The sequence below is a fragment of the Adelges cooleyi genome, unplaced genomic scaffold (assembly GCF_023614345.1).
Source record: "Adelges cooleyi isolate 19-005CV unplaced genomic scaffold, UGA_ACOO_1.1 ACOO_flye_CR_arks_rails_tigmint_CR_PRNA_307, whole genome shotgun sequence".
Taxonomy (NCBI): Eukaryota; Metazoa; Arthropoda; class Insecta; order Hemiptera; family Adelgidae; genus Adelges; species Adelges cooleyi.
Window position 1 is genome coordinate 1,874,154 of NW_026095978.1, and position 72,089 is coordinate 1,946,242.

At 32.8% G+C, this 72,089-nt stretch overlaps 4 protein-coding genes and 1 pseudogene across 4 annotated transcripts in view; 2 read left to right on the plus strand and 3 right to left on the minus strand.

The window, feature by feature from the left end:
* Positions 1-5,627: 5,627 nt before the first annotated feature.
* LOC126839681 (uncharacterized) lies at positions 5,628-8,833 on the plus strand. Its single transcript, XM_050575089.1, has 5 exons — positions 5,628-5,812; positions 5,925-5,953; positions 6,803-6,873; positions 7,902-8,079; positions 8,508-8,833. The coding sequence occupies exons 1-5, from the start codon at positions 5,763-5,765 to the stop codon at positions 8,663-8,665; spliced, it is 486 nt and encodes a 161-aa protein (XP_050431046.1). The 5' UTR covers positions 5,628-5,762; the 3' UTR covers positions 8,666-8,833.
* Positions 8,834-17,742: 8,909 nt separating this feature from the next.
* Positions 17,743-21,136, minus strand: LOC126839756 (nardilysin-like). Its single transcript, XM_050575163.1, has 3 exons — positions 20,804-21,136; positions 20,199-20,524; positions 17,743-18,448 (listed from the first exon to the last, which is right to left on the minus strand). The coding sequence occupies exons 1-3, from the start codon at positions 21,134-21,136 to the stop codon at positions 17,743-17,745; spliced, it is 1,365 nt and encodes a 454-aa protein (XP_050431120.1).
* Positions 21,137-28,429: 7,293 nt separating this feature from the next.
* LOC126839757 (uncharacterized) lies at positions 28,430-29,712 on the minus strand (annotated as a pseudogene).
* A 5,648-nt stretch (positions 29,713-35,360) lies between these two features.
* LOC126839758 (dynein axonemal heavy chain 1-like) lies at positions 35,361-59,761 on the plus strand. The gene is made up of 52 exons (XM_050575164.1): positions 35,361-35,472; positions 35,553-35,665; positions 36,822-37,405; positions 38,315-38,390; positions 40,051-40,218; positions 40,924-41,139; positions 41,206-41,465; positions 41,823-42,192; positions 42,278-42,625; positions 42,842-43,049; positions 43,126-43,254; positions 43,318-43,687; positions 43,765-43,897; positions 44,260-44,487; positions 44,557-44,874; positions 44,945-45,108; positions 45,190-45,397; positions 45,953-46,050; positions 46,109-46,222; positions 46,290-46,545; positions 46,605-46,767; positions 46,837-46,947; positions 47,032-47,123; positions 47,424-47,578; positions 47,656-47,974; positions 48,039-48,415; positions 48,502-48,620; positions 48,679-49,047; positions 49,126-49,286; positions 49,354-49,569; positions 49,645-49,875; positions 49,993-50,155; positions 50,234-50,403; positions 50,881-51,089; positions 51,159-51,261; positions 51,325-51,453; positions 51,539-51,790; positions 51,901-52,006; positions 52,669-53,012; positions 53,065-53,403; positions 53,477-53,794; positions 53,884-53,963; positions 54,306-54,768; positions 54,831-55,026; positions 55,110-55,303; positions 55,393-55,547; positions 56,442-56,697; positions 56,756-56,866; positions 56,929-57,641; positions 58,205-58,575; positions 58,695-59,006; positions 59,547-59,761. Exons 1-52 carry the CDS (start codon positions 35,361-35,363, stop codon positions 59,759-59,761), a joined length of 11,985 nt encoding a protein of 3,994 aa, XP_050431121.1.
* A 2,494-nt stretch (positions 59,762-62,255) lies between these two features.
* Positions 62,256-72,089, minus strand: part of LOC126839610 (retinoic acid receptor RXR-alpha-B) — a 24,485-nt gene continuing 14,651 nt past the window's right edge. The window contains exons 2-8 of the mRNA XM_050575004.1: positions 69,836-69,959; positions 64,946-65,101; positions 64,553-64,718; positions 64,334-64,480; positions 64,126-64,258; positions 63,659-63,883; positions 62,256-63,568 (exon numbers count right to left, since the gene is read on the minus strand). Of these exons, the coding sequence (XP_050430961.1) occupies positions 63,306-63,568; positions 63,659-63,883; positions 64,126-64,258; positions 64,334-64,480; positions 64,553-64,718; positions 64,946-65,101; positions 69,836-69,959 (1,214 nt within the window). The 3' untranslated portion in view covers positions 62,256-63,305. The remainder of the gene's footprint in view (positions 63,569-63,658; positions 63,884-64,125; positions 64,259-64,333; positions 64,481-64,552; positions 64,719-64,945; positions 65,102-69,835; positions 69,960-72,089) is intronic.

Below are 72,089 nucleotides of genomic sequence, written 5' to 3' on the forward strand. Positions count from 1 at the left end.
GAAAACGAAACGCCGTGTAAAATATCAGTCATTATTTCATTAACTAATCCGAAATTATTTTATCAAGCCGAAAAATTAATACGCCGCACAATGTGTGTCAACTCGTGACCTGACATAATAGTCGTCCATTGATGTTGATAAAAATAATAAAATATTATTCAACAAGTAAAATAAGTCAATCTGAGATCGTCAGAGACAGTGCCGTGTAAAAAACATGTCGACGGTAAAACCGGACGGTCACCGGGGGTTAGCCGGGACAATATTTGCCAAAATAATAATATAACAGTCAATCTGATCAAACGCAGAGACAAACAGCCGTACAAATAAAATATAAAAAGCTCAACGGTAACCAACCGGAAATATGTATATACCACTACCAAAATCGCTGATGACATTCGCGTAATAACAACAAAAAAATTTAAAATTCAAACAACCGATCCGGACGAATAAAATAAAGGTTAGCTACTCCTCTCTCTTAAACTACCCATATGATCAACATTCGAAATTCAAAGACATGTGTTATGTGGTGTGATAAAAATTTTGGTCTCCAGACCGCAACGGCAAAATAAATCAATAAAATATTGAACTTTGCGGTTAAAGTGCGGCACTAGGCGGCAATATCGGCAACAATAGATCTGCGTCAATTTAAAATTGCGGTGATCTATGGCAATCGGCAAATAAAAATTTATAAATTCAAATTGATTATCGTAAAAGCGGCAACGAGCGGCCAAATATGCCTCCTATGGCTGCGGGCGACAACGTGCGGCTAATGATGAAACAAACGGCAAATAGGTACTATTAAGTACGCGTCGGCAAAAACGATGATGTAAATAAAATCGGCAAATAATTCGGTAGTATTGATGACTTAGCAACTAAAATGGACCATAAAATTACCTACTTCTGGAAATTACAGTAATACATAAATGACGTTCCGATCCTAATTGCTTGTTTATATTTTCGGGGCAAAATATAAAGATAATTATTCTTACGCGTATGCATAATTGCATGGCACAGACCGATAATATTTACTCGTTTTTATTTTGATAATATATAGGTTTACTTTGTATTGGGGAAAAAATCGCTTATTTATTTACTATTTTGAGAAAAAAAAATATTAAAACCTTCTAATGTAATAATATTATAATTAAAATTGTCCCAGAAATTATAGCATCAGCAAAACATCGCGATCACCGGCACACACGCTGCGTGTGTGTCATAGTTACTAGCATCGTCTCGGGTACCGTCTGAGATTGTACATACTACATTATTGTTGTCCGTTAAAATTATGATCATCACTTTGAATACGTTGTTGTATCATTTCTGTTCTAACGAATGTTAAAGAATCGTATTAAAATATTTTATAGTCGTGTCAAATTCAAATAATAATATGAAGTGCGAGTCGGGAATTGGTGTCCAAAGATGGTCAGGCAACGCAATAACAGAAAAAGGCATTGCCTTACAAACGAACGTTTATAATTCCGAGATAACGGTTAGATTTAAATTATAAAATCTGCAACGGCAATTGTCTGCCTCCAAGGAAATATGTGTTTTTTTTTTTGCTAGATGTATTCCTAGTAATCTTTTACACCGTGAGAATTGAGAATTATAATTTATATTTTTAAAAGATGCTACCTAACAAAAGTTAATGATTAATATGATTCGCGCATAATATGTATAATTCCCCACCAAAAAAAAAATATATACTTTTACAAAAGAAAAATAGAAATTTAGTTTTCCTTTGTCTTATACTGTCTCTTGGAATTTCCATCAAGAGACAGAGGAAAACAGAGGAATTGTAGTTTAGATATAATTTTGAGTTCCTAGGTTATAGTCTAAGTTCCCTATGTTATGTTGCTGGTTAGTGATAAATAGTCTGCTAGTATAATTGGGTCTCTGTCTATTGCTAACACCCTTTCTAGATTGATCGTTAAAAGCACTAAAAGTAGACCTATTACAATTATATTCAAATTTCCTTTTTCTGGTTCCATTATAATAATTTTGCGTTGTCCTATTTTTCCCATTGAATACAGCCCTAGAATGATTATTATTTAACCCACGGGGGTGTCTATAATATTTATATTATTTTATTAGTTCAGATTCTTATTAGCCCTATAGTAACTATTGTTGTTATTATCTTCAACCCTATTTATATTAATTCCATTATTATCATTTTTAAAAAAAATCAATATGTATTTTCTCATTATTCATATTGAGTTGTATTTTTGACTTAGCAAAGTTAACTACGCCCTTATATTTAATTAGAAAATCAACTCCAAGAAGACTATTACAATTCAAATTTCGTACGACCGCGCATTGTATTTCTACAGGAATATTATTAAAATATACTTTAATAGTTGACCTACCAACTAAATCTTCCTCACTACTACTATAATCAGAATTACTCCTAGGTCTATTTCGTCCATATCTGCTATCGGATGCGGCGTCGTCATTATGATAACTTCTATTCCTATAATCATTATTATTATCGCGATTGTTATAATGTTTACCTTTACCGTTACCATTAAATCTACTGCCATTATTTCTATAATTATTAAAATTTCTTCTAAAATTACCATTACTTTTAAACGGTTTATTATTCATGTTAGCTTTAAGTTCCTCTTAAACGTCTTACTTCATCACTAATATCGTTATATTTGCTAACTTTAAGTACCTCAATCTCTCTTTTCAAAAATTAAATCTCCTTTGCAGGGTTCTTACGAATCGCCTTAGCAACTTCATACGCCTTTACATTTTTCGTTATTTTCTCTACTGACGAATTATCTAATGTATATATTTTCCAATAAACATCCTCTAGTAATTCCTTCAATACTAATTTCGTAATCTCTTCTTCACTCATTGTATCGTTCACTCGACTGCATTCGGTAACTACATTCAGAATATACTCCTGTAAACTTTTTTCCCCCTGTTTTTCTCTCTTATTCAAATTTTCTCTCAAAAGTATACGTTGCTCCTCTGTATTATAATACACTAAACATTCCTTTTTCAAATCTGCCCATTTTAAATCTGTGCTTTTAGATTCTATTATTTTTTTACAACTTTTTCGCTTGTTCTCTTAAATATAGCGGAAACATTATTAGCCTTTGCGCCTCACTCCAGTCGTTTGCAGCCGATATCCTATCGTAAGTTTCTAGGTAATCATTAATATCTTCGGTCAATCGACCGGAAAAGCATTGCGGAGTGATATTCATAATTAATTTTTAATTGAATAAAAAAAATAACGTATTTTAAGTTAAATAAAATATACTTTAAAATTCCAGAGCAATTTGTACCGTAAAATAAAACACCTTAACACAAACTGAGAGTGAATAAATTAATCAGTGCAGTTATATGGGGTCGTGGCCGTAGCTTATTCCCTTGCAAAATGGGTTCTTCCTCCAGAGTAAAAATAAAACTAACGACAATCGGCGCCTCCACCAAGTTGTAACGGACCTACTTGTCTAGCTGGCTAGACTAGGCAAAGTTGCCGTCGATAAGGCTAAAATAGACGGATTCCCACGGAAAAACGGTTGGCTAGGCCCCTACGTCTACGTCTAATTGGCCTTAAAGTCTCCCTTATTAACTTAATATATCGCCCGAGGAGCTAGAACGGGCGGTCACACTGTTAACTAATCTAACTCTCAGCTGCAGGCTACAAGATATTTTATTCTAAATTAAGGTAGTATAAAAAAGCTAAATAAAATACAAAATTATACAATATATATACACTCTGACCTGGGTTGGACGATGAAATGGTTGGTCAAAGCGGAGTTTGAAACGGACGCACACAAAAGATAGTCGGATGGGCGGCTTGTAGTAAAACAATAGAGCGCAAGGTCGAGGATATTGGCGGTCCGTGATGGTAAAATAAACTGGTTAATTAGATGATACGCGACGTGCACTTTCCCGTGTGTGCGACCGCTCCCCTACCTATAGTCGGGGGTGTTGTGTCAGCAGGTTTGGGAAGAGGAGTAACGGTCAGGTGAAATATGATCGTTACACCATCTTAAGGGGGTTGAAGTGGCCTGTTTGTTGGACATTTTAGGCCAACTCAAGATGGTTAGATATAAATTATGTAAAAATATTTGTCTAAATCGGCCACTTTTCTAGGCTACTTTAGAAATTGACTAATAATATCTCATTTAAAATTGTGTTTAAGTCCTATTTTATTTGCTCAAATTTGCCTTTTCGAAGTAAATGAATCAGTTATTCAACAATCGACTTCCATAATAACATGCATTCCTGCATTCAATCCCTTTAGTGTAATCGTTTAGCAATTGATTTATTTATTGTATTTTTAAACGAGTTAATACCCAATTACAAATAAGAGAAGAACAGGAACATAAACATACACATCCAGTTTTCGTCACAAGTTTTTAGGTTTTGTGCCTGAGCTAAGACATGAAAATGTCAAAAATTTATAATATAATTGTATAGTTATATAAAGTGAACAAAACATTTATAACATTGGGATTTAGTTTGCCAGGGCTGAGGAAAATAATTCCCGTGGTACCATGGTTACAGACCAAGTGTTTATTTTGGGTTATCAACGAAAAATATTTCGTATTTAAAGTACAAATTTCGTGTTTGAGGCCACCCTTAGGGGTCGAATTTTCGAAAAGTACTATGCCAGTTATCTTCGCGGGAATGTACTCAACAACTTCCCAAAGTTTCATGGCGATCGGATGGATGGTGTACTAATGCATAAAGGACAGACAGACAGACATACATTGATTTTTATATGTATAGAAGATTTAAGTATAAGTACTGGAACACAAATTTATAACTTTGAAAGTGTTCATAATATATATTTATCTTTACTTAATTATGAGATAAATCTGTTTAGCGAATAGTTGTTTAACTTGGTTAATGCTTAATAAGTCAATACTACTAGAAATTGTCTATTTTCATTTGTTTAAAATTAATATTAGTGAAATCAATTTTGAGATTTTAGATTGTATTTCAATATTTACACAATACCTCAATCTAAATCTACTGACTTCCCAAGGGCCAAAGCCTCAGTAAAAGTTGGAAAGTCACAAGTAACTCTTCTTTTATTTCAAACATGAAACATACACTTGACCGACACCCTTTTTTTTGCCATATTATAGTGTTTTTTTACGCTCATTACGAATCTGAAGTCAGAATTAGGCGGACTCCGTTAGTTTAAAAGTTATAGCTAGTCGAAATTTGCATATTTCGCCTATGTAACAGTACGCGGAGGCGCCTTTCCTCTCGCTCCTAGTAGAGTGTTCTAGCCGAACAAGTCACGCAGTAACAACACTATAAATGACAAATTTCATCTAGTTGGTACTTTAGGGGAGGGGTAAAAGACGAAGAATTTCACTTCTGTCGATTAGACATATTTATATAACTATGTGTAGTCTAAAGTGTTTTACATTTTCATAGGTGCACAGAGTTGATACGAAAAACGTTAAATTAAAAAAAAGACAACCTGTAAAAGTGACCATGTAACACCATAATCATTTTCTGTACATTTTTCACTGGATTTATGAAAAGTTTAATACATTTTGTTTTGTAAATGATCAAATGATATAGCGCAGTAGAAATAAAAACATTTGACGCACATTTGTCAATCTGTGTACACGAATCCTAAAGCAAACTAGACATGACTTTGTCAATAAATTGAAGTAGAGCAACTACATTTTGTCTTATGAACACTATAGTTACACACAGTACGATATTACAGTCGAACTAAGCAGTACATTATAACAGTTGAATATTTTACCTGTACGATACGAAAAATGATGAATATCAAGATTATTCTTTTACTTAGTCTAGCAGCGTATGCTTTGTAAGTATTTTTTAAACATTAGTTATAGTTTAAAATTTGTAATAAAAATGTAATCAAGCCTAGACTTTTTGTGTGTAAACTATACATTGAAAAAATAACTCTTACTTTTTAGGTGTGGCGATAATCAATTACCGGAAAATGGTAATTAAATATAATTTAGTTGTTGGTTAGAAAAAAAACCTTTACAAAATACTCAACAGATTTGTTACCTGAAACAGACCTGGACTGTATTAAATAACATTGCATTAGATATCATATACATTTTACATGTTTCTACAATTATTTAAAGAAAACATTTTTCAGAAATATTATTTTTTAAGATTTTTGTCTTTTTATGAAAAATTTTTAAAATCTTGACATATGGTATTTATTGTTTCTGTATCTGGTATTAAGCGGTTCATATGCAGTTTTTTTTACAGATTAATATTTAATATATTTTTTTTTTAATTCGTGTACTTTCTGCGGTAAAAAAAGACGGCAAAATTTATATGTAGTTGTCAGCGCAAAAAGTATGTGCACAAATAAAAAAAAAAAAGATAGAGAAATATATCTGACATTTAAACTGGATTTACGGACAAGGGCATCCTAATAAATACCCGATAAAATGTTTTACTCGATCCTACCGTTTTTCGCTGAGTTATAGCTAAATTATTAAGTATAATAATACAATTATTAAGTTAAATAATTGTATTATACACGTGATACACAGTAGTGGTATGGTCAAAAACAAATAATGCTATGACATTAAATTATGTACTAATTTTAATAGGTGCACACTGCACATAGTTGATACAACATTTTAAAAAAAAAAACGTGTTTTTTATATGGGATTTATGAAAAGTTAAATATATTTTGTTTGGTGAATATTCCAATGATATAGCACTGTAAAAAGAAACATATATTGACATATCTGCGTATACAAATCCAAAAAATGTAATAATAATTAATAATTAATGGTTTTATTTGTTAACTAAATTTAAAAAATTGAAGCTTCAGGTTCAGGTTCAGGTTCACCGCGACAGAATACTTTCCAGGAAATATTTCAGAATGCTGACGCTAAGGTAATTTAAGCTAGTATTTTAAAACTTTTAGTTTTTTTTCAATATTTTGCTAAATTATTTATAATATAAAAGTTAAAGCTTTCCTAAATAGCTATTCTTATTTAGAAAACAATGTTTATTTAGGAAACAATTATTATTTAAGCTTAAAGACTTACAAATAGAATTATTGCCATAATCATTTATAATCAAAACAAGTTTTTAATATTGATTGTTAAAAATTGTGATGATATTGTTATAATAGATAAAAGCTTGAATCATAACATAAACATTTTAGTTAAATTCATTCATTATAATAAATGTTTTACCTAAAACATTTTTTAGCCCAAACAATGTATTTAATTTTACTACGCTGTAAATTATTAAATATTACATTTTATCACTCTTTGATTTATTAATTAAATGTTGGTATTAGTAAACCGAACGTAATGAACAATGTTTTCTAAATAACTTTTTTTTTAATCAGTTCGGCAAAATGTTGTAAAGACTTTGCATAAGTGTTTGACCAAAGTATTTTTATAAAATTTATTAATTTGGTTACTAAAACGTCAATAGCTTCTAATAATAATTTATTTTCAAAATTTTTAGTATATTTGTATTATATAGTAGCAACCAATAAAATAATGTTTAAAATCATTTTTATTTTTTGGTTTGGGTAATAAAACATTAAAGATATTATAATGCGTTATGTACTTTGGCATACCTACCTGCTTCTATAATTAAAACACTTTTTAAACTAATTTTAAAAAATTACTGCCATTTTATAGGTTTAAAATCGAGTAATAAATATTTTATTTTTAGTAAAAAATTACAAAATTAAAAAAAATTACATTTTCTCCATAAGAAAAAAAATGGTACATATTAAATGCAATTTATACTTTTATTTATAATAAAGTAATAAAAAATATATTTTTTTTTTTTGGCCTGTTAATTAGCACGCAAGTTATACGTATATTTAAGTATATACGTGTTTAAATTTAATAATAGAAATTTTTATGAAATTAAACTTTGTATTGCTAAAACAATTTCAGGCTATGAAAGATGCGTTCGATGAAGCTTTATCATTTCTCAAAATTAACAAAATTGAAAACAATCCTAGTGAAATTTCGTTGAATAATTTCTTAGTGTTTGCAATTCAGGCCGATAAAGATGTTTACAAAATCATGAAAGGATTATGGGAAAAAAACCAAAAACCAGAAGAATATTATAGTAAGTATTAATTAAATATACGTTATGTATCATTCCACACATTTTTTTTTATCTTTGAAGCGAAACTTTAAAGTAGTTGGTTTTGATAAGTATTCTCATTGGCATTTATATAAATAAAAGTGCTTAAGTATATTTTGTTATCAAACAGCGTAGATATGCGTCTAAAAAGTGTTTAGCAATTGACGACCGAAAAATGTAAAAATTTACGCTCAAAGAGGTAAAAAAAAAATATTTTCTGCTACTAGTCCGGATACAAATTTAAACAATTAAAAACACATAATTGTAAAACTAATAGATTTCATTTAAAATAAACTGTTTCATCGACAACTAAGGTTCCAAGACCACTCAACCACACTATGCCCCTCGTAATAGGTAACATAATATATTATTTGTATTTGAATTGAAATGTTCGATTTTTTTTGTTTTAGATAGTTTAAATTTTGAAAAATTTGAAGAAGTTGTTAAACACATTTGCGAAGTAAAAAAAATAACCGTAGAAGAATTCGCTGGAGATAGAAAAAAGGAAGGGGATGGAAGGAGAAACATTTTATCTATGCGTTTGAACCAATGGAGCGATGGCGATTGATGACTTCTTATCTTGCTAGTATAATAATAATAAGTTTAAATTTTGGTTAAGCATATCAACGTTAATACGCCTTATACGGAGCCAGTTACGACATAGAAGACTTTTTATCTGATTTGTATAATGTTTGATTATTATACCTAATATGTTTAAATTTTTCTAAAAACGTTTCAAAATACAATACTTCTAATCAACCTTTATGACTCCAAAAAAACTTTTTCTTTTCAAATAAACACCAATTTCTTAAATTTTGTGCTATTTTATTAATTTTTTTTTTATAAAAAAAAAACGAAAAAATACCATAAAAACAAACAATTAAACATCTTTTTAACCAGGCATAAGTGTAAAAAATAAAATGTTTAACATTAATATGTGTGTGTATATAAAAAAAACAACTTTGTTAATGATCAACTTTTCCTTGACATTCCACTACGTATTTAGGTATATTATAATGATTAACAACATATAACTATGACTAATATAACCTGTTATATAAAATATTATTCTAACAAAGAGCACGTTATAATACCCCCTAAGTGTTAAGAGATCGGCGCACAGTGGTCTGAAACGCAATTTTAGGTGGAAAAAACTTATATTGATCAAATTTTCCTCAGATTTTGTCCAAAAAATTATAAAAAAGTGGTGCTTAATGTTTTTGGGGTCAAAGAGTTCAAAATTTATATCAATTTTTAAATTCACGTATAATTGTAAGATGCAAGTAAACATAATATTTTGTTTTTAAATTGAAATTTAACTTTCGTAAACTTCTTCATAAGTTTCATAACTTAAATTTAATAATGATTTTACGTCATTGTCCAATTCATTTTTTTTTTTTTTGGTATGTTGCAAATTGAGGAAATATATGGATCTGAAGTGACAAGTAATAAGTGTAGAACGTCTTCATTTTGAGCTACTCTACTAATTTTTCGCGAGTAATGTTCGCGATAATTTTTATAGTCTTTATTTCGAGCTTCCTGTGCTTCCTCGGAAAGTTGTCCTTAAAAATGTTCATATTACATTAGTTAATTATAATAAAGTTTATAATGGCTTTTACGCCAAAGTCTTTGTAAAACCAAAGTAAACTTTAAAATTGAATGGTTGACTAACTTAATGTGTATTGCGGTTCCCATTTTACATTTTCATACCGTGCCCTCAAAATTTCAAATAAATAGTTTCTCGATTTTAAAAAATGGGGATTTAGTGGACCTCTATTTTTTAATAGCTGATAAAAATCATTATAAGAATAATACCGAGAATCAGTGTTATTCCAATCCAAATTGTCGTCAATTTCAGAATCATTTATTCCAACACTGCCGCTAGAGCTACCTACAAAAAAAATTATTAAAAATACAGATGCAAATGGATGCAAACCAAATTTTGGGATCTGGTACTGAAGAACAAGTACTATGTTGTATATATATTGAATAACGATTATTATGGGTTATTTTTTAGTTATACGCTTTGAAATATCAATATTAACATTTGTTTACTACTTTTTTAACTTTGTTTTAATAGTAAAATAATAAATATTTATAATATTAATATGAAACACTTACCTAAGTTTTCGAATTCATTACTTATATGAAACTAATTAAAAAAAAAAAAAGTTTACCTGTGTATAATATACTAAAATAATGTAATGTACAATCGGTGAACGATTCGACGTTTGTGAGCGCGTTATTATGTTTTACTTATCGCTTGCGCCGCTTGGTAATGTTAATATTTTCTGAAATTCTATTTTTTTGTTATATAGAACTTATATATAATGGGTTAATAACATAAAATACCTATTTTTATGAATTTTAATAATTGACTTTATTCCACCTAAATTAGCTTTTAGACCACTGTGCGGCGTAGACAATTCTTTTTTAACAGTTTTTAATGAAATCTAGCACTATTATTGGGGTGTTCCACTCCAAATCGACCAGGACATGTAAATCAAGTCACTTATATTACACTTAAATAATATTTTTTTAGGCTGTCATTTAACATTAATTCATTTCATTGAAAATACTAACAACAAAACGTAATACTATAAAACAAAAAAAAAAACCGTATAAAATGATTTTATATCACAAAATACTATACACGAAAGTCTCTAATCTTGTGGGTTGTGTATAAAATATAAATCAACATAATAAGAGGTTAGTATTGGTATTGAGTTGGACTACCATTAGAGACCATCTGGTTCAGAAGTATAAATACCATTTGAAGATAATAAGAAAACTGGCAGTCGTTACCTACCACATAAAAATAAATTATTTCGCGACTCTGTAAATTATAAGACAACTGCCTCTAATAATATAACTAACAAAGTAACATTCAATAAACTAAGATGAAAATAGTCAGTAAATGCGAATTTTATCCATAGGAGCTAAACTGTTCGTCCCAAAAATAGCTACTCAACACGCTCTCCTATTAAACTAGGTGTCCCACAAGGAAGTGACATAGCTCCCTTTCTGTACTCCGTGTTTACCCACGACATACCAAAGACACCCTACACGTCATTCCTTGGCACAAATGCGGACGATACACTAACTTCAGCATCACACCACGATTCTCAAATTGCCAATCAGATGCTCCAAAACCATCTCAATGTATGATTAATTTATAGTGCAACAAAAATAATCTTCAAGTTAAAACATAATTCACTTAAATGGTATGTAAGATGGCTTTTGTGGCCATCAACAAACAAAAAAACAGGCAATTTTATTCCATTTTCAATTATATAGGTAAGGATGAAAAATATTAGCGATATATTCATAGAAGACCTCGGACTTCATCCAACCTGAGTCAGAATGACCGATTCCCCACTGAGAAGGAACAGACTTTATAATATCTTGAGGGATTCTTTGGTACTTATATACAATCATAGGATGGCACATAGAGCCTGCGGCATTGAAGGTAAACATAACAGTAATGTTGTCTTTAGAATTACCTAATGCAACCTCGTATACGTCTTTAGATCCCCTTGGAGCTAAAACAGTCTTGGTTTTGGGACATAGTGAAAAGCCTGTCTCATCTCCATTAAGCATCCGAGTAGGATCTTGTAGAATATCATCTAAACAATTTTCTAATAGATATTGATGAATGTCAGAAAACCACTTTTTGATGTCTATTTCACTGACACACGCACTAGCTGAGGTGACATGTTCGCTAGAACGCACCGAAATTAGTGGGTGTCTTCGCATAAATGCTTTGTATCATCCACAACCTGACAAAAAACCAAATACAAAATGTTAAAAATATGAGAGCCTATATATTTGAAAAATATATTTAATACCTGGTAAATTATTTTTAAAAGGATTTGGTCTTTCATTAGTTACTAGAAAATGTTGTACACTGAGAAGTAGATCTTCTTTTCGTCTTGGAAAACCTTTCCTGCTACTTTCCATTACCCAAGTTTGTGATAATTCCTCTTCCTCTTGTGTTAATACTGTTGATGGTCCACATGTTGTTTTTCCATTTGGATTTTTCAGTCTATACTGCAAAGTTGATCGTGATATCCCAAACTTTTTAGCAGCTGCCAATTTACTTAAGCCTTCATTCGAAAACGAATGAATTGCAGCAACAATATTTTCTTGAGAAAAGTTTACTCTTTTTCTAGGCATTTTATCGGCATTGGCTAAAATAAAATATACATAATCTATAGTAGGTATCTAATATACAATAGTACAATTGCGATAAAATAATTAATAGCAATTTAAGTTCAAATATTTAAGTATTTATGTAGGTACTTTGAAGTTTTACCTTAATACATTTAAAAAAAATTTCGAAGTGCCAATAACTGAAATTTGAAATAATAACACATAATCAATTATTGGCATAAGGTGCTAATAACTAAAAAACGCTAAATATTTATTTTAGTTATTAGCACACACTTTAATAAATACATAAAAAAAAATTTGATCAAATACTACTTTTTTTTTAGTTTAAAATGTTCTTACGAACTAAAAAAACTTCAGTGTAACAAAATAGTAATGAACTGTAAAGAATAAAAGCTTATTTTTTAAAGCGTACATAGTACTAAAACATAGACATTTTTACCTGTTATTGTGGCAAGTCGAGGTGACTGTATGCGGTTTGATGTGTTTATCCACAACAAAACACGAATGACTGATAACAAATAGGAGCCAAATGATTACCAGTGTGACCATTTATTGATACAAAAAATAACTTTATAGCACAATCACATCACTATTTATTATAAAAACAAAATTGATATGCCAATAACTGTACCACTGCCAATAATAGTACACTTTACCCTATAAATATTAATTTTAATATTTACAGTACAACATTTGAGAAGCAATTTCTTTAGTGCGTTTGATAAATTTGCAATAGTATTTATTAGTTTTAACTAAAAAAACCTTTTTCAGTCGAGTCTGCAACCACGAAAGGGTATTTTCCTGTATCTAAGGTGGCTAGTAAACACATCAAGTTTCAGGCTAATATTTTAGTGTTTAATATCTGGCTTAAAACAATTCATAGAGATTTTGGGCCCTTTAATTATTTTGCTGTATTTATAATTCTTTTGTAATCACTATGACAACAGCTTTTAGCTAAAACAAATGTATTTAAACGCAAAAACAAATTTTGTTCTAAATCTGTTGACCTAACTGATCATTTTTAAAATCAAATGGCAAATTCCACGAATAGTGAAGAAAACAGTTTTAACGTTCTGGGCGGTATAGATGATGGCGGGTCTGACTCTGTCTCGTCTCCGGGTAGCGAAAGTAGTCGGGAAATACAGAATTGGCTAACAGCTGAACAAAATCAGAGGGAGTTTGTCGCCGCTCTGGATGGCCTTATAAAGAGTCAAAAGTCTCTAAGCAAATACAACACTAAACCTTTTCGCAATAGAGATATTTTTGTCACACAAAATATTTACTGAACCACTGAACTGATTTTTTTCATGTAGCAAGTCTATAGATCACAAAATACTCTCTAAAAGGTGTTTAATCGGGCCAAAAATGAAAAAAGGCCCCCGTTCGAACACAGATCTACCGATAAAGGTTGTCAAGTCAAAAATGATCATAAACCCTTCCCCCCAAGTGAGGTGGATACTTTCTCATTAGATTCTAGAACACTACACCCCGCCATTCGTCCAATCTAAGGCTATACACTTAGAAAATATACTGTTTTTGTGTACTGTTATTTACACTGATGTTGTTGTTGTTTTTTGCTTTATATTTTTCAATCCGCCATTCTTGTCCTACTGCGTGTGTTTATTATAAACACCATATAACGTAATGAATAATATTTGATAAATTATTTCACCCAATAGAGTACCTCTGCCAGTTGGAAAAAAGAAATTCATATGGGTGTGAATAATTTTAAAAAGTAGGTAACAATAATATGTTAGACAGCGTCCAATGATATCTCGGTTCGTTGAAATTTAGGTACTACGCATTAGGACCTGCATACTGTCCGAAGCATTATTTTCATTGCTGCGTCACAAGTAAAATTTAACATTTGTGCAAATATACCAAAAACCCGTAAAATAAAAAAAATATTTGTTTATGTGAAACTCATTAATTATTTATGTAAGACTTAACAAACAAAGAAACTTGTTTTGGTTGCATTTAACCTCGTGCCGAATTGAGTTATTTGGGTATATAAGCAACCGAGTTGAACACCTAATCCATACTAGTCTTTTTACTTTGGGCACAGTGAGTGTTTGAATTTTGACCAACCCGAAATTTCAGTTCATACATAATATTCTATTATGTCGATCCGTTTGTTCGACATGTTCTTGGCGACACTATTAATATTATTCGTTACGTACAAAACTTAATAACTTTGCAAAAAAAATGTATTGTTATTTAAAATTTATCTATAATTAATTTTTCTTGAAATTGTTTTTTACAAGTATTAATTGACAGTATAAACTGCGGTGGTGACGATGATAATCCACAGGTAAAGTTTAATTAAAATGAAAATTTTTTTTTAAAAATAATAAGTATTATTTTTAAGAAAATATATAAATTAATTTAAGATGATGTTATAATACCCCCTATTTGTTAAAGAGTTAAGGTATAGGCAGTTATTTTGTAAAATCGTAATTTAAAGGCTAAACTGTGATGTTTAATTATTTGTTAAGTAATCTTGACTCTTTTTTGGTAGTTTATTTATTTTTCGAAATGCCACAGCATATCCTTGACAGCGGTTAAAAAAAAAATTCATCTAAACTGGCTAAGCGCATATTCTCTCTTATCAACTAAATAACAATCGTTGACAATTTTTTTTTACATATTTAAAAAAATAAGAACTTTATCCAGGTTCTCTAGTCGGCTTTTTTTGGTATAATTAACCCAACATTCACAATTTATATTTTAATTTTGACAATTTTTTAACTTTTTTAAGTGCTTGTATTTAAGGTAAAATTAAAGTTTTCCATAAAAACCGACGAGATAACCTAGTTAAAGTTCTCTTTTTAACGGTACCAACATTTTTATTATATGACCAATTTGCTTTGACCTACATGCTTTACCGTAAACCCCTTTTTTTACGATTATTTTTAAAGTGTATAACGTCCTCTTAACAATTAATAATAAGCAAACAAAAAATATATATATATATAAATATATTTATGAAAACCATCTTATTCAGTCGTTAATAAAATATGTATATGTCTTAACAAAAAATAGTTTAACAATAAAATTGTTCATGATTAAAAATGTTAGCTAATTTTAGTTAATATAATTATTTGTGAAGATCAAGCTAACATTAGCTCATACCCTTAAATCAAATAAAAGTTTAGCTCAATGACTCATTTTTATTAAATGTTGACTAAAAATGGGATTGTTGTGTAATTAAAAATCATATACATGTTATACATGTGTAAAGATATATTTTCAGTAAAATATTTCAGCATAAAGAATATTTTTTTAGACAAAACAGAAAAATTACTTTTTAAATATTAACATCCATATTAGAAATTATAGTTTGATAAGGGAACCATAACCAACCTAAACACATCATAATTCATATTTTGCCACTTTGTACAACACCTACTTATTTGAAGGCGCCAACTATGATCATGAGATGGCTTACAACAAACATAGTGTATCTACATACAATTACAAAATATTAATTAAATTTTGTTGTTTTGTTTATAAACTAGTATGACCCCAGAACGAAACGTCCTCAGGTGACTGCCGACCAGCCAGTAAACATTGTACGTATACTACTTGGTTAATTTTACTAAAAAAATTTCGAATAATAAAAGTATGATTTAAGAATAAATATAAAACGTCTAAATGTATGTTTTTTCAACGGTCATTCTGCACCACTATCTCATAACCGTGCCTGGTAAGTGGTAACAGCTAGTAACATAGAAGCCATTTTTTACCAAAATGGCGTCCACCGGTGTGCATCGATGTTTTTTGTGTGTAAAACATGGTGGAGTTACCAGACCTGGTTCTGATAAGATAACTGGTTCTGTACCGAATATTGGTTATCAAATGATAACACTATCAAATGGATAATGATAAAGTCAGAAATGTCAGAAATTTTCGCCAAAATACAATTTGAACAAATAAGATTTTTCTTTTTGTAAAAAAAATGTAAATTAATTACAATCTCCAATTGACAAAATAATAGTTACTCCTCATTTTAAATCGTTTCGAGTATCACGGGACTATTTGGAGGACAGTGTATTTCTTTGAACGTCTAAACATTTCGAATAATTGATTTGTTTATTATAGTTTTACAGGCCACGCCACATTATAATCATGGGTATGACTATACCCAGGATAGTTCATACTATGGCAACAATAGCGGCTTTGCTTACGGCGTTCATCAACCATATTATCCTCAACAGACTGGTGACTATAACACATACGGTTCACAATAGTACGATGATTAATACAATAAAATTATATTATTATTTTATTGTGTGTGCGTTTTAATCATGTAACGATTTATTCAATAAATTATTATCATAAACCTATAAAACACTAAAATGTTTTTATTAATATAACATTGTAAAAAAAATCCCAGTGGTTTCCGTTGACTCTTGACACAAAAGTACCTAAAATAATTATTATGGTTTCTGCTCAAAATCCTCTGCCGGTATATAGATCTTTATTATCAAAAATGTAGGTACATTGTGCGTAGGTATAAAAATAAAAAAAGCTGTTAGAAACATATACGAATTATGCAAACGATGATAAAAAAAAAACAACGAACAACATAGTTCCATGTGAAGTATAACTTGGATCGATTGCTCAATAATGACATGTTTAGATTAACTTATAACGTAGAAACATTATAAAAATGTAACAAAACAAATTTAATAATAAAAAGTTTGCTATGGATTTAACTACTAAAATTAAGATTTCAAAAAAAATATAAGCTGTTCAGGACTGTGATCTTCGTCTGTAAGTACATTTACTTCAGGAAGTTCTATAAAAATATCTTCTACGTGGGCCTGACGTTCATCATCAGCTTCAAATATTATCTTGAGGGCTTCTTGAAGAGTTAACTCATTGCTCCAAAAAAGAAATGAAAGAATAATATATTATTACGCTTGTTGCACACGGAGAGTCCTGCCGTTACCATACGGTAACGCTGTGAAAAAAGCTTATGTACGCTTATATGAAAAAAAAAATTCTGAAAAATTGTATCCAATATATTCCCAAACACACTAAGAAAATATTTTCATAGCTGACTAGAAAAAAAATTAAGTAAAAATATAATAAATAAACTTACTTTCCGCAAAAATCCATGCCGATTCAAACCAAATAAAACCACAAACTTCAAACATGTGTAAATCGCAACTGAGTAAGGTTATCATGTTCCGATAAATAATTTATATATTTATATAATGTCATTAAGGCGTACACGTTGGGAATATGGTCTATTATTAGAAAAAATGTTTTGCGTTACCACATGGGTACGCGAGGACATAATGGGTTAATTTGATAAAAAAAAAAGGTTTCACCGGATTATTCGAAATAATTTTACAATCGAGAACTCGGATGGGGTTTGTTGGGGGACTCTTATTAATAATAAATCGATTAATCTCGATTTCAAATGAAACAAATGTCTTCGCAAACAAATCGTCTTGGCGGTTATTAGTAAAAAAAGCTATCGTCTCGTGCGGCTTGTTTCCACGACTTAAGCCACTGCTTCGGTATGTCGTCCACCCTGTATCTGGTATTAAACCACGGTTCGGTCACGTCTAGATGTATGCGTTCGGCCATGCGACGCGACTGTACTGTGACGGATACTCGATCGGCTTTCATGTGATCAATGTACCTTGTAATCGTCTTGAAATCGGGTAACACCTGGCCGAACTGCTCGAGATAATCACGCGGCCGGTAGTATTGCATGTGTTTTGCGATGCGAATTACAGCGTTAAGAGGCGGTACCAGATGGATGGGATAGGAATCCATATCGGCCATCACTTCACGGTAAACGTACGGCGATTGTGCCACTGTCGCCCGAATGGTCGCCAAGTAGTCGAACACCCGGCGAACAATGTCTGGCAATTTCTCGTCGGTCGTCGTGTCTAGATACTTGAGTTGCACCGTGAAAATGGCATACCACGTGTTGGACCGAAACTGCTGTGGCCCCACGCCAGCCCACACGTTCACCGCCGACCATCCGCGGTCAATGAAATCCCGGCGCAGAGCATACAAGTATTGTAAATCCAACAGCCGACCGACAAACTCGAGAGGGCGGCTTTTGTAGTGAGGATAAACGGACGGCACCAGCCAATTCAAGTGTACGGCGTTTAAATTCTCATCCTCGGGCAAAATCGTAAACATCCTTTGGAACCTAAGATAAATACAAAAAAGGTAAACGTAAAACATCATGTTTTTAATCAAATTCGTCGGTGGGCGACTAATACCTCGTATTTCAAAAAAGTAAAATGATTAGGAGAGACTAAAACGTGTTTATAAAATCAAGTTTTATCGATAAATTTTTAGCATATTAACATATTTAACAAGAAGTTGACTGTTGACATACCATTTTATTAAAACGTATTATTATTTTAAATTGTACACAATGAGATACAATATATTTCGCGCCCAAAAAGTTGATAACCGAGTTACGTCAAATTTACTTTTTAGTCTCTAATCTCATTGGAAATAACAAGTTAATAAGACATTATTTTATCAAAACATGTGTTTTTTCCCCGCTTTTTTTTATGTATAAATCGCAAAATTGATATTTTTTTGAGATAGAGGTATTGGTATAGCCCATCGACGCAATGCTGAATTTATTTAAAAAAACCAAATGACATCCGCTCCGGTTACATAGTAGGCGTTTTGCCTCAAAACATCATAAACTGAGTAGCTGTCTTAACAAGAAAAAAAATAATGAAAACGTTGTCGAGATGCTGTATTAAATGTGGATTCCGAATTTTCCAAACTGTATATAAGAACTTTTTTTTAACCTAGACTAAGTAATAAAACTACTGTTACAAAACATGTATCTTTATATCAAAGTCTTCAAAAGGGTTTTTAGAGCCCTATAAATAGGTTTTCAATTGTAAGAAAAAACTTAATTTCCTATTTTTTTAATGTAGCAACATTGCTTTTGGTTCCATCACACGAACGGATTTAAATACAAATCTCAACAAGACAACAGAGTAATTTTTTATTATTCTTTTGAACCTATTTCTATGTGATCCAACATAAATCCCAAAACAGCGAAACGTCAGCTAACTAATGACAACATGGATAAATCCGAGAAAATGATCAAACTAATTTATATTTTGAATCACAAATTGCAGAAAAATGACAACCTTATAAAATCAAAATTTACAGGTGATACAAATAAATGTCTTGGCAAGTCGGGCAAGAAGTTTGTTTTAAGAATGACTTTATTATGCACCTTACTTCAAAAAATAATCCTCTCCATATTTTTCAAAGGTTAATATGGATACTCTTTTTTTCATATTTCTTTCTACCAAACCCATTATGTCAACTATTTTTATTTCGTATGGAATGTCATTCAGTTGAATATTATGACTTTTATACTTTCTATTGTCTATAGTCAAACCATTGTTAAGTTCAATTATTTTTTATTTAATTATTACTGTTATAGATGATATATTATAAATCAATTGTAGTGTAGTGTCATACTTATTATAATAAAAACATTTCAATTAAACTTGTTTAAATCAATAAACAACAACTTATTGTCATCGTACTTAACGTGTCGACTACATATATATTACAATTCCTAACAACCTGAGGTTACATTGTTACAAATACAAGCACGTGGACGGTTCACGGATAGCCTGCCGATAAACTCGACCAAGGTAAGACTACCCAAAGAATCCGTGGCCACCTGAATAAACCGCGGCCACAACATTAATACCGAACTATAGAGGAACATTGCTTTTCGGGACTTTACACTGGGGTGTTATTGTAGGTATAAATGTATATATATATATATATAGAGAGAGAGAGGGATATTATATTGGATGTGTGAGCTGTTGAAAAGTTTTGACCTTTTATATGTGCTAAATAATTATTTAATAAGATTTACAATTAGGCTCATAGACCTTTTCATTTACCTTTTAGAATCAAAGGCGGTTTTGCTAAACGAAATATCTGTATTTTTTCTCTTCGATCGTAACCCAGAAAAAGCTTCGATAGCCATTGTAGTTATGTCGTCTATACTTTCAGACGAATGAACTGCTAATGTCATTCTATCAGCCGTATAGAATTTGTCTATAAATTTAACAACAGCTGATTCACTATCCGATCCAATCGGTATAGATTTCCAGTTGCCCCATGTAAACTTCCCTGCTGGATGTTTTCGTGACGCTGTTGTAGCAAGTACTTGTTCGGCTCTTAGTTGGTCCGACGAAAGAACACTCCCGAATTCTTCGTCCACCCTCTTAAAATGAAATTGTCATTTAAATTGGTGTTACTTACTATTATTAAATAATTATTACTCATATTAATTACCTAAAATAATACATTACTTATTTGCTATAAGTTATTACAAATATAGTGGAATTGGTCATCGTTAAGTCAATCTACACAATATTTACTGGTTAGTAAATATTGATGGCCAAACAACTACCTATTTTATTGTAAAAGTACCTAATCGAGATTCGATCGGACGTTATTATAAGCAAACCTACTATAAAATGATATTTAGCATCGCGGTTACTTTTCTTTCGAAATCCAAACCCTTAGAATTGATGATCGGATCGATAAACATGTGTGCGAACTGGTCGAGGAATTCTCGTATTCGGTCGGTCGGCAATTGCATGTAATAACTAACGTGCTCGGCATCTGTGGTCGCGTTACAGCAGCCCCCGACCCTCGTCAGCTCGTCCAACAGACCGTAAGGGTTGGGGTATTTGTGAGATCCTTGGAAGAGAAGGTGTTCGACGTAGTGCGATAGGCCGGGTATGCGATCCGGTTCGAAGAAGCTGCCGGCTCGCACGCAGAGCGAACAAGCGGAAAAACTTGTACTTTCCGCGGTGGATACGATGCACATCCGCAGTCCATTAGCCAATTGTAAGTTCACATAGTTGTTGGGGTCCGACCGGTGTTTGGCCGGTGGGTCTATAAATTTGTATGCCACTGAGAAGCAACGTTTTGTAAGAAAATTTTTCAACATTTACGATATGTAATTTTTTGTTGTGAACGTATCATAGGTAACAAAAAAATACACCATTGATTTTATTACGTTATAATATTATTATTATTAAACAAAAACCAATGCGTGTTACGAGTACGCGCGGATGAAGTAAAACTTCTTCAGAGTCATTCAACTAATGCTTCATGTATCAGTTAGTATTAAACTAGCCATATCATATTATTGGCCAGACTGTAATTTTTAATCACATAAAATGAATTCCAATAAGAGTTTCCAAAATGTATTCAATTTTTTATTGATTGGGTAATCTGGTAAAAATGTTCTACGTATATTTTGTTATTTCATTCTTTTTACTATGAAGTTCATTAAAAATAAGTTGGTAATACACCTTGTTTGAACGATTTAATAAAATTAAATTTAAAAAATGCAATTGAGCAACCATTTTTTAAAGAGGGCTAGAAAAAAACCTTAATATTTAATTCAAAACCTATTCTTCAGTAAAGCAATCAGATTAAATTAGATGGTTTTCGCACAATCTCCATTTTGTTAATTTTACTTTCTATTCAAATTCGATACCAAAGTTAATATGACTATTTGGTCATTTCAATTTCCACGAAAAGCCAACATAGCATATTTTATTTACATTTGTAATTTGTACAATTTTCAATGTTCTTTAAAAACACCAGGAAATAAATAATATATTAGTAAATGTACGTGTGTAATTAGTATATGCTAAATTGACTGCTTATCATAACTACGGTACAATTATTATGGTACACATTTTCAGTTTAAAATAAACCTTAAGATAATGAGTTCAATTTAAATATCAACGTAACGTTGTTAAATATATTTTCCCACTCTTAATTTACAATAAATTATTTTAATACAGAATTTAAAAAAAAAACTCTCGCACACTAGTGCATTTGGGCAAACATTTTTAGCTTCGATGCAAAGCGAGAAGTTATTGGTTTTACTCTGATGTTTTTTTTTTTTACTTAAAACACGGTGTACCAGATGTGAGAAACGAACAGGCGCTAAAAACTGTCAGTTGGTAACGTCTACCCGTGTTAGGTTAAGTTAGGACCCAATGGTCGGTATCATAATATTGTGTTTATTACATGATATCACAGACGACTAAATCGTGTAACTGATAATAGTAGATACACGATTTATTGAGAAAAAACCGATCCGTGTACTTATTGAGACACTTAATGATTCTGACATGACAAAACCACTGTTGTTATCTCGTTATTTTATTGCCCACGTTATATTACCGTACAGTGATAAAATCATCTTCGAAAAAACGCTTCGATGCAAATCGGTAGTTAGTATTTTCAAGCCAGTACAATCCAAACCAAGCACATTATAAACCAGTAAAGTTGGAAAGTTTAAAATTGAGGTTCTGCATTTACAAATAAGCATCAAAGCGTTTATTTGAAAGTGATTTTATCCAAAAGGACTAGTACAGTAGAGTATTGGCATAATGGAATCAAAGCAATGAGGAAACGGAGAGGTCACAGGTCTACAAGAATTATTATAAATAAAAGTGATAAAATTGAATAAAATCGCTTTCAAATAAACGCTTTGATGCTAATTTGTAAATACAGAACCTTCATTTAAAACTTTCTAACTATGCTGGTTTATACTGTGCTTGGTTTGGACTGTACTGGCTTGAAAATACTAATTACCGATTTGCATCGAAGCGTTTTTTCGAAAGTGATTTTATCACTTTCAGATTTAAAAATTCCTGTAAATCTGTAACCTCTCCGTCCTCACTATGCCCCGATCCAACTATGCTCCGTCCCCACTATGCCCCGACCCCACTGTACTGGTTTTTTTAAAAATAATTTTTATATTTTAATGATAATATTTTAAACCGGAGAACATGCATATTTTTTCCCGTTTATACGTATTGAAAGAAGTAATAATTTATAATTTCTTAATTCATATATTTAAATTTTCAAGTTCTTTCTCGCAGTTTAGGAAAAATATCAAAATAGTCTCCCTAATTATGGCTTTATTATTTTAAAAGGTACTTCGTCGACGGAACTCGACTCACGAGATTGGTTAATAGTAGATGGATAATGCATCACTCGGATCCCCAGTTTTCAGGACGTAGACGGGAGCTCCACAATTTTGTTAGTGAATTTTAAATGTTCAGAAGTATTTAAGAAGTTTTTCTTCTGAGCACGCACCCATTGGCTTTTCCGATCAGATCGCTCATCGTCGCGTGAGCTTTCAAGTTTTTGATGCGGACATCGCTCAGCGGATGCGTGGCCATCCACCAAAAGAACTGACTGAGGTCAGTATCATACTTGGACATTTTGGCCCAGAAATTGACGGCCTGGCTGTACGTGTCCGCTTCCAGTTTTATGCGCCTGCTGCGGGCCAGCTCAGCCACCAGATAGTATACTATCTTGTACAGCACCTCGGACGCGTACACCTCGTAGTTGTTGAACGCTAAAAAGTAGGCCACGGTCAACGGCAACAGTTGTACAGCCGCCGATGGCTCATCATCTCGGTGGAGTGCCGGAGAAAGCAGTGGGCCATCTCGTGAGCCACGTACATGGTCCACGTTGGTGAAGTCCAACTGGCCGCGGTAAAAGAACATCGAACCGTAGGGCAGCGCAAATGCGTTCACCTCGGACTCGTGCAAAGCGATTTTATGCACTATCCCGGCCACTTGCCTGTGCCTGGCGCTGTCCTTGGGGTAGACCAACACGCAGAACCGGGCCAACATGTGGACCATTCGTCGATTTCCGACATCTCGCGGTCGGAGTACAGACTGAGGGTTGCGCTTCCCGTGTAAGGGTTAACGACGGTGTGACACCGGTAAAAGTCGGTAAACAAGGTCAACGCGACGGCGGCGGCGAAGACAATCGACGCCTTCGAGCTCTTCAAAGTCTGTTCGGCCTCCGTTAACCATTTCTACCACCATTGCAGTCCCCATCCCACCAGCATCGATGTCATGTGCATCGATATCGATATGAGTTCATCGCGGAAAACGGCGGCCGACAACTCGAACATCGCCGAACAGAAGCCGTCAGTCGCGAATACCGCCATCAGGCCCGTGCCCGTGGCCACCGTCGCCATGCCACCGTATCGTATCACAGGCCATTTGGCCAACAGCGAAGTCATCCCTGGCTGAACAACCGGAACGTAACCCACTACCACTGGCCGGTCACGTCGATCCTGCAAACAATTCGCAGTGGTTGACAAAGTTTTGGTGGTCAACGCTTAAGCTATTTACCCATTTATTTCGAATAGACTTTCCTATTAACGTCATGCCCTTCGCTAAAATTTCGTCAACGGTCGATTTTTGGCCGTTTTGTTATCGATATGTTATCTGATCGATTAGTTATTTATTCGCCATGCTCACGCCCGTATGCGGTTTGTAGCCAGGGAATCTCAAAACAACAATTTTCAGTTTCGTGAGATAGCTGCTTGTGTGGATTTGACAGTGATGCGGTCGTTTTTCGGGCTAAAACAACAGTCAACGGCTCGGTTTTTACAGTACACATTCCAAAAATCCAACGCCAGAAGCTGGAGAAGAACGTGGCACAGGCTGTTCTGATCAGTTACGTCAACTGCTGTAGAATCTGAACAGTAGAAACTTCATAGGCATATTTTATTTGACCTACAATAATGGCCAACGAGTTAAAATCAGCACTAGTTACTTTGAAGCTTCGCCCTCAGAACTTTCCCTTCATCAGATCAAATGAATCCTGTATCCCCCACTATACAGAAGCTACCTTGCATAGCAGAATATACCTTGGCTTAACACTAGACAAGCGTTTAAAAAATTGACTGGATTGAGTACCATACTCAACTTTCAAATCCCAAAACTATCTATACTTGTTTGGCTAAAGATTGTTACACTTGCGTTTACTTCCATTTGGATATCTTGACTGTTTGAAATGGGAGTAACCGCAATACGTGTAAATATAATACCCCATTCAAACGTCGCTTTGAAAACGATATTTATAATCAAAACTAATAATAATATAATGATATAATAAATGAAAGCTATCAAATTTTCAAAATGTTTTTGAAGACCAAAAATCTAAAATTTACACAATATTGACTAAATTGTACTATGTAAAATGTTTGAAAAAAATTCATAATTTTTTTTTTTTTTTTTTTTTGAGTTCAAATCTGGGATTTTAAAATGGCCTCTTAAATTGTAAAAACACACAGTTTAGTAGTATTTTCTGCGCCAACAAGTAACATTTTCTTCTCTTATTGTTTGCTAAATTCAAAATCGGTCATAAAATTACTAATATAGATTTTTTAAGTTTTTTTTTTATAAAAATATTTAAGAAAACGGAATATTTCTTATTTATATTTTGTATGTTGTTTAAATTTTTAGTTTATGTGAATTAAAAAAAGATTTAATTACTTTAAAGTCGATGCTGGTGGGATGAGGGCTGCGGTAGTGGTGGAAACGGTTTACGGAGGCCGAACGGTCTGGGCACGTGGAGACTGAAGAACTCGAAGGTGTCGCTTGACTTCGCCGCGGCCGTCGCGTAGGCCTTGTTTACCGACTTTTACCGGTGTCACACCGTCGTTAACCCTTACACGGGACGCGCAACCCTCAGTCTGTACTCCGACCGCGAGATGTCGGAAATCGACGAATGGTCCACATGTTGGCCCGGTTCTGCGTGTTGGTCTACCCCAAGGACAGCGCCAGGCACAGGCAAGTGGCCGGGATAGTGCATAAAATCGCTTTGGACGAGTCCGAGGTGAACGCGTTTGCGCTTTCTCCGGCACTCCACCGAGTTGATGAGTCATCGGCGGCTGTACAACGTGGCTGAACTGATGCCGTTGACCGTGGCCTACTTTTTAGCGTCCAACAACTACGAGGTGTACGCGTCCGAGGTGCTGTACAAGATAGTATACTATCTGGTGGCTGAGCTGGCCCGCAGCAGGCGCATAAAACTGGAAGCGGACACGTACAGCCAGGCCGTCAATTTCTGGGCCAATATGTCCAAGTATGAGACTGACCTCAGTCGGTTCTTTTGGTGGATGGCCACGCATCCGCTGAGCGATGTCCGCATCAAAAACTTGAAAGCTCACGCGACGATAGGCGATCTGATCGGAAAAGCCAATGGGTGCGTGTTCAGAAGAAAAACTTCTTAAATACTTCTTAATCTTGTGAGACGAGTTCCGTCGATGTAGTAACTTTTAAAATCATAATAAACATACCGTTTAGATGGGTTAATAAAAAAACATTTAATTAAACTAACAAAAAAAAACCCAGCAACTGACGGCTGCAACATTCAATTTCGATATTATAAAATATTTTAAAGAAATTCAAGTGTATTGGCCAACTTTTTATTTTTGAAATGAATCTTCTTTACAGAGGTACAAAAATAAATCTAAGGCAATTTTTGGATCGAGCGAAAATAAATCCTAAAAAATGTATATTATATACAATTTGTATTAATTATTTATTATATCAATCGCATAAATTGGTTCTACGATATTGGTGAAATTAATGGATGGAAAAAAACTACTAAGATGATTATTATCCGGGTGCTGAAATAATGCATTTAAACACAATTAGTCTTTATTATCCGTAATTTATGGTTTGTGACTAACGGTATTGTCTTTAGAATATGCCATACAACTTTTGAACTAACTCGTTAGTTGAATAAAATAGGATGGTACTTAAAAAGTTTATTTTAGAATTTTTACCTCGACGTCACCTTAAAAGTTTCTAAATTCAATAAAATAAGATCAATAAAAAAAATTGAAAAATATTAATTTTGACCCGTCCTCCTCACTATACAGAAGCTATATACCTTGGCTTAACATTAGATAGGCTTTTTAGACAGCGTAAACAAAACTAAATCCCAAAACTATTTATACTTGTTTGGCTAAAGTTTGTTACACTATTTACACGCCTTGCGGTTACTCCCATTTGGATATCTTGATCATTCTAAGTGGGATTTATCGTAAGATGTGTAAATAGTGTTATTATAATACCCTATTCAAGTTTTAATAATTTTTTAAAGTTTGTTACTTTTACATTTGTAAGTAAGTGTGTTGATCGTACTGTATTTCTAGCTTTCTAAGTTATGTAAGTGTATGGACAGTCAACAGCTGGTGTTGAATATATTTTCATTATATTTTTAATTACAATGAAGATCTACCCTATTCGTATTGACCCTTATAATAAAAATTTAGCATTTTATTTATTTATTTTTTTATTAGATAAATATATTTACAATCTATACAGTATGTATATTAAGCAAATGTGATGAATGTTATATACATGACATTGAAATTATCTTCAAATGACACTGAAAAAATTGTGATACAATTATTTAGTGTTACATACAATTATTTAACTCGCTGGGAAAATAGTTAATATTAAATTTTAATATAAATATTTCACTCTTTACTCCGCTCATCCCATATGTTATCAACCAAGGTGGATTCCACCTTGTTATCAACCTACTGTAATCATAAGCATTCGCTACAGTGAGATTGATAACAGCATAGTATTCTATGATAGCAAATAATACAAATGGTGATTAAAGAGGTACATCTTCTTTACAATACAGTTTTTTAAAGTGATGCGCGATAATATATTTTTTTTTCGTACCCTCTATAAAGAATTTCACTTAAAAAATACACCATTGATTTTATTACGTTATAATATTATTATTATTAAACAATAAAAAGAAGTATAGTTATTTGTTTAATTTTTAGAACTGTTGAGCTTATTGAAATAAAGAAGGTTACATTTGGGTGGTTGGTTTTAAAATGCCAAAAGACATACATACTCGTATATATTTATGTATGTCGACGGGTAGTCAAAAGTAATTTTAATTCAATTACCGCAAATTAATTTATAATTAGTCGACGTACTCTAAAGCAAACAGATATATTAAGGCCTGGCGTGTACATATCTCGTTTGTTAGTTGACAGCAGAATCAATTATTGAAAAACGGCGGAATACGATTGAGCACGGTGCCGGAATAACAAAGAACACGGTTTTGACCCTTCAAAGGCGTACGATTGCGCGTGAAATTGGATGCGACGTTGCCGGTAATGGTTACATAGACGGATAAATAGAATAATTAAAAAAATTTCGTTAAAAAAGTTAAGTTTATTATTTTATATTTTATATCAATTATATTAAATTTTAATGCCTCGATACCTATTTCCCACTGTTGGCAAGTACTAAAGTAAATTTTCTGACGTTTTATTTTGTTCATACTCTTCATGTTTTTTTTTTTTTTTAAATTCAATTTTCTCTAATTCTTGCTTCGATATTGGCTTCACTATTCCTTTGGAAATGGTTGATAGTTTGGTTGATGAGCACTGTCAAACTGTGGTTGTATGTACTATGGAAATTTTGAGCCCCGTTTGTAGTTCTGAAAACGTATGACATACTATAGTAAACATTTTTATTTTTATTTTTAAGACTTTTGTTAGTAAATATTTACCTAGGATTTGGTGATGGTGTCTCAGCCCATAAAATAGGTGGAAATAAACAGCTAGGTTCAATATACTTCTCCAAAACATGATCAGAAAATATTTATCCAACTGCAATATTTGGACACGCACTTATAAGTTCTACAAAAACATCCTCAACGTCATTTGGAGCGATGAAAGAAAGTCCAAAAAATAATTTAAGCCATATTTGTAAAAGGTTATTTTTATCGTTATATGCTATTCTTAATTTTGTAACGCTATTAATCTTAAAATTGATTTTGATTATTATTTTTAAAAATATTCTTATGTGTTTCAACTTACTTTGCACCACCAAGCTTGTCCCAAGAGAAAACGGCATTTTTTAATTTGGACAGCCGGAAAAACTTCTTTCGTTGCTTCAATAGCACAAATTTCAAAACCAATGTGCAAAATTTAATTTTAAAAAGTAGTGATTGCTTTTCGCATATACTAATAAAATATTTCGATACATTTATGTAAGTATTTTTAAATTTATCCTTTAAAAAAAATATATCAAAAATACGTAAATGCCGTTTTTATAACCATGAATGGTGTAAAATTGCAAAAAAAATGTTGGAGCATATTCGAATGTTCCGTCCGTAAATACAACTGTGCAACTTGTCAAGCATTGAAGATTCTCTTTAGTTGTTATGCAAATAAAAGTGCAATTATCGAGTAAATGTATACATTTTTTCCCTCTAAACATTAAAAAATCTTCATTTTGTAATTCCTTTAATTGCGTAATAGCATCTTCTAAAGATATGGGGTAAGGAGGGAAGTTTTTTCTTCGTTCAATATACATAGTCTTTCTAACTGATTTTATGTTCTAATGCGGTACTTACGCTATTCATAAGTTCACTTCTAATTAACTTTATTGACCTAGTAGGTATGGAACTTGTAGCTTATCTTTTGCAACTTTCCCGTAAAACTTGCCTATCGAGTTTTTGAATTGAATCTACAGAGTGGTTATGCTCACCAGCATTTTCTAAAATTGAATCCTCAGTTGTCATTAATACTGTAGACGTACACTATTTTTTACAGCACCTCCATCTGACAAATCCATCAGCCCGCTGTCTGATGTATAGAAATTTGTGCCCATTCACTACTAACAAATCACTCCCTCTTTCCGAAGTAATACGGCGAATTTCATTTTCCATTTTAAAATAAAATAAATATAAAATGTCAAATATCAAAAATATGTTTTCACTATTACTAATTGGAACAAATTTTTATTTATGAATTATTACGTTTCTTAGTTTTCATCGTATATTTTAGAGCAATCAAAAAATGTAGTCACTGTTAGGAAATTTATAAACACAATTGACAATATTTCAATGTATTAACAAAACGGCACAGGACTTTTCCGGTTTCTGAATACACGATGCAAGTCACGTTGCACCCACTTCTTTTTGGCATGATAATATTATAATGTCATAATGATACCGTCAAAAATATGGAAAGGTTAGATTATAAAAGAATTTCGTCGAAAGTGTTGTTTACTGATAAAATATGACGTAAATAGGTAAATAACCGCTTCTCCATCTATCGGTTGACAATCGGTTACCTCTGTAAATTCCCAATAAAAAAGGACGAAACCGTGACAGCGTCCACACAATGGCATGTAGCTCGAGACGACTAGAATGGTACATCTTCTTGTTACAGCGTAAACCAGATGCAACTCCTCATTTTTACCTTCAAGTAGCATTCCTGACGTGGCATTCCTGGCGTGGACTTGAGTTATATCAGCGGTGGAGCTAAACATTTTCAGCGCCGGTTTTTCACACAGGAACGACTTCAACCTGTCGAATGCCTCCAGCTGCTCTGAACCCCATTTGAATGGTTCCTCCTTCTTGGTTAACTTGGTGAGTGCAACTGCCTCTTTGGCATACCGAACAATAAAACGTCTGATGAAGCCCGCTAAACCAAGGAATCGTCTTACCTCGTGAACGTCTTTCCGACACCGGAAAATGAGCAATGGTTTCGGTTTTCTTACTGGGTTCTACCTTCCCTTCCGAAATGCTAAAGCCTAGGAGATCAAGCTCATTCGCTCTGACTATACAATTTGCCGGTTTTAAGGATCAAATGACGTACAAAAACAAACATACAAATACAAGTGCGGGCAAAAATTTAAATAAAAAAGAAGAATATATTATGCCTTACAAATTTTGTGACAAAGTAGAAGAAAACCATTTCGATATTTTATACTTTAATGACGGAAAAGGGAAGTCACACTATTTTTTTATTAAGCAATTGTCGCGGTTAGTGGGATCTTTAAAGTCTAGAAAATGCAAATAAAAGGCAATTTGCAAGCGTTGCTTCTATGTGTATGTAGATATACCAAAATAAGTAAACAAAGTGATAAGTTTGAGAGACCACACAAAAAAATGTATTTTGAATTCACCAATTATACCCATTCTACCAGAATCGAAAACATATCTAAAATTTATGAACTGGGGCAATACTCCAAAAACATGAATTTGCCATTTAAGTAGATTTCTAATCACTTTTAATCAAAAACGATAATAATGAATCAAATTTGAAAACTCGGATAACTTACGATCATGTTCCCATGAGTTTTGCATAATTAGCGAAGCCAAATGTAAACGTTCCCGCTAAACTACTTCGACAATATAGAATTCCTCAGGAAACCGTTATTTATTGTGGTGACAATAACAGTAGCAAGACAGATGTTGCAAAAAATGTTGTTGAATCTATTGTGGAAGTAGCAAGAAAAATAGTAGAAGTGATTTTTATTTGGAAATCTAATTTGATTACAATGTACTCTCCTCATCCCATTATAAACTTTAATCACATATATAAATTTACTCAGCCTTTTTACAACTGTTGCAGGTAACCAAACCATTTAATAAACTCTTAATAATGATCTCTATACATTAATTTCTCCCCTTCTTTATAAGTAACAAATAGTTGTTCTTTGTAATATATATTTTTTTTAAATTTAAATGTAACCTTTTTATTTTTATAATTTACTCACTATACAAAACTTTTTTATTCAATAAATTTGTACTGGTTTTGGGTTTATATGAAAATAACATCTCAAAGGGTAATTTTAAAGTTACCGGTCACGGTACATTATTGTAACTACTAATAAATCTTAAAATGTTTTCTTCTATTTTAAAACTATTGTATTTAATAAATATTTTATAAGATATTTTTTAACTGTTTGCACTCCTCTTTCTGCCAGCCCATTAGATTGGCTATGAAAGGGGGTGACTTAGTTATTTTAATTTTGGATTCTAAACCAAATTTCTTAAACTCCCAAAAATTAAATGGTGGGCCATTGTCTGAAACAATTTCTTCTGCAAAACCAAAATACACAAAACTCTCTTGTAACGCCTTAATTACTTTTACACAACTTGTACCTTTCATCTTCTTAACATCTATAAACTTACTGTAAGCATCTACAATTAATAAAAATATATGATTACTAAAATGAAAAAAATCTATATGAATTCTTCCAAACGGCCTACTTGTCTGACTACTTCTTTATCCACATTTTTTGTTTAATCACACAGTTTACAACCTTTGGCATAAACCTCCTTCCTCCTCCCCTAGCCCCTCTTCAACTTTCATAGTTACTTTTCTCTCCCCTTCAGCTTCCATGACTTCTCCCCTCAATTGCTCAATTGCAACTTAGAGGTCAGCCGAAATTTTGTGTCATGACATTGAACTAACTAATACCCAATCTAACCTAGCTGAATTTAACCAAACCAGAATTTGTGACATCAAGAGAAGAGTGAAGGAAAAGTGAAGAGAGGGCAGGGGAGAAAAAGAGAGGAGAAGGGAGGAAAAGGAAAGGAGATGAGATGACAAGAAATAGAGAGGAAGGGAAAAAGAAAAGTGAGGAAGAAATGAGAGAAGAAAAAAAAGGATGAGAGGGGAAAGGAAATAATAAGAGGGGTGGAAATGGAATGTGAGGGGAGGAATAGAGTGGGTAGATTTTTAAATAAAGGTATATGGATAAAAGGAATGTTTTCAAAAGGATTATTTCAAGTTGATGATTAATGCAGTTTTTGGTAAGTAAATAATACTATTTGTACAATTAATAATGTAATTATTATTTCAACAGGTAAAACTATAGAAAAATAAAAGGAAGCGATTGAAGATGTCACTCGTATGCAGCTCGTATGAATAATGATGAATTAAAATTTGACAAGCTTATTTATGTCAGATATTCAGTTTCGGAAATTTTGAAAACGCATTGTAAAATTTTCATTATATCGTTACAGTAATTATCTAATTTTATAAAAAAATTATATTTAATATATATATTTTTTTTTCAGATTCTCTGATGTATCTTATGAAACTGAAAACTTCTACAATGACGTGTTCGCCATACAAGGGTTCCTTGAAAAATTGCATTTACCTAATTTTCATCTCTACTATCCGTGATTAGGGTCGAAGAAAAAAGGCCCAGGAACTTTCACTGGTTAGTTATATAATATATTAATATTTAAAAAAAATGTATATATATATATATATATAATTTAAATGTTTTAGATCAGACCAGTGTGTCAAGACAAATATAAAACAAGACTTCGGGTAAAATTTCAAGACTATATACAAATTGTAGATACGCATAACAAGGCCAAGGAAGTGGCATACCATATGACAATCGAGGATCATAAAGATTGTTTATTTCAAGAAATGAACTCTAAAGATGCTGCCAATTTCAACGCCTATCGCAAGACGAATTCATTCAGACTCTCCAAGCTTGCATTGAGTCGACACGATAACAAGCAGATTGTAATACGATATCGAATTCATACTCTACTTGATAGCCACTATAAACTTAAGTAAGTTATAATATCATCATTATGTAGGTACATGTAATACATTTTGTTATTTAAACAATTTCTTTGTTTGCAGGGAGATGGCTTAACCAGAAGAGAAGGATAGATTGTGAAATTGTATTTTAGTATTAAATTTATAGTGTGATTAAATTTCGTTTTTTTTTATATTGTATTTAATGTCTGAAATTTGTAAAAATATTTTTATTTAAAATATTTATTAATTGAAACTCTTAATTTGAATTGCACATTTTATAAATTCTATGTTACAATACTTGTAAAGTGTACAGTTATTGGAACCTTTTGGAAAATGTAAATTTTATATCACTGTTAAGTTAGTTCTAAATATTGTTATCTTGCTTACTATAGAATCATTATTTATAACCATCAAATATTATTTTTAATGTATTCTTAATTATAAAATGACAGAAAAATACAGTTATTAGAACCTAAAATTGAGTCATTAGTTTTATAATTGCTGTTATATTGGTATCTCCTTAAACTGTTAACATAATTTAATATTTTTACCATTGATATTAAACTATTAAATAGGTACCTATAATACTATACCCATAGACATAACGATACTATGGTATAATATATAATAATTAAAAAACACATCATATAAGCAATATACCATAATAATTAAAAAGTTTAAACTTAATAGATTAGAGAAAAACAAATAAATTAAGTGATTCTAAACAAAATAACTAATGAATTAATTAATTTGGTAATAAATAAGTAGCTATAATTTATTATTTAATCTTGATGTAAGTACTCCAATCTAAAAAATGAATCCATTTTACTTAATCACAATAAAACTTGACGCTGTTGGAAGTCAAATATTATAATATAGTTATTTAAAACGAGTAGGTACTTGACTTTAAATAAACATAAATAATATAATTCAATTATAGCGGCTTTTTAGCTCCCATAGAAAAGATGTTCACCTATATAACGATAAAAAAATGCTGAAATCAGTTCGGTAGACACCTCGGAAAGTTACTTCGCGTTTTAGTCTAATTTTAAGTTTAATTTTTTTGAACAGATAAACGTTAAAAACTAGCATTTTCAAACATTCAAGATAGGTAATTTGATTGTTAGATAAACAATACTGGTCGTCTTCTGTAAATTTACCTTCTAGGTTTTTGCCAAAATATGTTTTGTCAAAATTAATATAATTTGGATATTGGAGGGAGAGTCCACAAGCCGTAATAATTGTAATTGTAACCTGGATTTAATGGGTTCAACATTGACTTCGTTGTGATTTACATTTTAATTTATACAACATAATAAATCAGGTTTTAAATTCACTTTTATTACAATAAGTAGGTATAATATGATATATACCTACTATATATAACAGTATATCATGATAAGAAAAATTTATAACAATTATTATAACAGTAATAATTGTTTTTATCAAATGTGTGAGTGGCCAAGAATACATTAGTAACACTATAATATTAGCAGACTAATATCTACTTATATCATTCGAAGGCTGAAAAAAATAAAGAAAGAGGAGGTTCAGAATTTAATCGATTTTTTTTTTATTTCATTGGCCACTATCGTTTTGAATAGCGGTTGCCTGACTACATTTACTATAAAACAATTTTTTTTGTTGGTTTTTTTTTTTTGTATATAACTTACACTTTTTAAATACCTCGTGTGATTCACTTGTTCCTCCCTTTGGCCATCTGTAAAATATGTAGTTTATTGTTTAAATATCGTATCGCCAATAAAGGGTTTACACTTAAAAATTTGTGTAAAGTAAGGTATAATATATTGAATTAATTTTGTTTAAACTCGTTGAAAAAAATCGAATTTTTGGTTGCAGTTAATCGAAAATGAGTGATAAAAGTGACGAAACACCAAATTGTGCTTTAAAAGGCTACTACGGTAACAAATTAATTAAAACTAATAGTTATATTGAAAATCGATTATCGTCTCACAGGATAGGTAAGATTTTTTGGTGACCGTAATTATTACTTCTTCATTTTTTTTGTTATAAAATAAACATTAAAGGAACATTTGTTTAGGAAATTGCGATGCAAGTCTTATCAGAGCGTTACCGAGAATGCCGAATTTAGCTCCAAAAAGTGTCTTTGGACAAACCGATAAAACTGGACTTTGCAGTTTCGATCATGATGATGTAAGCTTGTCTTTTATAAGTAGCTATATACTCTTATATGATACGTGATTTGACAATTGCAAATAACAATGTTATTGTTAGTAAAAAGTGTCGTTTAAAGTAAAATGAAAAATGTATAACACTTAAACCATGAACTAAATGTTACAATCATAAAATACATTTATTTATTTAAATAATAATTATAGAAAAAATTAACTAAAGCTGTTTTGGCTAATCATTTGTTGTTTATTTTACAATAAAAACACTGTTTACTAATTTCGGGTGATTTTGATTTTTCGAATAGTTTTTTTGTTTTAAGTTGTGTATCTGATACCACGAATGAAAACAATATACCTTGTGTTTTTTGGCTAAATACAAAATAATTTATAAATGTTAATAAATATTTTTTATTAACACATGTTAATACAAATATAAATAATACCTAGTAAATTCCAGTCAGAATATAACACTCGTTTAGAAAAGGCATTTTTTTGTTTTACATAACTTAATTTCATGCTAAATTACGGATACTTTATTTTTTGCAAGTCTCACTATTTTAATAAAGAATTTCTAAAAAAACGGTCCCTTGCTTTTTCAAAAACTCAAGTAGAAAATAATTATCAAGTTTTTTAAAAATTTGATAAAACTGTAGTTACCTCCTCGAAGAGTTATGCATTAATAATTTTAAAATCGATTTAAGTTGTTTTAAATTTCGTATACATAAAAAAAAAATAGTCAAACAATATGAGTCATAATATCAATATCCATTTGAATTGTCTCTAATCTCTTTTTTGTCTTATCAGCTGATCCCTTTTTCTAACAAAAAGTCCTCTCTGATTTGTCAATAGAATATTCTTTGTTAGCTTATGTTACAACTATATACACACAAAAATACAATGTATAGTAAAAAATAATCAAGCCTAAAAGTTTTTACCACTTTTTTCAAGTTTCCAACTAGACTTTGCTAATGACTACTCTTATCCTATCGTACTCCGACATCCCTCTGTCCTTTTTAAACATGCTAAACATTCTTACAAACAAAATATGTATTTTAATAACCGCCCAACCGACTGCGGATTCCGATACTGAATTAGGTTTACCGACTAATTTAAAATTAGCTTTTTTTAAACCGGTTTGCTACACTCAATTGATTCGTACTTTGGCTTTGTGAACGTAGTTGGTGCAGCCGATTTCCAAATCTATATTCAACCCTAAAGTGCAAATGCCCAGCGAAACGCTACCGGGTACGCTGCCGAAAACCATCTATGCGGAACGGTTGAAAAAGTTGTACTCTTCGTTTTCGTTGCCGAATTTGTTGCAAAACGCCGGCGTGACGGCCGATCAATTGGTGTTCACCGACGTCGATCGTGATGGATATTTCAAATTAAAAACCATGAAGAGCGGAAAACTGACGCCGTTGTGGTACCACGACAACACCGAGTTCGACGTGCGCAACTCGGACGAATGGATAAAATTAGCCTATTCCAACGGGATCCAATGGCCGGTGCCTTGTGACGTTTATTTGCCCGGCAAATCCGACAAAAGTGGTGGTCCCGGATGTTACGCGTGGGTCAACGCCAACGCCATTGCCTATGATCCCGCGTCGAGGACATACTCGGTGATGTTGCCACACGAGACCGACAACGTGATCACGAACGTCCCGAGAATCCACGTTTACTTCAAAGGCGAAGACCCGAGGGTGCTCGTGGAGAGAATAAAGAACGCAATCGCTAGACGCGAATGTCGTGAAAAATGTTTGATGTGAGTGTGCCCTAAACAAATATAATACTTACATCCACATGTGACTTACGCACAGAGTTGGGCATTCCGGTAAATTTTCGTTTAAATACAAATTTACTGATATTCATTGTTCGAAGAAATCGAGTGTGTCACACAGAGAAACGAAACTTTTCCAACAAGTACAGGTTTGAGAGCTGATAAGAGATAATCATAGGGAGATGAGCGAAATTAACTGATAGTAGATACTGTTCCAAAAAGCTTTCCCTTATCAGTAATCTATAATTGGATACATATTATCAGTACCTAATCCCATATCATCTTTGTTGTAACGTCCAGCTTAGACCAGCACAATTTTCAATGTTGTTTGTTTATTCGAAAACATTTCGTTGACTCTAAGTGAACTTAAATTAGTATTTGACTGCACTTTGTTTAAGTATCCAATTATTAAAAAAAAAAATACTGTTTACAAAAGATGAATATTTATGTAAGTCCCTAAATAGTCAATATGAGCTATTTTGCTAGACAGAAGTTTATTAATCTAATTTTTAACAACAATGAAATAGTTCTTATTAATGTTGAAAAATAATTTATCAAAATAATAAGTACTACAACAAATTATTTTGTTTTTTTATGTTTTTTATTACGAACTTTGGGTTTTGAAAATAGATTACGCGTGTTAGCTTTATTTTTAAAACATTTTAACTAATCAACATCAACGGATTAAGTGCAACTTACTCTGGAAATATATAATGCTACTTCCACCACCTGATCACTGGTCAAGTCACTTGTGAGTAAGTTTAGTAGGTGGAATGTAATAACTAGATTTAGATGGCATTCAATAATTTTTTATTAATAAAAAATATAAAAAATTAATTAATAAATTGTTAATTTGTGTGTTTAATTTTTATTCGTAAAATGTTACTTTGTTAGATATTTAAAACCTAATTATAATAAATTACTCTTTACTGCTATGATAATATTTAAAACACCTATTAGGGAATTTAAGGTAATAAGGTATTTTATATTGCAATTATATTTTGAAAATATTACCGAATAAAATATTGTATTTAAAATAAAATGTATTTTGTTAGATTTGTTTAAAAATTGTTTTTCGTTGAGTTATACCCAACACTGTAGCCAGTTACTTACCTCTAAAAACCAAAACATTAACATTTTTTTTTTCAACTAGATGGTATATGTATGTTGATAAAATGAACGTAGACCACCTTGACGAGGTACCAGAGAAACAATTAATGAATATTATAAAAAAAGTTTTTTCTAATAAGAAATTGCCAATAAGCTTTAAGATGCAGCGTATAGTAAGTGGTGGATGATGATTTAAAATCAATTTGTAATGTATAAACTTAAAAAAAATTAACGTTTGAAAGGTAACTGAAGATATCATGGATTGCTATAGGCGATCGCAGAGTTCGATTATGGTCCAAAATAAGTTTATAAAAAGCGCCGAACAAGATCATCACATAGAACTACCCTGTTTTGATAATGGATGCATAAATAAAAAACTAGGTAATAAATACTAAAACCCTTGTATCTTTGTAATAAAACAATGATCAATTATATTATCAATAGCTGTTACAAGTATAAAGTTTTGCATAATACACAAAATTATGAGGTACATTTTCCAATTAGGTGCACATAAAGGGTGACTACGAAAACACTTTACATTTTCAAAAAGGCAAAATAATATTAATTTTTCAAAACATTTTTTTTTTTATTTATGTAATATAGTTGTTGGTGTATGCCATTTATTTTACGGCAATTTTCGAAAAAAAAATGTTTTTAACTTGATATTATGTTTGTGGATGTAATCCACAAGTGTACGGCAATTTTCTTTGGATGATTTGAAAGCGGCAATTCGTACAGAGGTGGCACTAATCACGAGGGAGACACTAGAACGAGTGTGGAAGAACTTTCTTGAAAGAATTGAAAATTGCCTCATGGAAGACGGACATCATCTTCCTGGACTCATTTTTACTACTTAAAGTAAATGGCATACACCCACAAACATTCTACATAAGTTAAAAAAAATGTTTTTTGAAAAATTTATATTATTTCGCCTTTTTGAAAATTTAAAGTGTTTTCGTGATCACCCTGTATTTTAATTAACATTAAAATTGATGAATAGAAATACATATTGAAATTTCGAGACGTGAGTTAAAATTATGCTGTTGAGACCATATTATAGGTCATTATGTTTTTTAAATTTACCAAATTTCACAGCACGAACAAATAAAGTGATGCACACTTATACGGAAACAAGCGTACAGTTCTTCAGAGAGACCTTGTTGGTTTTACCAGAAGTCTTTTTGGCAGAATGGCTATCTAATTTAGAATGTTTGCTAATGAAACATAAACGGTTTTTTATGACGAAATTTTCGAAAGTAGTAACGCTTAAGGAGTTCGAAGAATTACAGTCGACGTATTTTGTAGAGGTATTATCCAAAATTATTATAAAAACGCAACAAAAAATGTTTAAACATCGTATAAGATACTTAAATATTAATTTGAAAATTGTCATTATATGGAAAAATATTTTGAGCTCTTGATTTCCACCTCGATTCATTTGACAGATTATAAGCAAACAGTTTGTTTAAAATACAAAAATTAACCAAATATCGTTGTTGATGGTGTTTTCTTACATGTAGACTATCAATTGGCTAAAGGATTTTTGGGTAAGAGGAGTTGTCAGCAAATGTAGTTTTGCTTTTTCCGATGTCAAAAGCGGATGGTTTGATATTTCTCAAACGAGTTTCGACGTTTACAATGGTTCGAAACTGAAAAAATTAATGAGACTGCTTCAATTTCTAATGCAAGTATGTAATTTACGATAAAATGTTCACGGTAAGTGGTAAAAAGCTTGATTTTTCTCAAGTTATTATTTTTGAAATATTAGTGTTGTTTACATAATTATGTGCATTAATACACAATTGTAAAATTATAAAACTTAGAATATGCTGTATTGCTTTTTCGATGAAAGTCTTACAGCCTTTTTACCTATTAAAAACAGATCTATTATTATAAGAAACTAACCAGAGCTTTGATTGTTATTATTATTTCAATCATTATCTGTTTATAATTTAATTACCTACTCTGCTTCCTAACTGGTCTTATATACATTTTATTTTCTGAATTTCCAATCTTTCAATATTTACTTTTATCACTTTATACAGCTATTTTTTAGTCAATTTATTTCCTCTTCGATAAATCTACTTCTCCTTCTTTTGACATTACTAAACAATCTCAATGTTATTCTCATTTAATTTTTCCATCACTTAAATTTCTTTTTCATCGATTTTATTCCATTTCACTTCCATACTTCACCGATGGCCGAACTACACCTCTCACTCTAAACATGGTACATATTGGTCACCTAAGAGGTGAACTCTTCTATTGACACATTCTCCTATATGTCCACTTATGTTCTTCGATTCCTACACAACTCCATTCCGTTGCACAACTGATCTTAAATACAAACATTTCTCAATTTTATTTACTCCTGTTGTACTGATCGTTTCCAGAGCTACTTGCGGGAAATCGTGTTGAAATCGGCCACGAGTTATGCACGTTTAATCGAACAACCGTGTGTAAAAATTAAAGGGATAAGCGATGATTTCATCTGGGGAAGCGATTTAATTAACTCGCCGTTCGATTGGAAAGGTGATCCGATATTTTATCTGTTAATAAACATGAACGAGAACGAACCGTTCTATTCGACCGATCCGGACAGATTTGAGGTATGTATTTTCCAAATAGAACTTCGTGTTTGTACATAATTATGTGATTTGAATTTGAATTTACAGCCAATCGTTGTAAATATGTTCAGAACCGGAATAATCCAAAGTCACAACGTGCCGTTGTTTTACCCAATTTTGCTGCCTAAAATAACGTTCTTCAACAAACCCAATTTAACGTCAATTGGTCTGCTGGAAAAAGAAATTGCAAAACAACAGAAAAAAATTGAAACGTGTATACGTTCGGCTATAATTCCGTTAAAAGCGTATTGTAAAGAATTCTCCGTTTACTTGCCATTATTCAACACCAACGTCGATTCGTATGTTCAGTAAGTAAAAATAAAAACACCATATTTTAGATCACATGTTACACTGTTTTACGAGTAGTAGGTTTAGCTTTGATGCCTAGCTGATAAGGCATTGTTTTTACAGTAATTATTTACTTGTTTCCTTTATGTAACAAGTCTATAAAACAATAGATTATTTGCATAAGATAAACAAGAAATGCCAAAAAATATTACATATTTTCAACTTAAAACAAATAATCATTAAATAAATGCGTTTATTTGAAAGTGATTTTGTCACTTTAAGTTATAACAACCACTGTAGGCCTGACATCCGCCACTATGACCCCAACAAATTTTATTGGCTTTTTGTTTGAAATAATAGCTTGCGAAACGTTATAGGAAATTTTTCGACGGTAGTCCGTTTCCCAGTCAAGTGAAAGAGGAGGTACAAATGCATTTGAAGATGAAAGCAAATATCAAGAAAGTACTTCCATCGAATATAGCTATAGGTCCGTTTTTTATAAATGTCGAGTCGTTAAAACAAATATTGATGGATAAATGTAGACAATTGGCTAACTCGATAATGAAAAAGTACGCCGCTATGACGACGGAAAAATTGGAAATATGCAGCGAAGAGTATAAAGGCATATTTCTAAGGCTTGGCGACAATCCAGTATCCATCGAACAAGTATTCGAAATAAAAGAATGGATCGAGACGATACCGTTTTTGGTGAAAACCCAATCCGACATTGTGCAACGATTAGTGATGGTAATTACTACAAGAGTTCGGTTAAGACTGAGCCAGTACCTTCAGTTAGCGTTTCGTTGTACTCAAAAGACTTATTGCATCTTAGGAAATTGAAATATTAGATGCGTTTTGGTGGGTTCTAGACAAAGAACAATCCGACATCAAATGGGAAGCTATAATTTTTCCATACAATCTCGAAGCCAAGATCGAGGAGACCCTACAAAACTTAGCTCTAGAAACTGAGAAATTCGAAAAAATACAATTCGAAGACGAGCTGACATTACAAAATAAAGTGGAGTACATCACCGGCAATATACTAAAACTGACGCTCGAGGACAGCTTGTCGAGAGTTTTCGAGGTCGCCGTGGACGTTGCCAAAAATTGGAGTATGATCAAAGAACTTCAAAAGTTTGGTCAAACTCTAAACCAGAGGCAGAGACTTTTCGGTCATCAAGTGAGTATTCGCTTTGACCGTATTGTGCTTGTCCGTATATGTTAAATGTATACTATCGAAACGAAACAGTTCTTGACTAATTATTACACTGTACAAGACAATTTTGAACGAACCAAATTACATAAGTTTTATTTTTTTTCGGATTCAAATACGTCTTATTTTTCAAATTTTTTTAGTCAACTTAAGTCGATTAAACCAATGTGTGTTTCTTTACAGGTTACACCATTCGACAACGTTAGAAAATTGGTCAAAGAATTCGAACCGTATCGAGATTTATGGATAAACGCAGCAGATTTTCTTAAAATGCAAACTGCGTGGACACAAAATCCTTTATCGAATATCGTCGGTGATAGTATAGAACCTATGTGGAGCGATTTCCTAAAGGTTATAACTAAATGCACAAAACTGTTTGCTGAAATTCCAGGTGCGCCAAGAGATACAAGATATTATTCACCTTGTATAGTTTTTACTTCTAAAAGCGACGGTCTATCATTTTTTAGGCGCCCTGAGCGTTGCTAATGAAATTAAAGAAAAAATTGAAGATTTCAAACCAAAAGTGCAATTATTAAAAGACGTGTTAAACCCCGGAATGAAACAAAGGCACTGGGACGCGTTTGCCCAACAAACCGGTTGGTGTCTAACCGTAACAGTATATAAACTTGTAGGTGTTTTTCTAACGTTATGATTGATAGGAGTCGAAATTTCAATGTCTCCATTATTGAATTTCGACAAATGTTGGACCTTGGGGGTTGGAGAGTTCAGTGAAGAGTTAAAGCAGATTTCCGACAACGCTTCAAAGGAGTTCACCATCGAAGGAGCTTTGGAAAAAATGAAAAAAGAATGGGAACACGTTAAGTTACAGATGCAATTGTACAAAGATACGGGCACGCACATCATAAAAATATCCGACGAAGAACTACAAATGCTCGACGACCATATACTGCTTACCCAACAGTTATCGTTTAGTCCGTTCAAAGGAGTGTTTGAAGAGGAGCTGAATAAATGGGAAGAGGATTTACGACTGTCTAGGGAAGTCATCGAAGCTTGGAGCGAATGCCAAAAGTATTGTAACATTTAGTTAATGAATAATTCGATAAGTAATACCGAATTTTTACTTACCGAGACGTATTTGTCCACAGGCAATGGATGTACTTGCAACCAATATTTATTAGTCCGGATATCAAAGAACAGTTACCAGTGGAAGAAAAAAAATTTAGCCGATTTGAACGGACTTGGAAACGAATCATAAAATCGGCAATGGAGAGAGCTTTCGTATGTTAATTACTTTTTTGACAAACATAATTAAAAGGAACGGGAAGAGCCCAATTTTATGCAAATAGTGAATAAATGGCAAAGCCATTTTCTAAGGTGCCTACCAAACCAATTTCAATACATACTTAATTAAATCTAACCTAACTTAACCTGATATGTTTATAAAATGATTTTAGTAAACTCTAAAAATAATAATTGGTTTGGTCGGAATCATTTATAACTTTTTAAATACATATACAATTCTAAACAAACTCGGACTTGCATTATTAGTATGTACAATGATTTTTTTTGTTTTTTAGCTTCAACACGGAGCTGAGAAGGTATTATGATTTTTAATTTATAATTTTTATTAAATATTTTAGCTGATGACTATATGTCCGGATAGAAGATTGCTCGACATTTTGGTCGACGGCAACATCCAGCTGAACATAGTCCAGAAAGGACTTGCAGATTATTTGGAAACGAAAAGATCTGTTTTTCCGAGATTTTATTTTCTCAGCGACGATGAACTATTAGAAATACTGTCTCACGCCAAAAACCCGCTAGCAGTCCAACCGTTTTTAAAAAAATGTTTCGAAAGTATTTTCAAGGTAAGTACTTGGATATTTCCATATTGAAATTATTAATACTTACATAAACAGGTTTTCGATTATTTATAGCTTGACTTCGAAGCAGATCTAAAAATCATAGCCATGTATTCCGGAGAAGGAGAACGAGTTAAATTAAATCCAGCCATTTACCCGAGAGGTACCGTCGAATATTGGTTGTTAGAAGTCGAGAACACAATGCGAGCAACTCTGAAAGAATCGTTCAGAGGATCTTTGGCCAAAGTGGAAATTACGCCTAGAAATAAATGGGTTTTCGAATGGCCAGGTCAAGTAGTAATAGGTGTATCACAGACTTCTTGGACTGCACACGTCGAGCACGGCATCATGACGAATACCTTGAAAAATTACTACGAAATCATGTTGTCTCAAGTACGATTGTACTTATTAAGTTTCCGTGTACTAAAATTTGTTTTTAATTGTTTTAATCGTTTTTACATAGTTGACCGGATTAAGAACATTAGTCGTCAGTCCACTAAAACCCTTAGAACGTCAAGTTTTGTCCGCTCTGATAGTTATCGAAGTTCACGCAAGAGACGTGCTGTCGAACTTGGTAACGCTAAAAATTAAAAATGTCAATGATTTTGACTGGATTAGTCAATTGAGGTAATTACTTGTAATTTATTGTGTTAATTTTATGGAATATACTTTGTTAGCCACTAGTATTAACACAAAGAATTGGCATAGATACTACTGGCTGAGTGATATAGGAGAAGTGGTCAGAGCCGTCAACGCTCAGTTTCCGTATGGATTTGAATACCTAGGAAATTCTGATCGTTTGGTTATAACACCATTGACTGATCGCTGTTATCTTACATTAACCGGAGCGTTACATTTAAAATTTGGAGGCGCTCCTGCAGGACCAGCTGGTACAGGAAAAACGGAAACGACCAAAGTATATTATTAGTTATTTATTCAGCCAATATTTCATTAAGTGAAAGTAAAGAGCTTAATTAAGGATAGACGATTTTAGTATTTGTAAAAGTTTATTTTTATTAATCATCGATAATTTTTTTTAATTGTGAACAGAAAGATTCATAATTATTAACGATTGAAAATTTCACTTTTAGTTTTAAATAAAATAATTAGTAATTGAAAATTCAACGTTTTAGCAAAATACAAACTTAAAAGCCTATAACTTTACTTGACTTTAGGCTTATTATTTTGGAAAAATATAGTGGATCCACTTAAATCTATTTATCTTTATGTAAATAAGGCTTTTTATAAGTTACATTGTACATGAGAAAAAGTAGGGCATTGGATTGACTTAGGATTTTTATTGTTCCCGTTACTCATTAGGTGCATTTTTATGATTAATCAAAAGTGAATAGTTAACTCAGTCATAGATAAATAGTTAAGTTCATCTTTAACGAATGAATATTGGAAAAATGTTTCATTTGTGAAAGCTACGTTTTTGAGTTCTGAATTCATTTTTTTCTTCGATTTATAGGATTTAGCTAAAGCGTTGGCGATTCAATGCGTCGTGTTTAATTGTTCAGATCAGTTGGATTTCAGGGCGATGGGTAAATTTTTCAAAGGATTGGCAAGGTAAAATTTCCATCCTGCTATGCATACAAATTTACCTAATTTAACCTATCGTTGTTAGTTCTGGAGCGTGGGCTTGTTTTGATGAATTCAACCGGATAGATATCGAAGTACTTTCCGTCATTGCGCAACAAGTAATGACTATTCAAAAAGCGTTAATGGGCAGATTGGAAAGGTTTGTTGTTGTTGAAAAAACTTCTGCCCTAAGAATAAAACGTCTATTTGATTATATTTTTTTGTAGATTCATGTTTGAAGGAGTGGAGATTTCGCTAAGACAATCGTGTTCCGTGTTCATAACAATGAATCCAGGATATGCAGGAAGAACTGAACTGCCCGATAACCTGAAGGCACTGTTTCGTCCTGTCGCGATGATGGTACCGGATTATACGTTGATCGCTGAAATATACCTGTTTTCGTATGGATTCAACGACGCCAAACAATTAGGCGGTAAAATCACAACAACGTTTAAGCTCAGCTCTGAACAACTCAGCAGTCAAGTGAGTGACGACGAACACATAAAATGTACCTGTTAGTTTAATTAAATTGTACGGTACAGGATCATTACGACTTTGGTATGCGTGCTGTGAAAACGGTGATAATCGTTGCTGGAAATTTAAAAAGAGTTAACCCCGACATGAACGAGCAGCAAATCGTTCTCAGAGCTTTGAGAGATGTAAACGTACCGAAATTTTTGAAAGACGATCTTAAGTTGTTCAACGGTACCGTATGGTATAATATTGAAAGTTCACTTGACTGAAAATAAATATATTTTTTCTCTTTCGTTTAAGGTATTGCGTCTGATCTATTTCCACAAATGACACAACAAGGTATCGACTACGGATCTTTAGAAAAATCTATTAGAAATGTTATTTTGAGTTTCGGACTTGAAGATGTCGACGGTGAGTAAAATCTTTCCCGTCGATAATTATTAACTGTAACGAGTTTACATCATATGTTAATACTGCGAACAAACGGTGTTGTAGATTATGTAAGAAAAGTAATCCAACTGTACGAAACGACAGTAGTAAGGCACGGGTTAATGTTGATCGGGCCAACTGGATCGGGAAAAACAAAGGTCTCTTTAAAAATCAGTATTAGTATTTTTTTTTTTTTTTTGGTACCTTCTTCATTAAATTTAGACGACATGTATCAGAAGTGTACAAGTTTACAACTGCAATTTGAACTAAGTAAATTGAAGTCAAAATTGAATCTGTAGAAATACAGTAGCTACATTTAGATTTACAATAATGATTCAACTTTGACTTCAATTAATTTGGTTGTTGCATGTCTACTGGTTCACTTCTGATAAATGCCATCCAATTGTTCTCTACATCTTCATCAAACTGATATTAGTTCGTTTCGTTTACTTATTTAGTGTTACGAGATATTAAAGGAAGCATTGACTAGTCTTAAAGGAACACCTTCGCCAAGTGGAGCTTTGTACGTGACCGTACATACGTTTGTACTTAATCCAAAATCAATTACAATGGGCCAACTGTACGGAGAATTCGACATGCTCACCCACGAGTGGTAAATTTTTTTGAAATTCTTAATGCAAAATCTTCGGTGTGATGACTAATGTTCGATAATATTGATTTTGTTGTCAGGACTGATGGTATTCTATCGTTTCTGGTTCGCCTAGGCATTTCAGCGGAAGACTCGGACAAGCGTTGGTACGTGTTCGATGGGCCCGTCGATGCGGTATGGATTGAAAACATGAACTCCGTGTTGGACGACAACAAAAAATTATGTCTGAGCAGCGGAGAAATAATGAAAGTCACTGACAATCAGCTGATGGCATTTGAAGTCGAAGATCTGGCAGTCGCTAGTCCGGCCACGGTTTCTCGATGTGGAATGGTTTACTTGGAGCCGGCCGTGTTAGGGCTAAATCCATTTATAAACTGTTGGATAAAAAAGTTGCCAAAAGTATGTACGACGATTTTTTATTTTATTTTTTTTTTTTCCTAACAATATGCTATCGTATTTTCAGCCGGCATTACATCTAAAAGACGATATTCTAAAGCTAATAGACTTCTACGTGATCCCTGCGATAGAACTCAACCGTCAGAAGCTCAGAGAGATAATTACATCCGTTCAATCGGCGTTGCTTATGTCATGTTTGAACATGATTACTATCATGTTGAGACCCGTATCCAACGCTGACGGCAAACCAGTGCCTCCAGCACCGATTTTGGCGTTGATGCCAAATTTATTACCGTGCTGGGTAGTTTTTGCTGTCATTTGGAGTATAGGAGCCACATGTGATCAAAAATCTCGTTTGGTCTTTTCCAGTTGGCTAAGGAAACGGATGATTGCCGGCGAACATCCGTATAAATTCCCCAACGAAGGAGTGGTACACGATTATAAGTTTGTCGCTCGAGTTTTTTTAAGACGTACCTCGTAGGTATTCTCTATTTATTTTCAACATGCGTGTGTGTTTTTATTTATTCAAGATTACACGACGGTGGATTCACGATGCCGACCGATGACGGAGAACCATCTGCTCCGAAATGGATTAACTGGATGACTAATGTCGAAAAATTTGAATTCACCGAAGAAACCACTTATTCGGGTAAAGTAGCCTTTGATCAATAACGAACACTAAAAATATATTATTTTAATTCCAATAGAAATCGAAATACCGACAATAGACAACGTTCGATCATCATTTATAATAGAAATGCTATTGACAACTGACCATAACGTCTTGAACATTGGTCCTACTGGTACAGGCAAAACACTGACCATCATGTCTAAGCTCTCGCGAAACATGCCCAAAAAATATCTGGCGGACTTTTTGAATTTTTCTGCACGCACGTCAGCCAATCAAACTCAAGACGTCATTGATTCAAAGCTCGACAGACGAAAAAAAGGGGTGTTTGGACCTCCGATATTAAAAAGACTTATACTATTCATAGATGACTTTAATATGCCAGCACTCGAAACGTACGGAGCTCAACCGCCCATCGAGCTCATTAGACAGTGGATGGACTTTGGTGGTGAGCGATTACTTCCAAGTTATAATTATTAGCGTATATCAAACTACCGCGTCCAGTACTAACTTGAACTATTTTCAGGGTGGTATGACAGAAGAAATATTGGCGAGTGGAAAACAATAATTGATGTGAACTTCATCGCAGCCATGGGGCCGCCCGGAGGAGGCCGTAATAACATAACACCAAGACTTCTAAGGCATTTCCATTATTTAGCCTTTACGGAAATGGAAGAAAGCAGTCAAGTGAGAGCGTAGATGATTTTAGTTGATCACGTTTACATTTGATTATATTTAGTTTTATGATTATTAGTCGAACATTTTTGGTCAAATTATACAATCGTGGACGAAAAGAAACGACAATTTAAACACATTATGGAAGCCAATCCTTCAAATGTCATTGGACGTTTATAAAACAATTTCATCCGACTTGTTACCAACACCGGCAAAAACCCATTACACGTTTAACTTAAGAGACTTAAGCAAAGTATTCCAAGGGATCTTGATGTCGAATCCTGACGTGATTGCCGTGAGTTTCGATAATGAATCTCGATGATTTCCGCTTGCATTAACTGTTTATGCAACTTACTAATACTACTTTTAGACTCGAGAAGAATTGATAAGGCTTTGGTACCATGAAAATTGTCGTGTGTATCAAGATAGGTTGATCAACGACGAAGACAGAAATTGGTTTGTCAAGTTGCTGCACAACAAAATCACTGATAAATTTGGAAACGATTTTGTGTCACTGGTCACTGATCAAATAATATTTTGTGATTTTATGGACCAGTCCTTAGGAATTAAATCGTACCAAAGAGTCACGAATTTTACAGAGGTAAAATTTCTAACAAAAATATTAACGAATATTTACAAACATTTTGATCTCATTATCATTTAGTCTTATTTCCTACACTATTGCTTCTTCCTATTTCCTGCTTCTATTTTATTTCAGCTTTTAAATGTGATCCATAGCCAATTAGAAGAATACAATTTCCAAACTACGTCGATACTCAATTTAGTTCTTTTCGTGGACGCCGTGGCTCATATTTGTAGAGTATCTCGCATAATTAGACAACAGCACGGTAACGCACTGTTATTAGGAATGGGCGGTTCAGGTAAGAAGATAAATTTCGATAGTAAATTAAAATATTATAGTAAAATGCATTAATGTTAAAACATCATCAACGGTACAGGCCGTCAAAGTTTAACGAAACTTGCTACGTTTATTGCAAAACTTCACATCTTTCAAATACAGCTAACGAAAACCTACGGAAATATCGAGTTTAGAGATGACATAAAGATATTAATGCTCAGAGCCGGATTATACAGAGTAGAAAGTGTATTTTTGTTTAGCGACACGCAAGTGAGTGTTTTAAATAGATTTATAACACACATTCAAGGCTAGTATACATTTTATCTATAAGTGTTACACCCAATAAACTTGCTTCTTATATTATATTAATTAGCATTGTCTACTAATTTTGGACAAAGCACTTCCAAAACATAAGCTTGTATACGAGGTTATAAAATATTTTTGTCAAATGGGTTTCCTCACAATTGTCATTCATTCATTACATGCCCCTTTCCCATAATTCTCAATAACATGTCTAATCACCTTTATTAATCCTTTTTCGTCTTCTCTGCTACAAAAATATGTTCTTATGCTTTTAGTATACTCGTCCTAGTTACCCTACACAATCGCTTTCACATTACTATCTCTGTGACACTCGTTTTCAGTTCTAGTTGCTTATATCCTGACAATATTCCAATACCACACCAAAATTTCTGTTAGTAATCTCCACTTTGTCATTCCACACTTTATCCTAATCACTTTTTACAGATTAAGTCCGAATCGTTTTTAGAAGATATCAATAACATGTTGAGCTCCGGTGACGTTCCCAATATTTATCAAGGAGACGAATTGGATAAAATTATGCAAAACATGAAAGGTCCGGCCACCGAGATAGGGTTGCTGCCCACTAAATCTAACCTGTTTAGCTTGTATTTAAAACAAGTCAAAAATAATCTACACTGTGTCCTTACAATGAGGTGAACATTGTATTATAATAAAATTCATAAAAAACACATTTCTGAATATGCTCTATGAATTTTTTTCAGCCCTTTAGGTGAAGTTTTCCGAGCTCGAGTACGCCAGTTTCCCGCTCTGGTCAACAACTGCACTATTGATTGGTTCAGCGATTGGCCAGAAAGTGCACTAAAAGTAAACATTTTATTTATTAAACAAATATTAACATAACATTTAACAAACTAATGAAATTATCAGAGTGTCGCACATCACTTTTTATCCGAAGTCGATGACTTGAAAAAAAGTCCAAAACTATTCGATGGTGTAGTAGATATATTTCAATACATGCAACAGAGTGTAATGGACGAGAGTATTTTGTATCTACAAGTATGCACTATTAATATTATTTTTGTTTTAATTGATTAATTAGAGGCAAAAAAATATGTATATACGTACATATATTTTACATTAGGAATTAAACAGGCACATATACGTAACGCCCACTTCGTATCTGGAACTTCTTAGATGCTACATAGACATGCTGCAAGAGAAGAAACAAGAAATCACGGACTCGATGAACAAGCTACAAACCGGGATGGATAAATTGCTCACTACTACTGAAGATATAAAAATTATGCAAATCGAATTAATTGAAATAAAGCCAATTATCGAAGCTTCTCGAGTGGAAGTTGGGAAAATGGTTGTAAACATAGAAGCGGACAGGGTAAGTTAACTCTTTCTGGAAAAATCAGATTTATACAAAAAGACATCATATGTTATTATAAATTCGATGTGAAATATGAAAGAAAAATAAAATGCTTTTTTTTTTACAAGGAAATTGCTGGAGCTAAAAAATTAGAGGTCGCTCAAGTGGAAGAAGTCGCGACCAGAATAGCAGAAGAAACCCAAGAACTGGCCAGGGACGCTCAAAGAGACTTAAGTACGATCTATTCGCAAATCTCAAAAGCTTTTTTACAACATTTATTTATTTTTCTTTTGGTCTTTTTCTATATCTTTCTTAGCCTTTTTACTATGTAATTTTCCTACCTACTTCCAACTTTATCAATACCATCTTAATCTTTTTCTGGTTATTGATGCAATTTTCGAACTATCTATTATAATACCATTTCTTCACTTTATCTTGACTAGTAATTCCATACATTTATCTCAGCGTTTTCTTGTCAACTCTCAGCTTAGACTTTCATACATCAAATTTTACTAAGTAGTAGCTTACCTTTTACTCTAAACGACTACTTTCTACAACATAACACTTTTGATTCCTCTTTCTACCTAACCCAACTACCCTTTCTACTGTATCTCCACTTATCTAGTTTAATTCTTATAACACATATGTACCTTAATAAAAAATAATATACACCAAGGTGCATCAGCTTGTTCGTGTTATGTTCATCTGTTACTAGAGAAGTAATGAGTATTCTTCTGTTTCGCTACAAACCCTCTTTACAATTTTTGGGACACTTTTATTATTCAGAACTTTCCACAATATCTATTTGGCTCCTAGTCTATAAACACCTTACTTAAATTGTTCATCCTTATTTGTCTAATGAAGTTTATTTCTCATGAAGTATTGCCATTTTACAGACAAAGCACTGCCGATGTTGTTGGCGGCTGAAGAAAGTCTTAAGTCGTTGAACAAAAATGACATATCAGAAGTGAAAGTTCTCAAGAGACCACCGGCTGGCGTGGTCTTGGTGTTAGAGACTATATGTATTATGAAAGATATTAAACCCCTTAAAGTAGCAGGTGGTGCTTTGGGTAAAAAAGTGTTGGATTATTGGGAGCCGAGTCGCAACATGATGGCTGATCCGGCGGCTTTTTTGAATTCGTTACTGAATTACGACAAAGAAAACATGACCGAAGCTCTCATTCAAAAACTGGAACCTTACATCGAGAATCCGAATTTCCGTCCTGAAAAAATTATTACAGTAATCCTCATAAATGAAAAAAAACACAGTTACGATAAAAAATGATTTTCAGGTTTCCAAAGCGTGTACTTCTCTTTGCTCTTGGGTGCACGCTATTTATAAATATTATTTCGTGAACAAAGAAGTCAAACCGAAAAAGGAAGCGTTGGCGGCGGCTAATTTACGACTTAAAGCGGCCGAAGACGAGCTGAACGGAGCTCAAATGCAAATGAAAGAAGTCATGGACGGACTTGAGTTGTTGCAAAAAAACTTAAATGACGCAATGGACAAAAAAAATAAATTAGAAGCAAAAAGCAAGCTTTGCGAGGATCGGATGGATCGAGCTTTGAGACTAATCGATGGCCTCGCTAACGAACGAGAACGTTGGATACAGCTTATAGCCAACTATAAGGTAAACAAATGACATTGAATTTTTATAAATTTGAACACCTAAATACTTTTTTTTTTTACCACGAACTATCAAGGTGTTTTTGGTGAACATCATTGGTGACATATTAATTTGTGCCGGTTCGATCGCATACTTGACGCCATTCACGGACAAGTACAGGAAATCGCTGCAAGACCGTTGGATGGATATGATGGAAGACCGTCAAATACCTCGTTCGGCGAACAGTAATATTATTTCTATACTGGGAGAACCCGTCACCATCAGACATTGGCAGATGGCTGGTTTGCCCAGAGATGATTTTAGCGTGGAAAACGCCATTTTAATGTTCAACTCCAAACGGTGGCCGCTCATAATCGACCCACAAGGACAGGCGAATAAATGGATTAAAAATTTAGTAAGCTCATTTGTATATAGAATTTTATGATTCTATAATAGCTGTCTTAATTCTCAACATTATTTCTAAATACAAATAAAACTGTTTAGGGCAAAACCCTGATGAACGGTATATCGGTGTGCAAGCTCTCCGATAAAAGTCTATTGCAAGAACTGCAGACCGCAGTGAGGTAATAACCCAGCTCGTCGTTACGTTTGAAACAATATAAGCACCGGGAATCCTAGCGATATCCCCAAGGACTCCTATACAGGATTGACAAATAGTAAATACCCAATAATATAAACTCAATAATCGTCATGCAGACTTTCTGCACATAGAATTGCTTTAAGAGGGCCCAACATAAGTTATCTTTTCTATTCAAGTATTTCACGAAAAAATCCAAGAACTGTAGGAATAAAGTCTTTTTTTACAAAATCCCTATTCAGGCAAATAACCCTATAAGACTTCCGGTGTTGATAGGAAAAACAAAACACTTTTTAGTTGTCTACATACAAATTTCCCGAACGTTTAGGAGTGGCAAAACGTGTTTAATCGAAAACATTGGCACCGAATTGGATCCTGCGATGGATTCACTGTTCTCGAGATCGGTCTTTATACAGGGCGGTGTCCAAGTCATTAAGATCGGCGAATCCATAGTACCGTACCACAAAGACTTCCAACTGTTCATAACCACTAAATTGCCGAACCCTCATTACTTGCCTGAAGTTTCGGTAAAAGTCATAATCGTCAACTTCACTCTGGTGGCCAGTGGTCTGTTGGACCAACTTTTGGCTATCGTCGTCATGCAGGAGAGACCGGACCTGGAAGAAATGAGATCGGCCATTGTGGTCGGAGTCGCTCAGATGAAATCCGAGCTTAAGGAAACGCAGGATAGGATATTAAAGAGGTTAACGGCCGCCGAAGGGTCTCCAGTAGACGACCTTGGACTGATAATGATGTTGGAGTCTTCCAAGTTGAAAAGCGACGAAATTATGGTAAACATAAATCAATATATATGCAAATAACGAACGTTTCCAATATTGTCTTCGGTATTTAGCAAAAAGTTAGAGCGGCCGAAAAAACCCAAATCGATATCGACGAAACGCGTGCCTTATATATCCCGGTTGCAAATCGAGGTCAACTACTCTACTTTTGTTTAGCCGAACTTCCCGTGGTGGACCCAATGTACCAATACTCGTTGAATTGGTTCATAGGACTTTTCATATCCAGCATTCAAGAAACTGATAAATCAGGTAAACTTTACATTTTTCGACGTCCGCCCACCCAGCAATTTCGGATTCCCAACGCTAATAGCAATAGAATATTTTTGTTATAGAAAATATCGAAGAACGTGTTAGTACTATTAACAACCACTTTACGTTTAATCTTTACTGTAACGTATGCCGATCGCTGTTTGAACGTAACAAAATGCAATTTGCCGTATTATTGTGTGTTCGAATCATGATTGAAGCCGGTACAATAAACTTCAACGAATGGACATTTTTTTTGGCCGGCGGTGCTCCCTTAACGGTATTTAATTTTTGCTAAATACATTTAAGTCTATATTGGTATACCGTAAACTTTTAGTAAAATTTGTTTTCAAATCAAAATATTTGCAGGAAGAACCTAATCCGGCGCCTAGTTGGCTTCCCGATAGAGCGTGGAAAGAGATACAATCGTTGGCTAATTTACCAGTTTTCGTAAAATTTGTAGAGAATTTTGCCGTACAGTCACCTCTGTACAAAAAAATAATCGACTCACCGGAACCACATAGGTTTGTACTAATTCAAATCTCAATAAATACACCATAGATGTGACTATGAGTGATTTTCTCTTATTAGCGGGTTCAGGAGCTCCAGGAATGATATCTTAAGAACCTTTTTAATTTATACAAATGGGGTCGATTAACCTAACCTCAATTCACTATTCGCTAATCTCTGTTCATCATCATTTATTTTTTTGCTTCACACGTGTGTACTTCCATCACTAAATCCATCTACTTTTCTATGTTTCAAAATACTCAAAACATCTTGGTCTAATAATTTATCTTATCATTTCTACTATTGGTGTAATCCCAAAAAACGTCTTTAATTATCTTCCCTAACTCTCTCCAACATAGTCACTTCACACATCAATCTCTTCTTCTTCATTGGCTCCGGCCTTTAAGGCCATGCCGCTAAACACAAATCTTGCCATCTGTCAAGCCTCTCTCCTTTTAATTTATGGTCATATCGTTTTTATATCCTTCTTTACGCAGTCTTTTCACTTTAACCTGGACCTCCCAAAAGGTTTTTTCGTTATAGGATCCTCTTTTATCACATGCTTAACAAGGGATCATTGCTTGTTTCACTACCGTCGTATACAATTACATTTTCACTCTAAATGTTACCCTACTGTAAAGAATCACCTTTGCTGCCTCTTTCAACCTCACTTGACCACAATTTTTTGAACACACGAGACAACCATATGCCTATTTTAATATTAATTTTAGAAAGTGTGTACCCTTAAACATTATTGTGCACGTCATTGCTTTAATGATCATTCAGTTATATTTAGGTTCTGTGAAAAATAAATTTATATAAGCGTTGACTGAATTTTAAAGATTATCACCTGATACCAAATCGCTTGAAAAAAATACTAACATTATGTCTATTGTTGTTATTTTTAGGGAAACTTTACCGCCTCCTTGGGATAAACAGTTTGATTATTTTCAATTTGTAATGATACTAAAGTGCTTGAGACCCGACAAAGTGTTAAACGGATTACAGGACTTTTTGATAAGAAATATCGGAGCACGTTTTGTCGAACCACAATCGTCCGATCTCGGCGAAATGTACAAAGATTCGACGCCGACGGTGCCCCTAATATTTATTCTCTCTGTCGGCACGGATCCGGCCAGCGGGCTGTACAAGTTGGCCGACAAAGTAATTTGTTTTGTCCACCAAAATTTCGACCACCATTGTAAATACGATTTCGTTTTAGATGAAAATGACCAAGCGGTTCTTTTCGATATCGCTAGGTCAGGGCCAAGGACCTCTTGCCGAAAGTCTTTACGACGAGGCCATCACGGCCGGCAATTGGATTTTCTTTCAGGTAATTGTTTTTTTTGTTGGGTAACAAACGACAAGTTTTCATGGCCTGTTTTCGATTTGCAGAACTGTCATTTGTCGCCTAGCTGGATGCCGCGATTGGAGTATCTGGTGGAATCCATATCGCCGGACCATGTGCACAAAGATTTCCGTATCTGGTTGACATCCAGTCCGTCGCCGTCGTTCCCTGTGTCCATATTGCAGAACGGTTCGAAAATGACTATCGAACCACCTCGCGGAGTCAAGGCTAACTTGCTGCGAGCTTTTACCGGACCCATCGCAGAGTACGCGACCTACATGTCGTCCGAAGAGGAGAAGACGAAAAACTTCAAATGGCTCCTATTCTCGTTGTGCTTATTTCACGGCGTGTGCTTGGAACGACGCAAGTTTGGCTCTCTGGGTTTCAACATAGCCTACGAATTCACGGACGGAGACCTGCGGATATGCATCAACCAGCTGTTCATGTTTCTCAACGAGTACGACACCGTTCCTTACGAAGTGCTCAAGTACACCGCGGGCCAGATTAATTACGGCGGCCGAGTCACCGACGACTGGGACAGACGGTGTGTGATGAACGTCTTGCAGGATTTCTACGACCCGGCCGTCCTCAGTACGACACACGCGTTCGACGCTGAAACCTATTACTATCAGCAGTCGCCCGAAGCGGACTACGACGATTACTTGGCTTACATCAAAACGCTGCCCGTCAACGACGACCCGGCACTTTTCGGATTGCACTCCAACGCCGACATCACTTTTGCTCAGTCAGAAACTTACAGGTAAGTACTGCACACCACCACCGAGTAGGAAAAATGCAAGCAAGGCTGGCTCGAAGGCTTTAATCTTGCAAAAAGCTTTGTGCCTCTAGGAACCTCACGTCTGAACCCCTAACCTAACCTTACATTTTTTTTTACCATCAAACCGTCTCTTTTCCCTAGGTCGGTTTAGTTGTCGTTCAAGCCTCACAACCATGGGTGAAAATTGGTCTTATAATAGCCACATACATATTATTTTAGACCTTAAGAACTTCATCAATGTGTAAAACGCTTTTTTGGATTTACTTAATCTAATACTTATTTCCGTTGACCTATTATTATTAGTGCTTACAGTTGTTACCAAATAGAGATTTAAAATCAATAACTTTTTCATAAATTAAACCTTTCCAACTCATTGAGGTCTTCTCTGCTCTTAATGAGTCTCATTATCTTCGTTTTATCAGGTCTGTAAATAATCCACCAAGTATATTTAAATTGTCTACAAAACCTTGAAACATATAAATATCGTATACAGATTGACTGATAACTACATTCGCTGGGTCATAGATAATTTTTATTTTCTACAGAACTCTTGGTATTTTGCTGTCCTTACAACCGCGTACGACGTTGGCTAGTTCTTCAGACGGGGAGGACGTACTAAACAACATGGCACAATCACTTTTGCGAGACATACCAGATCCGTGGCCGTCTCTAGGTTTGATACTAGAAAAATACCCAGTAATGTACGAAGAGTCGTTGAACACAGTGCTCATGCAGGAGCTGGTCAGGTTCAACCGGCTGCTGTCGATAGTCCAGGATACGCTCAAGAGTCTTTTGAAAGCTCTCAAAGGTTTGGTAGTGATGACCGACTCTCTGGAACAAATGATGAAAAGTGTAATGACCAATCAAATACCTTTGATGTGGGCCAAACGAGGGTATCCTTCTCTGAAGCCTTTAGGTAAGCATGTATTGAGTGGGCTCGACAGCTCTTTTTATGCACTGTAGATATCCCATGCAAGAGAAATTGTCGGTGCAACTATAAGGAGAAGTTCAAATCATTTTAACTCCATTTGGCAGGTGCGTGGGTGGTCGATCTGCGAGCTCGCGTGGAGTTCTTGAACAAATGGATCGACAACGGAATCCCATCGAGCTTTTGGATATCCGGATTCTTTTTCCCGCAAGCCTTTCTGACCGGTTGTTTGCAGAACTATGCTCGCAAGAACGTCTTGTCCATCGACGCCATTCAATACTCATTCACGGTGTTGGACAGTGCCCCTGACAAACGACCCGAAAACGGATGTGTGATATACGGTTTGTTTTTGGAAGGCTGCCGGTGGAACGAACAGCTCCGCACATTGGATGAATCCAGGCCTAAAGAACTTTACACGGGTATTTCCGAATTTTATCATTTTTGATTTTACATTCTACAGATGTCACATGTCTTCTGTCTACCAAAATTCAGTAGCCCATAAAATTCATATTTATGATCACATTGTCCGATAGGCTCGATAGCACCGATAACCAGACACGATGAAATGTTTTGAGATAATGATAGACAAGTGGTCAATGTTTACCTATTAAAACACAGTAACAGATACTGGGGGTTTTTATATACTGGTTTTGAAAAATCATAAACAATATACAATAAGATACAACAAAATATGTTGTAACAGATTCTGCTAAAAATATGTTTGAATAATCTAGCAATACAATTTAAATATTTAAATTAGTTACTTTTTTATGTAAATGAGATAACAATTAGGTATAATATACATAAAAAACTTAAAACAATATCTCTCGTGATTTTGTAACTCCTTCGTAACAATATAGTCAGTCTTTCAGTCCTTAGTTGTAGATGTAAAAGTAATTTCTATTAAAAAAATTATTACTTATCGGTGTTAGTTGTGTATTTTTTGTTTTTCTTTGTAGAAATGCCTCCCATTTGGCTGATACCGGAACAAGGTCACAAACTCAAAAGCGGATTTTACGTTTGTCCCATTTACAAAACACTGACCAGAGCCGGTACTCTGTCGACGACTGGCCATTCGACCAATTTCGTGCTGTCAATAGAAGTGCCCAGCAATCAACCGCAGAGCCATTGGGTGAAAAGGGGCGTAGCTCTTATTTGCGCTTTGAATTATTAATTTTTGTACTGTTATCGACACGAGTTTTTTTTTCTATTTTGTTATTTAAAGTTGTATTTGATTTCAATTGATTAAAACAAACAAAAAACATCTCGCAAAGTGTATTTTTAGTGGTGGTACCAAGTTGAAAAAAAAGAAAGAAACCCTTCAAAATTACCAAGCCATATACTAATTTAACTATTATAAATACTGTTGTTAACTATATCAAACGGGTCAAGTTTAAAAAGTTCACCACGATGCCTTCAAATTTAAGAAATAACACCCTAAAAAATGTACAGAGAAAGTGAACGAGGGAACCCAGGCGAAAGGAGAAGCAGAAGGCTAAGGCAAAGGACGACGTATTTCACGATAGTGAAGAGGAGGACACGATAGAAGTCGAGAGAAGAAAATAACAAAACAAAGACAAATTAGAGAAGAGTTGCAATAACAATCGACCGTTATCTTGAGAATGAACGAAGACCTAATCGACTAACTTATGAAAAAAAAAAAGAACGTGAACGAGAGGATAATCCAAAATGGCTTGCGTACAAATTCAATCCGGACTTGCTGGTCATGCCAAAAGATTGTAAAATGCCTTTCGAATACTAGTAGACACCAAACGAAATTAAAGATCAAGGTTTTGACTACGAAAAGAAAGATAATTAGCATTCATTCGAGACAAGTTGTAATAAGGTACAATTAATTTATAATATCCATTTGGTCGAAGTTGATGTGTGCATGTTTTTGTGTATCCTACAAAACTCACCAGGGTTCCTAACGCTACTTAAAGGTACTGTTCAAAAACCAAACGTAACATTCGGACTTAAGTATTTAACTATAATAATTAAATTGTATCCCTCGGCTCGAAATGTAACAAAACATTATTACAACTTGAATGGGGTATTATATTTACACTATTTACACACCTTGCGGTTACTCCCATTTTGATACCAGTAAAGATATCCAAATGGGAGTAACCGCAAGGCGGGTAAATAGTGTAAATATAACAAAACAGTTACACTAAATTAATTCATTAACAATTAACTATTGATGTTGTGCTTTTCACCGTAACGCTAAACAAATTTTTAGATTTTAGCTTCGATGCAAAGCGGAGAAAGTATTGGTTTAACAATGATGTGAGCTTTTTTTTTTTCTGTATACACTGTAACTTTTTTAATACTAGATCAATTCCTTCGAGTAGTAACTCTATAAATCACAAATTTCATCTAGTTGGTGCTTAGAGGAGGGGTAAAAGTTGATTAAGTTTACTTCTTCACAGTTAAAATTTGAAAAAAAAAAACCAAACAAGTTTTAAATTGGAATTTTTACTGGCTATAATTTTGAGAAAAAGAGTCAGATCAAGTTGCAATTTATAAGGAACATTTATTTAGTAAGCCCGTTTAGTTTTTAGACCTTTAAGTTGAAAATGTCGTATATTTTTACAAAAAAAAACCTAAAATATTAAAAAAAATTATCAAATGATTACAACAATTTTATGTAGAGCTATGCAGGATATGATACTATTACGTTTTGATACTAAAGTATCACTTTTAGTTTTAAATTACATTTTTTTTTTTTTTACTTAAGTTTTTTTTGGCTGAGTGATTTTATCCGAGAGGACTAGTACAGTAGAGTATAGGCATAATGGAATCAAAGCATAGAGGGGGACGGAGATGTCACAGGCCTACAGGAATTATTATAAATAAAAGTGATAAAATTGAATAAAATCACTTTCAAATAAACGCTTTGATGCTTATTTGTAAATACAGCACCTCAATTTAATACTCTCTAACTTTGCTGGTTTACACTGTGCTCGGTTTGGACTGTACTGGCTTGAAAATACTAACCACTGATTTACATCGAAGCGTTTGTTCGAGTGATTTTATCACTTTCACATTTGAAAATTCCTGTAAACCTGTGACCTCTCCGTCCGGTCCCCACTATGCCCCGACCCCACTGTACTGGTTTTTAGGTAAACACGTTTATGTGGAAGTTTACAATCGAATTTGACCGAATCGACTTAATGGATCATAAAAACAAATAAAACTATACACAATAATATTATAAGCAGCCGATATTATTACAATATCAACATTAACTATGATAATAATTATTATATATTATTTTAAACAAAACACACGTCGTTACATTTTTTATTTTTTATTTAAATAATATATTTCTATGAATAATAACGCGTAAAATGCAAAAATAACTTCTAGCCTTTTGTTTTTGTTGCTGAATTTATTTCTAAATGTAATACTTATTTAAAATTCAAATTACAAAAAAAAAGAAACATCGTACAATTATTACTTGTTTTACAGTATTTTTACTGAAAAAAACACTAGGAACCTTAATTTGTATTTAAAAAACAAAAAATTAACAGTTAACATTTGTTTGTTTGCATAATATATGTATATATAAAATAATATAATACACACCATAACCGTTTAATCATTTTTTTTTTTAATTGTATTCAATATAATATTGTAATATTAAACAAAAAAAATTACCAATATCATTTGCCTTAAAAAATAAATATATTTAATAAACGTAACGTTATTCCTATCAGCTAATAAAACATTATATTATATAATAGTTATTTTATTTTATTTTTACAATCGTAAAATAATAGTTAAAGCTTTATTATTATATTTCATAATTTGTTATAAGCTACTTTTTTTTTTACAAAAAATTGACTACGAAAAAAATATAAACCGAACAAAATACAATAGAAAACCGATCTAAATAAATTATTGAATTAATTTATTTAATACAAAAAAAAAAATGTCTGTGATGTATTCTTTTGTAAAAAATAATTATTACAACAACAAAACGATCAAATAATACAATTATGGTTCTCTTAATTTTTTTTTTTTCAGGAATAACGTACAAACTACGAGTCAAAAAACCTTCCGAACAAATATTCAATGAATATTTAATAATTATACAATTATTATAGCATTATCGTAGACAAGATCAAAAGTATAATGTATATATATTTTTTTTGAAGCGCTTTGATAGTTAACCGCAGTGTTTGTTAACAGGTTTAATTTTATCGTATGTGATGTGTACAATGTGTATTACTTGTTAACCTCATTACGCACTACTTGTTTTTCTTTCGATAAAACAAACTAAACTACCTAATAAAATATAATTTAATTAATAAAATACATATCATTTGTTTTTAAATAAAATATTTTGTTTTAAAAAAATATATATATTTAAATATAATAGTAATAATTCACTTACAAAACAAAATGTATATCCTCAGAATTTAACATATAAATAAATATTAATAAAATGTAAGTAATACCTAACCTTAGTTTATATAAAAATAATTAAAAATATATAATTTATGTATAAATATTTAATAGCAATAGTAATAATAATATGATGATCATCGACCGATAAAGGTTTTAAAAATAATTTCACCAGATCAATTTACACACAACACATTTGAGTAAAAATAAAATAATTCAAAAGAAAAAAAAAACATTTATCTTGTCACACGTCAATTATGTTACGTTTAATTCCCCATCAGCGTTCCGCTCGATGAATACAAAAATTATGTGGCCACTTGCGTGTCGTGCGACGATTCGAGCACTTCCATTAGGAATGTGTCGAGCGGTGAATCTCCGATCAGTTTGTAGAAGAAGAGATGTTCCAGGCATTTGAGGCCGATCGAACGCAACGAAGGTAAACGCAAAAGGAGTTTGGCGAAGCGTCCCGGTTCTTCTGGATGGGTCGTACGGCAATACTCTTCCAGAGCGATATAGACCTTGTCGCGTAGTATTTCCACTTCGTTGACAGACTGCAAACCTTTGGAACCTACAAAGTAATGGTAGATGGAACGTTAATATAATATTATCAATTCTGGCAGTATACAAAATTTGAACACAACACACGGCGGCTACTTACCAGGATTAAACAGGATGATCGTGCGCAAACAACCAAGCTCCGTTCTGTCCATGCCCATGTCTCTCATTTTGGCGACAAGCTCGGTGAGGACGCGGTCGAATATGGCTTCGACACCAGCTTGATGAGCCGAATCTCTGTAAACGGTCAGTCCGGTGGCCAACACTATGCCGTCCTTCACGCTAATGGATCGGTGCGAAAACGCTGCAATCATCAGCTCGTTCCAACCTGAAAACATATTAGTTATTCCTAAATAAAAAAAAAAATTTTGACAGCAGATTTTTTATGCAAATGTTTAATTTACAAGTATAAAACATTATCGTGTTTTAAAAAGCACAAGGGATGGTCTGAAAATTGCATCGCATTGAAGCAATATTTAACAAATGCCGTACGTAGTCTTTAGACGACAAATTTTGCCATGTGATGTACATTTTATAAAACCGATAAACATAATATTTTGTTAAACTGACCTGCTCTCAACAGCAAGACTTGATCGCCTAATGGTAAACTTTTAAAATGTGGTATGTGTTTTGCCCATTCGACAAGTTGTATCAACTGTTTGTCCGTCGCTTGACAGATGGAGCCGACGGTATGTTGAGGATGCTGAAATAAAGAAAATTAAACAAAACGGGTAAGTATAATAATTTAAGTTTGTCATTCAATAATCACTCGACTCACTTGTTGCTCAATGTGTGGTTGTTCAGTCTTTATTGCGTCGGCTTTGTTTTCAGCTTTCAAAATCAGTTCGACCGGCATGTCCGTGTTGGAACTGCTCGTCGGTTCGATCTCCATGTGATCTCGTTCTTTGGTGCGCTGTCTCTCCTCCTGAATGATAAAAAAATGAATGTTTACATTTGAACCGACCAATTAGTAGGTACTTGAACAATCGATAGATACCTGGACGGCTTCTCGTTTCATGCCCATCGTCAGACATTTTTGATACCGGCAATACTGACATCTGTTCCGTTGGCGCTTGTCAATAATGCATTTGTTGTCTTCACGACACGCGTACGACAAATTCTTTCTGACCGTCCGTTTGAAAAATCCTTTGCATCCTTCACAACTACAATCACAATTACAATTATTTCAATTGTATCGTCGAACCGTACCGTTGTTACGAGTGACGACTGACACTTTACGTATCCAACGTCTTAACCACCGATAGCAAAATATTATGTACTTTTATTATTATAATCTATTCAGGAAGAAAATTTCATAATATCGGATATACCTACTAGAGCGTAAGACGTGGATGGTAATGTTACGATACGCTATAATACTATTTTTTACCTGTAAACTCCATAATGTTTACCGCTGGCACGGTCACCACAAATGGAGCACAAGTGTTTCGATCCACTCAACGGATGATTAGGAGGGTAGTTCGGTGAATCTTGGCTATTACACGAATTAGTGTTCATCATATTATTCCGGTCGACGTTGTACATTCTGCAAACAAATATTTAAAAAAAAACAATTAGAAAGTACTAAAATAAAAATATATTATAATTAATCCAACGTCAAATACCACTGGCCTAGGCTGTTAAAAAACTAAACTGACAAAAAAAAACATTTTGAATACCTTGTATGGTATATAAATAAAAAAAAAATAAAAAATGCTTATACATTATAAGATTGACAGACAATAATTAAATTTGTCTGATACATGAAGGAATTGCAAAAAAAGCATATTTTTAAGATAAAAAAAAAACTATATTTAACATTTTAAATTTGTTCACAACATAATTTACCAGTTAAAAATCATTAGTAATATGATATTAAAATTGAAATCGATTTGTAACGAAAAATTTAGACTTATGACTTAAAAATGGAGTTGTTATTGTTGGAGACAAAATTAATTCCCCTCTTAAACCAATGAATAGTTTTTTTTATTAGCTAATAATAGTTTTATAATAATTATATTATATATCTTCGGTGTAGTTGACATTTAGTCAGCTCAATTTTCAGACAACATTGATAATGAAGTATATAAGTTTTTTTTTCTATTGGTAAAGTTACCACACAAATTTATACTGAAGTTGTTATACTGAAGATGTTAAAGAAGGCCTAATCTATCCTTTGAATTCGTTTGATTATTATATTATTACTATTTATTTTAAGTAGTTTTTTTATTTGGTCGAATATTCTCAGTTCTGGTATAATAGTCTTACACCGACGTGCAAACGCTTTATTATTTTTTAATAGCCCACATTCCAACGGAGTCCATTGTCAGCCAAACATTAATTGGTTTGGCCTTTATGACAGAAGTGTTGTAGACAGAAGATAAGACGGAATATTCATCAACATATGTTATGACTAGTGTCGACTACCGGATAATATCGTATAATGCACTTATTGCTATTATTTGAAGGTACTGAGCCGATAATAACAAAAATAATAAATAAAACAATTTTTATGCATGCTTTCCGTTTCCCCACATTAACTAGGTGTGTCATCCTCATGACATTACATCATCGTCGAGACAGCTCAACAAGTGTTTAGGAAATTCTAAACAAAATTGTATTCTTAATTGGGCAGCAAACATTCAAATAAATGAGTGTTTATCTACTTCAAACAAATTGAATTTTCCTCAATTATACACGGATTTTTCCAAAATAATTTATTATTTTACTATTTTTAAAACCAAAAATTTGCTAGGGTTTTTTTTAGCTATTGTGTAAACAAATATTTAAACAACAAATTAGTTGAACCATTTAAATAGACATTATATTATAAAATAAAAATGAATTTTAAAAGACTTTTTTCTTTAAATTATTATTTGTTATTCGAAAAAATAATTATTTAAAAAAACTTAAATGACGAGGTACTGAGTAATTTTAGCCAAAAGTACATCTACATACAACCTCAATGATCAAAGATTTTTCTAAACTTTTACTTGGGTGACTTTTTGGACATTTAATTATACTACACGTTTTTTATAGGTTTATGAAAAAGTACAAGTTGATGATATTTTAGTACTTTTTTTTAATGAATATCGATGGTTTTGTATCTGCAATACATCCCATCCAGAATGTTTAATAAGAAATAACACTATTTATTACAACATTATGTATTTTCAATACAAATTTAAGGTTAATTTGTTTTCTATAGAATACAATTTTTTAGATTCGGTCGCATACAATAATTGTCCTTTATTCATTACTTACAAATCGTATTATTCCCTTCACTTGGATGAACACAATAAATGAATTCGACACCAAGGCCTCGATGATAGACGTCGCCGGTCAAACTTAAAGGCGATTTAATTTAAAATAATGTTCTAATTAGTATGTTACACAGAACACAAGGATACCGCTTGCTGGATGCATTTTTGTTTTTTATGATTAACAATACAAAAATTTTCCTACGGTAAAGCGATTTATTATTTATTATAATATATACCCATACATATATATATTTTTTAAAAATTTGTATTATGGTTTAATTAGATATCTAGCGGAAATTTACTAGAGCGAATTTCCACTCCTCTTGATTGGGGTAGTGTTACCGAAGTTACCCGATGTGGTTACCAAGTTGTTACCACGGTTACCGCTAGCAAAGATGGCGCGTTTTCATAAAATTACATTTTGTTATATTTTTACCTGTCGCTGGTGTACATTGTGTAGTAATTGGAGTACATCTTTGTGCAGTTATTTGAAACTTTTCGGTTAAAAAGTGAGCTAATCGAGACGACGACAGACGGTAGGTAATGTATTACACAATGATATTGATATAACTAATAAAAACAAATAATGTTCAAAAACCCGGCGTTAGTATTTTTATCGTACTACTCTAATAATTGGTGAACGACACACGACAAAATTACACCTATCCGTGGATGTGTGCCACTGTCGTCGACAACGACTAAAACTAAAAATGAATTAAGAAAAAAAAAATGTAACGTCACTGCGGTGTTTGTGATTTTTTTGCTGAACACAATAATAATAATATACATATATAATGATGCACTGTAATATTGTCCTAATTTCGATGCAAACGGATTACACACACACACACACACACGCTAAGTACGGCTGTAAAAAAAAAAAGATTGTGAAACGCGAAGAGACGGAACAAAACCGACTGCGACAATAAATAATTATTGATAAAAAAAAAATGCATACGTATAAATAAATTTAAAACATATACCTAAAGAAATAAAAATAATAACAAAAAAACATTCAAAAATGTTTCATATATAATTCTCGTTTAGGTCGCGGTCGACGTTAGTTATTATTCGCTCGAAAATTGTCTGGGTCTTGACTATAATAATTATATTTTATCATCATATATTATAATATACAAATTATATAGGTTTTTTTTCAAGTATATACTGACACACGCTAAACAAACAAACTAGAAACGCGCGATAAAGCCGAATAGATTGTGTTTTAAATGTATAATAGAAAAAAAATTAATGAAAACCTAACAAAAAAACCATAATGGCCATTGATAAACAGAGTTGATATAATATTTGTTCATTATTAATTATTATCGTCATTTGAATAGCGTAAATTATACCCTTTTAAGTTTCAACGGGTTACAATGGTCAACCATTGTGTGTTATTGATGCTCACATTACTGACATTTACTTTTAAGTTTTTTTTTTTTTTTTTAATTGAAGGGTAAAGCACTTAGCCTTTGTGAAAACGGTAAACCATAAATGTTAAAGAAGTAAATATTGAACAAAAATCGACGGGATAGCAGGTACGTGCGTCATACTTGTATGAGTGACCAGTTTGTACACCAGTTTGTATAGTCATACATATCTCATTAATTTTTTTATCGAGTTAAGACAGGCTTAACGTCTAGGTTATTAGCCTATGTGTAAGATAAATTGTATAAATAGAAAGAAAAAATAAAATGTTCGAACATCAAGAAATGTGGTCGATTTTACATTAACTTGTACAGTTTAATACATTTCAAAAATGTTATTAGTTTCTTCAAAAGCATCTTTTATTGTAGTTGGGATGTCATGTTGATTTCTGGTAGATGAGTATTGCGGGCAGTCTACTATTATATGATTAATGATCAGGTGACATTGCACAAGTTTGATAGAGGGGTCAGAGGGGATATTTGTTTGTATTGAAACCATATTGGATGATTTTTCTTTTTTTTTAGAAATGGGTTAAGTTAGCATGGATCAAGTATGCTTGTGAGCACTGGGTTTGACACTTGGTTGGTTTATTGATGCAGTATTTAATAATGCTGAAGGTTCTTCTTATTTCAAGGGGTGGTTCGCCTGTTTCGCGTAAGATGCTTTCTGTTGGATTTGTCCAATATGCCCCCAAAGCCAGTTTCATTCCCTTTTTCTGTATGGGATTGATCATTTAGATTACAGATGAGTTGGCCGAGTTATAAATGACGTCGCCGTAGTCAAGTGTAAATTTTACCAATGATCTATAACCATTGATGATATTTTGATCGGCACCCCATTTATGGTTAGATATAATTTTTATTACATTACATTAACTATTGCTTTGATTTCATAGAGGTATTTTTTCCAAGTAAGTTTGTGGTCGAATTGAGGCCTAAAATGTTAGTGGTGTCAGGGAGAGGTACACCGGTTCTGAGTCCATCGGTGAGTTCCCACAAAAAATTTAATAAAACAGTTTGACCAACTTGCTTTGTTATTTTAGAATTTAAAACACTAAATTAAAATACAATTTCAATACGCGTTATACTTATGAAGTGTTTGTCTTAATGAAAATATGACTCTGAATATTAATATACTATTGATACAAAATTAATTAGAAGAAAAACTAATAAAAAATTAATGGGAAAAACGTTAAAAACCCAAATGAAAATTCAGCCATTTATGACCAATAGAGATGATGTTGAACTTTATAACATAAACATTATATTTAATAATATAGGTATACTAAAGTCGGTTTGGTAAAAATCTTGTAAAGTTTCAAAAGTAATTGAATTTAGAAAATTCAAGATCAATGCCGATTATAGGATTGTTATGATACATAAGTGGATGTAGGAAGCGCATGGAAGTATGTGTTGTAAAAATTGTGAAGGACAAAGAACGTGGCCGGCTGATCAAAATTTTAACGGTATAAGGTTAAGAAGATAGCCTAAACAAATTAAAAAGGTCTACTAACTCAACTTATTTGATTCCTAAGCTAAAGGGTTTTTTGTAAAACGTTAAATTGTATTATACTTTAAAATACTCACCCTGGACTTAAGGGATCTCCCGGAGGACTGTAATTGGCCATTAAAGTAGCTGTGTCAGGTTTCAAATCTAGAGGCGACTGCGGACCCATTGAACTCAACGATAGATTATTGTCCAATCGTAAACCTGCAATAAAAAAAAAACAACAACGCTTAGTTAATAAATAATAATACAAGACTAAACTGAAAACTGTATAAATGACAATCGAAGATGAGTCATATATAGAGCGCCAAGAGCTTTTACAGTAAATACTTGGATAATGTGAAAAAAAATGTTTACAATACATTTTCTGTCAAAATATGTTTACAATAATATGCAAGTTTCAACATAAAAAAAAAAAATACTGGCCTAATTGAAAATTGTATCAATTATTAGTTTGGCACAAGTGTAAACCACATATTTAATAAAACTTTAATAATCTGGCATTATTCTGTGCATGTTTAAATTAATTTATCATGCAGATTCGCATCATAGCGTTTTACAGCGACTTAATAATTTTAAAATTTAGCAACCACTCGGCTTACTTTTTGCTGTGCTAGTTTATATTTTTAACACAATTCGAGTACTGACGAGTTTGGCTCCATATATCTACCAATAGCCAAGAACAGAACTGCTATAAGCATGCCACAATTGTTTCATAACTAACTGTCGTTGTGCATGATTTTTATCCTAATTCGACAGTTCCTAGCATTATGGTAAAACCACAGCTGTTATGGTAACATGTGATGAATTTCAGTAAATTACCCTTTTCATACTTAAATTTAAAAATCCTATCAACATAAATAATACACATTCTTGTTCCTCGTCAAGAATATAGTATTCTTGATTATTTGGTTTTAAAAAATTCTACTTTGAACTATAAGTTACAAGTACACAAACTCCTGTTGTAAAACTTGTTTTAAACCATTCTGTTGTTAATTAGTATTTCATATTAGCTCAACCATTAAGCAAAAAAATAACAGTTAAACATTACATTTTTTAAACTATCTTCTATTATTCTTATTAAATTAAATAAAGTTAGGCTAATAGCTAATTATAACGTTATGTATTACATTTTTTTCAAAATTTGTATGATTATAAAGTTAAACGACAGACTGAAGTAACTTTTTTGTAAGATATTGTAACTATAAATTATAATGTATTATTTACTTATGTTTTTTAACATTTTACTATACTAAAAATATAACGCAATGGTAACGTTTTATAAAAATCCATTATAGCAAAAAAAACTAGCTAAGCAAAAAGTAGACAAATCAGTTAAATGTAATTATAAGTGTAATTAAATTAAAAAAAAACAAATTTCCCAACACTGCCACTAGTTAAAGTCATGATTAGTCGTTACACTTAAATTGCACAACTTGGCAATGCAGTTCAGTTGTTTATTCTATGAAAAAAAAATTCTCAAAAATGAATTAATTTTGGTTTATTTTTAACAAAAAAAATTCAAATTTTGCTGTAAACAGAAATTATTACTATATCCGCAGTTTGTCTGAAAGGACCGCTAAACGATAAAAAAGTCAGGAGTAAAAAGGTCTAGTTGGTAAATCAAAAGTAAGACAAAAGGTCCGGATGTAAAAATCGGATATTTTTTCATCTCTAGTTAAAAACCGCTTTTATTTTTGCACAGGTTATCTTTTTTACTTTAGTTTTAAGCACACCATGTGTACTGTAGATTTAAAGAAAAAAGATATGCTTAATACTTATTCTTACATTATACAAAAAAAACCTGTTTCTTCCATCTAATGAAAATGTTCACAAAGTTTTTTTTAAAAAAAGGCCCAGCTTTTTAAATAACATCGACTGATAAGTTTAAACTAAACACATTTTTAATTAAAAAAAATACATACCGGATGATTCTTTTAATGTACTACAACAGTTTTCTTTCAAAATAATTGATGTTTAGTAGTTTCGTTTTTAAAACATATTTGTTTATGTCATTGTAAAATATTTTAAAATAAAAAAATTTTCATATTTTTAAGTATTTGCTAGAGCTTAATCAATTTATGAAACATAAAAATTTGAATATTGTTATATACAACACAAATAAAAATGTTTTCAAAAAGAAATACTACAAAATTGCAATTATTTCAAGAATGAACTGTAAACGGTATAAAAATATAATTGTATAATCCAATAGATTTAAAAGATCCACATGTCGAAAAAGACATTTTTAATTAGACTGTAATTTATAAATTATTATTTTTTTTTTGTAAAACATATTATACATAGTCGGACTTTTTCAAAACGGGTCTTTCG

Coding starts and splice junctions, on each gene's coding strand:
- LOC126839758 (XM_050575164.1), top strand. CDS start 35,361: ATGAGTGATAAAAGTGACGAAACACCAAATTGTGCTTTAAAAGGCTAC. Junction 55,304..55,392: donor CCGGCGGTGCTCCCTTAACG/GTATTTAATTTT, acceptor AAATATTTGCAG/GAAGAACCTAATCCGGCGCC. Junction 56,867..56,928: donor GCAATTGGATTTTCTTTCAG/GTAATTGTTTTT, acceptor TTCGATTTGCAG/AACTGTCATTTGTCGCCTAG.
- LOC126839756 (XM_050575163.1), bottom strand. CDS start 21,136: ATGTGCATCGTATCCACCGCGGAAAGTACAAGTTTTTCCGCTTGTTCG. Junction 20,525..20,803: donor GTTTGGATTTCGAAAGAAAA/GTAACCGCGATG, acceptor TTTCATTTTAAG/AGGGTGGACGAAGAATTCGG. Junction 18,449..20,198: donor ACCGCCTTTGATTCTAAAAG/GTAAATGAAAAG, acceptor TATTTATCTTAG/GTTCCAAAGGATGTTTACGA.
- LOC126839681 (XM_050575089.1), top strand. CDS start 5,763: ATGATGAATATCAAGATTATTCTTTTACTTAGTCTAGCAGCGTATGCT. Junction 6,874..7,901: donor TTCAGAATGCTGACGCTAAG/GTAATTTAAGCT, acceptor AAACAATTTCAG/GCTATGAAAGATGCGTTCGA. Junction 8,080..8,507: donor AAAACCAGAAGAATATTATA/GTAAGTATTAAT, acceptor TTTTTGTTTTAG/ATAGTTTAAATTTTGAAAAA.